The sequence below is a fragment of the Microtus oregoni genome, unplaced genomic scaffold (genome assembly GCF_018167655.1).
Source record: "Microtus oregoni isolate MIOR12 unplaced genomic scaffold, Mior012 000081F_ref0000091, whole genome shotgun sequence".
In the NCBI taxonomy this organism is placed as follows: Eukaryota; Metazoa; Chordata; class Mammalia; order Rodentia; family Cricetidae; genus Microtus; species Microtus oregoni.
In genome coordinates, this window is record NW_024544541.1 from 5,143,654 (window position 1) to 5,215,742 (window position 72,089).

Sequence of the window (72,089 nt, forward strand, 5' to 3'; positions counted from 1 at the left end):
CAGTTTTATCCGCTGTCTTATACCAGACCTCCTCTGATGTCTTCTCTTTACCTTGTATCCTCATTTCAAGAAGACTAAATGAACATATCCTGTTTGAACACTCTTCTTCCTTTCCTTGGAAACACTTCAGACTCCTAGCCTATCCATCCCCATTCCTAAGTGCCATGTCTACTGCCCAGAAACAAAATTTAACTGGAACCCTCACTATTCACACCAATCAGGTCAACAGAAAATTTCCTACCAGGTACCACACACCCATCACACTCTCCTAAAAGTCAGAGAAGAAACAGAAAGCAAGAAACAAAACAGCCACTAATCAAAGAAAAAAAAACAGATATCAGAACCTAAAAGTGCAATCTTCCTAATCCTAGATATCTAGACATCACCATAGAACACAGTGACAACCAGCCAGGACCATATGTCTCCACTAGTGCCCTGTAACACTACCACTGCAGCCTTTAAATATTCCAACATAGCAGAAGCCCAATAACAAGACCTTAATATAGCCTGTATGAATATGATGGGGTTTATTTTAGCTTATGTCAGAAATTGATTTTTTTCAATTTTATTTAGATAATATTCTTTCATTTATTTTACATTTATTTTTCCCCTCCTCTCTTCTGGTCTCCTCCTTCTGCCTATCTACCCCACTCCCCACCTGTTTCTCCTCCATCTCCATTCAGAAGGAGTCAGGCCTCTCATGGACTTGCACTAAACAAGTTTAGGCATGACTAAACTCTTCTCCATAAGTCCAGGCAGGACAAGGTAATTCAGCATGTAGAACATATTATCAAAAGTCAGCTAAGCATCAAGAATAGGTCCTGCTCTCACTTTTAGAAATTTAATAACAGACCAAGCTACACAACTGTCACACACATGCATGCAGAGGCCAAGTTCGGACACATGCAAACTCTGTAACTCTTGGTATGGCATCCATTAGGCTCAGTGAACTCAGGTTGGCTATCTCTGTGGGTTCCCCCATCATGACTAACCTGGTTCAGCCAATCCATCTCTTCTCCCTTTCTTCTGTAGGACTCTCAAGATCAATGCAGTGTTTGTCTGTGGACCTCTGCATCTGCTTCCATCAGTTACTGGATAGAGTGTCTCTGAGAGCAATTAGGGTAGTCTCCAGTATAATTACAGTAGATAGCCAGTTCATGCACACTCTCTAGTATTGCTAGGAGTCTTATTTGGGGTCATTTTGTGGATTCTTGAAGATCATACTCGCACCGGGGTTCTCCCAAACTCTGTAATGATTCCTTCTATGAAGACATCTCTTTTTTTACTCTCATCCTCCAGGCTGCCTCTAACTTACCTCATACACTCGGTCCAATCAAACAACTCCCTCCACTTCCCATCCTTCCATCTGATAATTCCCAACCCCCGAGTTACCCAGGAGAAAATTTCTATTTTCCATTCCCAGTGAAATTAATGGAATCCTCTTGGGTCTACCTTGTTACCTAGACTCTTTGGCGCTGTGGATTGAAGGTTAGTTATCCTATACTTTACTCCTAATAACCACCTATGAGTGAGCATATACCATGTTTGTCTTTCTGTGTCTGGGTTACCTCACTCAGAATGATTTTTTTTCTAGTTCCCATCCATTTGTCTACAAATCTAATTCAGTAAAACACAAACAAGTTGGAAGGAAATTAAAGAAACATTCCAAGACCAATAAATGTAAATGAAGTCAATAATTAGTAAAAGGACCCAAAGTGAAAAATATCAGTAAGTTAAAACTTTAGGAACTCAAACAGGAAAAACAGAGCTAAGATTACCATCAGAATGCATAATTCTAACTCAATTTTCACAGGTATCCAAAGAAAATTATTCAGCTTCATATTGATAAACAACAAATAACAGAATAGCTGAAATAATAATGAATGATAAAAGAACTTCTGGAAGTATCAGCATTCCTGATTTCAAGTTGTACTAAAATCCTTCACTATTAAAAAATGTTATTGGTATAAACAGAGACAAATCAATCAAATGGAATTCACTTGAAATCCTAGATATAAATTTATACAGCTATGGGCACCTAGTTTTGACAAGTCAGAAAAGCATACTTGAAAAAAATATGGAATCTTCAACAAAAAGTGATGGTTCAACTGGATGTCTGCATATAGAAGAAAATAAATATATCCATACTGATCCTCCTGTACAAAACTCAAGTCCAAATTTATCAAACTTTTCAATATAAAAAGAGAAACACTGAGCATGGTAGAAGAGAAAGTGGGAAAGAGCCTCAAAATCATTGGACTGGTAGAATTTCTGGAAAGAAAACAGCAATAGCGTACATAATAGGTCCAGCAACTCATCAATAGGGCTTCATCAAACTGAAAAGCTCCTCCAAGGCAAGCTAAATAACGGGAAAATATTTTTAGCAACTCAACATCTGACAGAGGGACTAATATCCAAAATATATTGAATACTCAAGAGAATATATATATATCAAAAACCAAAGATTGTAATTTTAAATGGATCCCGAACTAACTGAATATTCTCAAAAGAAAGACTCAAATTTCTCAGAAACACTTAACAAAATGGGTTTTTTGCCTTGTCTCACTGTATATTTTATCCCTGAAGAGTGGTTGTTTCTTGGAGTCCTGTACTTTTTTGAAGGGTAATAGAGATATAGTGAATTTGGGGAAAAGTATAGGGATGGAGGATGTGAGTCTTTAGTCTCAATACTCACTGGCTGTAAAATACACACATTCACTCAGACATCAATACAAGGACTTGTAGTTTATTTTAAATCTGAATGTATATTAGAGCAAAAAAAGTCTTCCATGACACAGTAATATTCAATAGCTAGGTCTTATTAATTAAGTGGTTTAATGGAAAATTCCAAGAGATTATGTTCAGATAAGTAGTATGTATGTCAATTCTAGGCATCTTCATTAGAAGAAACAGTAAAAGTCACTAGCTAATACATACATCTTCCATTGTATCATAATAGTTTTTTTCCCCAAAACTACAGCTTTCACTTTTAATTTAGGAAATGTTAGTTCACAAAGATGTTTTCTCCTTTAACTTTTTAAGAGAATTTCTCTCTGGTCTTAACAAAATTATGTAGCACTTAGGGATAAAGATACACCCCAGTAAGCCTGCACCAGAGGCCAAGATGGAGAAGACCTCCACAGCCACCATGACCTTGCCCTTGGTGCTATGGGATGCAGGAAGAAAGTTGACCCAGACACTGCAGAACACCAGCATGCTGAATGTCAACAACTTGGCTTCATTGAATGTGTCAATGAAAGCAAGTAGATAAATGGAAATATAATAATGGTCCTAAAATTTTATTTTTTTCAGGGGAACTAGCAAACATAAGCACAGACAAACATGAAGACACCAATGGTAAGTATTAAATATTCATATGAACATACATACACAGACTCATATTCTTATATAAACACATACATAATACAGGCACACACTGTTTACACATACATACACCTGAACCCAAGAAAGGATATGAATATACAGACACACAGAGACAGACTTATGTACTCACACACAGAGAAAGAGAAACAAAAAAAAACATACACAGGCCCACACACATGTTCACAAACTCATGGATGAATATGCACAAGGAGACATACAGAGATATAAAGAGCCATGCAGGGAGACACTGTCAGAGACAAATTTATCCTCAAATGCAAAGACAGACAGAAACACATACAGAGGAACAGAAACACAGACATACTTATCTACAACACATTCACCAAAAGGCGCTCATACCCAGTAACACAAATATGCATAAGTACAAGCACAACCACAAAAACAGACAAAAAAAAACACATGGACACTTGTAGACACGTGCACTGAAAAATACCCATAGGGAGAGACACACAGAAATACACCCATAGAGAAAGACATTGACACAAGACCAATTTATTCTTACTTATACAGACAGGTAGATATGCAGATAGCTAGAAACAAATATTTAACATCCAAACAGATATACCCAGATGCACAGAGAAACACACAAATATCCACCCATACACTATAAGAACCATCTACTCACACACACGTGAGTTTTCCAGAGGCCAGAGTTGGGGCAGAATCAGTTTAGAACACCTGTGCAAATAATCCCTTACACTGATCACCACATATTTGACAATTAAGGAACAAAAGCTCATCTTTTTATCATGGAGAGAATTAATGAAGAAAACTCCTATGTTTCCAGTATTACAACAGGGGTGAAGATAGTCAGGTGCTCTATAACAGAATCATGGGTTTTCATTGAGAAATTGTGTCTCCCACCCCACAACGTTTGCATCTGAGATTTTCCCAAACCTCTAAATTTACTTCCTCAAGAGGAAAAAAATGTTCAAAAATCTTTCCAAATGGGGAAATATATCCTAACCCACTAGAATGGGACAGCTGAGAATGTAATAAAGACTGATATAGAAAACAATGAATACTATCAAATAGAAATATCACCTTCAGGCAGTTAGGCAAGTGTACTTCCTGATTGCCCATTGGCTGAAGTAGCATCTCATGGTAGACATGGGCCATAGTATACACAGCATTGTATATGTCATAGCTGTCATCACTAAAAGCCATGTCGAATGTCTGTGCAATCAGCCATTCCAGTGAGCTGTTGGATGAGCAGTTCCTCAGTGTCTTGCACATAGAAGCCGAGATCCCACAGTTAAAGTTCATCCACTCCAGCCCTGCCAGGTATTCATCTGAGTATTTGAGAGGGTTCACTGTCTGGATAAAATTTTTAAAACCAGAAATCTCAGCATGGTGGTATGCAAATGCTAGAGTCCCATGGAACAATTCAGGCAAGAAGTCACTCTTACTTGTAGTGACATCAAACTGCGAGGTGGTGACCCAGATTCTCTGTATACCTCGAGATGTCCACATTCTAAAGCTGAAAGATAGAGTACTATCTGTTTCACCATAAATGATAACAACATTTGAGGATGACGTCAAGATTTGGTTATAATACACTTCAGCTCTTGACATGTACATATGCATGTTGATCAGAATCATGTTCACAAAGGCAAAGCAGAGCATACTTTTTTCCATCTCTGTTCTCAAATATGAGAAAAAATGGATACCCTGATCATGGTCTGAGATGGTCAATCCAACCCAGTTCCAACTGAAGTGAAGTATGAGGGAGACCATGGCCAGAGGTAGAGATGTGTCCTCAAGGGCCATTTGATACAGAAAAGGAAATTGTTCACGATCACTCAGGATAGGATGGAAGGGTCCAAAGGTAAGCTGAAGGATCTAGGAAATGGAGCAGCATAATGTAGCATGCACTGCTAAGGACTTGTTAAACACACTTTTCTGCAAAGAGTTCTAAAACACCCTCCTTCTGTTACATCTTCCCTCATCTAAACTTTAAAATGTAAATACAGAAGTCCCCTAAAGTCTCTGAATAGTAACCATGTACTACACACTTTGAAATAAGTGTAGGCTGGTCTCCTCCTCATACTTTTCTTAGCACCTTAGAATGGAACCAATGGAGACAGGGTTTCTTGCAAACCCACAACCACACAAAATCTCACCTGCGGAGGAATGTTGCTGTCCATGGCTTTTGCAACTAGAGAAGATACTACCCAGCTTGGTCCTGAAATCATAACTACACATGTCTTCAAATTTATACAGTTATAATTAGGAGTAATATCATGAGAGTTGATAGAATGTTCAAGGCATCTGTGTAATTGTGGCACAATCTTACACGAACTTGGCATAGTTTCAAATTGGAAAGACATATTTGGTAAAAGATCAGGGTCCCTGATGACTTCATCCAAGGAAAACATGAAGGCCAATACAAACTGAAAGTTTTTCTTTGGTGTTCTGTAAAATGATACAGTGTTTAATAGGACAAAGACCTACAGAAAATCATGTGCAATGAATACAAGGACTATCTGTTAGTGAATGGTATTCCCAACCACCCCTAATGTTTAAAATGAATCTTCTGTGTTGTGATGTTCAGATGACATAAGACGCTAGAAGCTTGAAAAAACTTTAAAATTTCATGAGAGCTGGGCGGTGGTGGCGCACGCCTTTAATCCCAGCACTCGGGAGGCAGAGGCAGGCGGATCTCTGTGAGTTCGAGACCAGCCTGGTCTACAGAGCTAGTTCCAGGACAGGCTCCAAGCCACAGAGAAACCCTGTCTCGAAAAACCAAAAAAAAAAAAAAATCATGAGCGTGGATCTCCAATAAAGAAGATGTGCCATCGTCATCTTTCACCGAGAACCTGGTCCATCTCTGGTTTTTCAGTAAAGAAAAGGCCACAGGCTTTGACCAAAGAGTAAACATGGTCATGATTTCATTCTTAAATTATTGAACAATAAAGATGCACATGATGTGTGAACCATTGAATTTACTGTATTTTCTGTGAAATTAACTGAATTGGCTAAGGCAGTCAAAATGTCTGATGAGTGTAAAATAGTAGGGATAAATTTGGCTCTTCTACTTACAATTATTAATAATCAGTGGACAATATACTTAACATATCCCATTCTATTCATCTTCATCTTTTTCTTTTTGTTTATTGTTTCCCTTTTTCAGGGATAAAATCTTTTTTAAAATATATTTTTAAATGTATTCAAATACCAGAGATGTATTTTGTAAAGATGTATGTCTGTATGCATCTGTGTATATGGACAGTATTAATGCACATTTAGGCCATAAATAATAAATGGATTCATGGTTTTGAATGATCCTTTGTTGTAGACTAGACTCGTCTCAAAGGCATGGTTCTATACCTGCCCCAGGTTCTGAGTGAAGAAATTAAGGGCAGTTACTTCTTTCCCAATATTGTTTGCCTATTTTATGTTTACACCACTATGCCATATATTCAGTCTGGGTGTATCTGACCCACATAAATTTTCCTCTGGAAAATATCTTCCCAGATACCTTTCCAGTTACACTAACATTGGCATCCTACTGGGATTTGTATATGCCAGTATTACATGTTTGCAAAACAGAAGACCTTAGTTGTAAACTGAATGGAAAATATTCATGGAGTTTCATGTAATAAAAATGGGGAAGTAGTCAGTTGGAAGAGAATGATATCAATTTGTGTTTCTATGTATGAGAAGAATAATAATTTCTCTTTTCTCCTAACTCACTGCTTATCGTCTGTCCATTAAATATCAAACATGCATTTTCATTTTGAATAATTCAATCTGAGTTAAATACAATCACTTCACCACTTAGAAATTGTACCACCGTGTTGTTTTTATGTATGAAAATAGGTATTTATCTATATATTTTTTAAATGAAAAATTTAGAATATTATTTATTACCACACAGAAAATATAATATTGAAAATTTCAGGAACTTGCAACAGGAATCTGAGATTAGAACTTGTGAAACTCAAACACTAAGTCCTGTAAACTAAGTATTAAGAAACATCTATGATTTGAGCCACTAAAGTGGTCTAGTGGATTGAAGTTCTGTGATTGAAAACAGCTGTTAACAATTGATAAAATCAAAATATGTAGCCGGGCGGTGGTGGCGCACGCCTTTAATCCCAGCACTCGGGAGGCAGAGGCAGGTGGATCTCTGTGAGTTCGAGACCAGCCTGGTCTACAAGAGCTAGTTCCAGGGCAGGCTCCAAAACCACAGAGAAACCCAATCTCGAAAAAAAAAAATCGAAATATGTATATTTCAAAAGTTGGTAAAATGGGCATAAATTAATTAATAAAAGGACTTACAAAAAACAAGAGAGGTCAGTGTGATTTGAGGGTAGAGAATAAACAACTTAGACATGGAAGGAAAAGACACATGCCTCTTATATAATGGCAGAGGTGAAGCTGGTAGGTACCTCCTCTATCCCTGTTGTATGGTAGTGACAACTATCAAATGCCACAGCTATCACTAAAGCAAGTGACAGCAGAAGTGAGCAGTCACCACTATTAGTGACAGCTTCGCTTTTCAAAGAATGCAAACCTAGCATTTACATTCTATACATTCCTTCTTTACGCTAATGTTTGAGTGAAGAAATGGACTTTGAAATTGAAGCCCAGTGGTTGTGCAGGTATATATGTGAACTATCGAGAAAAGGAACTCATAGGAAGTTCAGAGTGGACAGGTCTCCTACTTCCAATCTTAATGCACCTTTAAAAGTTTTAGTGTGACCACATGCAGAATATCTGAGAGAGTAACTGAAACTCTATGCGCAAACTCTCCACAGCTTGCAGTACCACAAATGTTAGTTGTCCTAGCAATGAACATAGGACCCACACATTGATGGAATGTCCATCGGGTGAGTATGTGGCCATTACCTCTACCCACTTAGGATGACATTCATTGAAACAGAATGGGCTTTCTTTTGATGAGGCATCACCTGCTACTGTGCTGTGGAAACTGCGTAGAGGCAGGCTATATATAACGGAAAAGGTATAGAGTCCTTTTTCACACAGCACCCAGTCTGGTAATTTGGAGGGTGTCTGGGAGAAAAATAGAACATTCTCTGGAAAAATTGAAAGTAGAAAAATAATGTATAGTCTCTAAAAAAAATGTGGTGTTATTTATTTTTGTGCAGGTTGGGAGAAGGGGGCAGAAGATTCAAGGCATTGTTCAGATGTTCATCCACTAGACACCTCATGGAATATCCATGATGACATTTACATAGAAAATACAAAGGCACTTACTCTTCATGCAAAATGCCTTCCAAATACTCCACAGCATCTGTTCTATTTGTTGGACTAGTAAGGAAGGCATGATATGTTAATGAGACTCCATCGTTCTCTTCATTCTGCTTCATTCTCCAGAAGCACCTGGGATGAATGAAACTGGGCTCCTGAGGTAAAATGTTCTGGAGCAAGAAGAACAAAACCAAAGTAAGCATGTTTTTCTGCTCTAAGCCTGGGCAGTTGAATTATGAACTTCCATGCAGATCAGCACATCCAGTCGGCACCTGGTTATCATCACCTGCTTTTATTTCTGTGGCCATATGAGAAGCTACTTATGCATTCACGAATCCTTTCTTTTCGTGTGAGTGCAGTTGTTTTCTTATCCATTGAGAAAACTTTGGCACTCTCTTCCCTGAGGCTCTGCATCTGATTTCCAAAAAACATGTGATGAAATTTGGTTTATAAAAAGATACAAGGACAGTTATGCTAGTTTCATGACATCACTCACTCATTTTTGTGGAAATTATGCCCCTGGGAAGATGCCAGTTTGAGAAAATTTGTTCCCGTGGTTACAATATCAACTTGTTTATGTTAACACCTTTAGAAATGATGTCAGTGGATTTTGTTGGATGATCCACAGTGAGACATTCATCATTGGTTCAGTAGGACTCACAAAGTCAGAATTCATGGCTCTGCCCTGGGAATTGTTTCACCGAGTCCATGTCAGGGAAAAGCAATTGTTTAGAGCAATTGAGCACCACACAGCACACACAGTGGGGCCTATTCTATACAAGTGACAGGTTCAAAATAGCTAACCAAAGCCTATGCTTCCAGTGTCTTGAAAACCAGTAATCAGGCCTAACCCAGAAATTTTCTGCATCCGACTGCTCCAAAACCACCCAGTTCCTCAAAGAACCACGGTTCATTTCCATGTTGAATGCTGATTTTCAAGTATTCAAAAGACTCAGAAAGAAAACCAGACCTGTGTACCTCCTTACTAATACCACACAAGACCTGTCACTCCTCCTCCCAGCCAATCATTTTTTTTAGGTTCATTTTTTTTTTGCTTTTTCTTTTTTTTTTTATTGAGAAAAGGAAAAAAAAAGTACCTGCCTCCTCCCAGCCTCCCATTTCCCTCCCCCTCCTCCCACCCTTCTCCCCCTCCCCCAAACTCCTCTCCCCCTCCCTCTCTAGTCCAAAGAGCAATCAGGGATCCCTGCCCTGTGGAAAGTCCAAGGTCCGCCCCCCTCCGTCCATGTCTAGGAAGGTGAACAACCAAACTGGCTAGGCTCCCACAAAGCCAGAACATGAAGTAGGGTCAAAACCCCGTGCCATTGTCCTTGGCTTCTCATCAGCCCTCATTGTTCGCCATGTTCAGAGAGTCCGGTTTTATCCCATGCTTTTTCAGTCACAGTCCAGCTGGCCTTGGTGAGCTCCCAATAGATCCGCCCCATTGTCTCAGTGGGTGGGTGCACCCCTAGTGGTCCTGACTTCCTTGCTCATGTTCTCCCTCCTTCTGCTCCTCATTGGGACCTTGGGAGCTCAGTCCAGTGCTACAGTGTGGGTCTCTGTCTCTATCTCAATCCATCACCAGATGAAGGTTCTATGGTGATATGCAAGATGTTCATCAGTATTGCTATAGGATAGGGTCATTTCAGGTTCCCTATCCTCAGCTGCCCCAGGGACTACTGGGGACATCACCATGGGCTCCTGGGAGCCACTCTAGAGTCAAGTCTCTTGCCAACCCTAAGGTGGCTCCCTTAACTAAGAATTGTGCTTCCGTGCTCCCCGTCCAACCTTCATTTATCCCAATCCTCCTGTTTCCCCCACGTTCCCCCCTCCTTCCCTTCTCATTTTTCTCTCCCCATTTCCCCTTACCCCCATCCCACCCCACCCCCACGATCCCAATTTACTCCCTGGCAATTTTGTCTACTTCCCATAGCAAAGAGGATAACTATATGTTTTTCCTTGGGTTCACCTTCTTATTTAGCTTCTTTAGGTTCACCAATTGTAGTCTCCGTGACCCTTGTTTATGGCTAGAAACCAATTATGAGTGAGTACATCCCATGTTCATCTTTTGGGGTCTGGGATACCTCACTAAGGATAGTGTTTTCTATTTCCATCCATTTGCATGCAAAATTCGAGAAGTCATTGTTTTTTACCGCAGCGTAGTACTCTAATGTGTATATATTCCATACTTTCTTCATCCATTCTTCCATTGAAGGGCATCTAGGTTTTTCCCAGGTTCTGGCTATTACAAATAATACTGCTATGAACATAGTTGAACAAATGCTTTTGTCATATGATAGGGCATCTCTTCGGTATATTCCCAAGAGTGGTATTACTGTGTCCAGGGGTAGGTTGATCCCGAATTTCCTGAGAAACCGAAACACTGATTTCCACAGTGGTTGCACAAGATTGCATTCCCACCAGCAATGGATGAGGGTACCCCTTCCTCCACAGCCTGTCCAGCAAAGGCTATCCTTGGTGTTTTTGACTTTAGCCATTCTGATAGGTGTAAGATGATATCTCAAAGTTGTTTTGATTTGCATTTCCCTGATCGCTAAGGAGGTTGAGCATGACCTTAAGTGTCTTTTGGCCTTTTGAACTTCTGTTGAGAATTCTCTGTTCAGTTCAGTGCCCCATTTTTTAATTGGGTTAATTAGCATTTTAATGTCTAGTTTTTTGAGTTCTCTATATATTTTGGAGATCAGACCTTTGTCTGTTGCGTGGTTGGTGAAGATCTTCTCCAGTCAGTAGGTTGCCTTTGTGTCTTAGTGACAGTGTCCTTTGCTTTACAGAAGCTTCTCAGTTTTAGTAGGTCCCATTTATTCAATGTTGCCCTTAATGTCTGTGCTGCTGGGGTTACACATAGGAAGCGATCTCCTGTGCCCATCTGTTGTAGGGTACTTCCCACTTTCTCTTCTATCCTTCTCAGTGTGTTCGGGCTGATATTGAGGTCTTTAATCCATTTGGACTTGAGTTTTGTGCATGGTGATAGATATAGATCTATTTTCATTCTTCTACAGATTGACATCCAGTTGTGCCAGCACCATTTGTTGAAGATGCTTTCTTTCTTCCATTGTATACTTTTAGCTCCTTTATCAAAAATGAGGTATTCATAGGTTTGTGGGTTAAAATCCGGGTTTTCTATACGATTCCATTGGTCGACTTCTCTGTTTTTATGCCAGTACCACACTGTTTTCATCACTGTAGCTCTGTAAGAGAGTTTGAAGTCAGGGATGGTAATGCCTCCAGAAGATCCTTTTCTGTATAGGATTGTTTTGGCTATCCTGGGTTTTTTGTTTTTCCATATAAAGTTGATTATTGTCCTCTCCAGATCTGTGAAGAATTTTGATGGGATCTTGATGGGGATTGCATTGAATCTATAAATTGCCTTAGGTAGAATTGCCATTTTTACTATGTTGATCCTCCCAATCCAAGAGCAAGGGGGGTCCTTCCATTTTCTGGTATCCTCTTCAGTTTCTTTCTTCAATGCCTTATAGTTCTTGTCAAATAGATCTTTCACCTCCTTGGTTCAATTTACCCCAAGATATTTTATGTTGTTTGTGGCTATCGCGAAAGGTGAAGCTTCTCTGATTTCCCTCTCTGCTTCCATATCCTTTGTGTATAAGAGGGCGACTGATTTTTTGGAGTTGATCTTGTATCCTGCCACATTACTAAAGCTGTTTATCAGCTGTAAAAGTTCTTTGGTGGAGTTTTGGGGGTCGCTTATGTACACTATCATATCATCTGCAAATAACGAAAATTTCACTTCTTCCTATCCAATTCGAATCCCCTTGATCCCCTTATGTTGTCTTATTGCTATTGCTAGAACTTCAAGCACTATATTGAAGAGGTATGGCGAGAGTGGACAGCCTTGTCGTGTTCCTGAGTTTAGCGGGATGGCTTTGAGTTTCTCTCCGTTTAATTTGATGTTAGCTGTCGGCTTGCTGTATATAGCTTTTATTATATTTAGGTATGACCCTTGTATCCCTAATCGCTCAAATACTTTTATCATAAAGGGATGTTGAATTTTGTCAAATGCTTTTTCAGCATCTAATGAAATGATCATATGGTTTTTTTCTTTCAGTTTATTTATATGATGGATTACATTGATAGATTTTCGTATGTTGAACCAGCCCTGCATCTCTGGGATGAAACCTACTTGATCATAATGGATAATTTTCCTAATGTGTTCTTGGATTCGGTTTGCCAGTATTTTGTTGAGGATTTTTGCGTCGATGTTCATGAGTGAGATTGGCCTGTAATTCTCTTTCCTGGTTGAGTCTTTGTGTGGTTTTGGTATCAGAGTAACTGTAGCTTCATAAAAGGAATTAGGTAATGACCCTTCTGTTTCTATATTGTGGAATACATTAAGGAGTATAGGTATTAACTCTTCTTGGAAGTTCTGGTAGAATTCTGCATTGAAACCATCTGTTCCTGGGCTTTTTTTGGTAGGGAGGTTTTTGATAACCTCTTCTAATTCTTCGCGACTAACAGGTCTATTTAGATTGTTCACCTGGTCCTGGTTTAACTTTGGTATATGGTATTTATCTAAAAAAGTGTCCATTTCCTTTACATTTTCCAGTTTTGTGTTATACAGGCTTTTGTAGTAAGATCTAATGATTCTCTGAATTTCCTCTGTGGTTATGTCCCCCTTTTCATTTCTGATCTTATTAATTTGCGTATTCTCTCTCTGCCATTTGATTCGTTTGGATAGGGGTTTGTCAATCTTGTTGATTTTCTCTAGGAACCAGCTTTTTGTTTCATTGATTCTTTGGATTGTTTTCTGTGTTTCTATTTTGTTGATTTCAGCCCTCAGTTTGATTATTTCCAGTCTTCTACTCCTCCTAGGTGAGTCTGCTTCTTTTTTTGCAAGAGCTTTCAGGTGGGCTGTTAAATCTCCAATATGTGCTTTCTCTGTTTTCTTTAAGTGGGCACTTAGTGCGATGAACTTTCCTCTTAGCACTGCTTTCATAGTGTCCCATAAGTTCGAGTATGTTGTTTCTTTATTTTCATTGAATTCAAGGAAGACTTTAATTTCTTTCTTTATTTCTTCTTTGATCCAGGTGTGGTTCAGTAGTTGACTGTTCAGTTTCCATGAGTTTGTAGGCTTTCTGAGGGTAGCATTGTTGTTGAATTCTAACTTTAATCCATGGTGATCTGATAAGACACAGGTGGTTACTAATATTTTTTTGTAACTGTGTAAGTTAGCTTTGTTACCGAGCATGTGGTCAATTTTCGAGAAGGTTCCATGAACTGCAGAGAAGAATGTATATTCTTTCCTCTTTGGGTGGAATAATCTATAGATGTCTGTTAAGTCCATTTGCTTAATTACCTCCATTAATTCTCTAATTTCTCTGTTAGGTTTCTGTCTGATTGACCTGTCCATTGGTGAGAGAGGAGTGTTGAAGTCTCCTACTATTAGTGTGTGTGGTTTGATGGCTGCCTTGAGTTTTCGTAATGTTTCTTTTACATACGTGGGTGCTTTTATATTAGGGGCATAGATATTCAGGATTGAGACTTCATCCTGATGAATTGTTCCTGTTATGAGTATCAAATGTCCCTCTCCATCTCTTCTGATTGATTTAAGTTTGAAGTCAACTTTGTTAGAAATTAGTATGGCCACACCTGCATGTTTCTTGGGTCCATTTGCTTGATCAGCCTTTTCCCAGCCCTTTACTCTGAGTAGGTGCCTGTCTTTGTGGTTGAGGTGTGTTTCTTGTAGACAGCAGAATGTTGGATCCTGTTTTCGTATCCAGTCTCTTAGCCTGTGCCTTTTTCTAGGTGACTTGAGCCCATTGACATTAAGTGATATTAATGACCAGTGGTTGTTAACTCCAGTCACTTTTTTTAGTAATAGGGTTTGTGTGTTTCCCTTCTTTGAGTTGTGCTGGTGAAGGGTCTCTAGATGTCTGAGTTATTGTGGTCATTGTTGGAATCCTTGCTTAGTGATTTTCCTTTTATTATTTTCTGTAAGGCTGGATTTGTGGCTACGTATTGTTTAAATTTGTTTTTATCCTGGAAAATATTGTTTTCTCCATTTCTGACGAATGAAAGCTTGGCTGGGTATAGTAGTCTGGGCTTGCATCCATGGTCTCTTAGTTTTTGCAGTACATCTATCCAGGACCCTCTGGCTTTCATGGTTTCCATAGAGAAGTCAGGTATATGTCTGATAGGTTTACCTTTATAAGTAACTTGGCCTTTTTCCTTTGTGGCTCTTAATATTCTTTCTTTATTCTGTATATTTTGTGTTTTGATTATTATATGGTGAGGGAATTTTTTTTTTTGATTCAGCCTATTTGGTGTTTTGTATGCTTCTTGAACCTTCATAGGTACATCTTTCTTTAGGTTGGGAAAGTTTTCTTCTATAATTTTATTAAGTATATTTTCTGGACCGTTGAGCTGCACTTCTTCTCCTTCTTCTACTCCAATTATTCTTAGGTTTGGTCTTTTTATTGTGTCCCATATTTCCTGAATGTTTTGTGATGAGAGTTTGTTCGACTTGCTGTTTTCTTTGATCAGTGTGTTTATTTTCTCTATGTTATCTTCAGAATCTGAGATTCTTTCTTCTATCTCTTGTATTCTGCTGGTTATGCTTGTTTCTGTAGTCTCTATTCATTTATCTTGATTTTCCATGTCAGCCAGCCCTCTGTTTGTGTTTTCTTCTTTGCCTCCATTTCAGTTTTCAAGTCTTGAACTGTTTCCATTATCTGCTTGATTGTTTTTCCTTGGTTTCCTAGAGTATCATTCACTGATTTACTCAATTCCTCAAACTTTCTGTTACACTTCTCATCCATTTCTATAAGGGCGTTTTTTTTATATGCTGTTTAAGGGCCTCTATCACTTTCATAAAGTCAGTTTTTTTCTACTTTTTCTTGATTAAGGTGTTCATGTCCTCCTGTTGTGAGGTCACTGGGTTCAGGTGGTTTCATGTTGTTTTTCAGATTGTTGGGTGAATTCTTGCATTGGCGCCTGCCCATCTCTTCATCTGAATACTCCCCTATGGATCTTCTTTCACAGGATCAGTTCTTCTTGCCCACTGAGGTACCTTCCCAGTGATGTCACTCCCCAGTGATGGTTCTCCTGGTGTCCAGATCGGATCTCCGTGCTGCTTGGGTAGCTCATAAACAAAGGGCCCACCCTGCTTGCTGCAGGCAGGCTATGGAGACAAAGGAACTACCGCCCTCCCTTTGGCCCTCCCGATTTGGGTTCGGTCCCAGCGCCCAAGCAGGCTGAGCTGGGAGGTGCTATGCTGCCAAAGAGGGAAGGGAGGGAGGGAGACAGGGGGTAGGGGGTTCTGGATGTAAGCTGGGTGGGATAGGAAGAGAGAGGAGGTATCGGGCAGTATAGCCCCTGTAGGATGACCAGGAAGTCCAGCAATTCATTTTTAATGAGAAGCCGAGTACTAGATTTCTAAACATGATCTCCCTCCCTGGTCCTCCATTCAAGCAGATCAATACTCTGTTTTGACCCATTTTTCCGGTTTATCTCTGATTCCCTACATTGCTTTACTCATTTTATAAGCCCATAGAGCCTATAAAGAAGTCTTGTTTATTATCTTTGAAGCAAAGAGAAACTGGGAAGTGATGTTGTGTTTATAGGTAAATTCTTCTTATACCATTTTCCTAGTGTTCTACTTAGATTGCAATTTAGAACCTGCAATTTCAGTGTGGGAGTGTTCTGCCGAGTGCAGGTTAGCAAGGCTCTTTTAGTGGAAATGGACTACAGAGAAAGTAAGACAAACCTAGGGCAAGTGTTTTGCTGTGTGTGGGTGAGTGATGATATGACTTATTTAGTATTTGAGATGAGGCAAACAGGACTAGTGTTTTAACAAGATCTCATTGTATATTTCAAAATAAACATCGGCCGGGTAGTGGTGGCATATGCCTTTAATCCCTGCGCTTGGGAGGCAGAGGCAGGCAGATCTCTGTGAGTTTGAGGCCAGCCTGGTCTACAAGAACTAGTCCCATGACAGGCTTCAAAGTTACAGAGAAACCCTGTCTCAAAAAATCATAAACGAATGAATGAATGAATAAATGAATGAATGAATAAATAAATAAATAAATAAATAAATAAATAAATAAATAAATGTAGACGTGACAACTTTAAGATCTGGGCTGTCCATCTGGGAGGCTGGTCACTAACCCGTAGAAAAAAAAACTATGTTTTTCAGATACACTCAGTATGAATAAATTGAATGTTGAACCTTATAGAAGAGAAAGTGGGAAGTACACTTGAACACACTGGCACAGGGAACCACTTCCTAAATATAACCCCAGCAGTACAGACACCAAGATAAACAATTAATAAATGGGACCTCCTGAAACTGAAAAGCTTCTGTGAAGCAAAGGACACAGTCAACAAACAAAACGACAGCCTACAGAATGGGAAAAGATCTTCACTAACCCCACATAAGATAGAGGTCTGATCTCCAAAATATAAAAAGAACTCAAGAAATTGGATACCAAAAGATCACATAATCCAATAAAAAAATGGAATACAAACTAAAAAGAGAACTCTCAAAAGAGGAATCTAAAATGGCTAACAGGCAATTAAGGAAATTTTCAGCATCCTTAGTCATCAGAGAATCGCAAATCAAAACAACTCTGAGATTCCAACTTATATCTGAAAGAACGGCCAAGACCAAAAACACTGATGACAACTAATGTTGGAGAGGTTGGGGGGTGGGGGGAGGGAACACTTCTGCATTGCTGGTAGGAATGCAAGCTGGTACAACCCCTTTGAATGTCAGTGTGGCGATTTCTCAGAAAATTAGGAAAGAACCTTTCTCAAGACCCAGTAATACCACCTTTGGGTATATATCCAAAAAATGCTCAATCGTGCCGCAAGGACATGTGCTCAACTATGTTCATAGCAGCTTTGTGTGTCATAGTCAAAACCTGGAAACAACCTGAGTGCCTTTCTATCGAAGAATGGATAAGAAAAATGTGGTACATTTACACAATGGAGTACTACACAGCAGAAAAAAATAATGACAACTTGAATTTTGCAGGAAAATGGGTAGAGGTAGAAAACATTATTTTGAGGGAGTCTTAAAGCCAAGCAGTGGTAACACACCTTTTTAATCCCAGTAGCATCACAAGTTGCCATAGAAACCAGCAGTGCATGACTTTAATCCCAGTCCTAGAGAGGATTATAAAATGGAAGGAGACAGCTCTCAAAGCCTCATTCAGAGATTCCTGGAGGCAAGATCACCATTTTCAGATTGAGGTTTAGGTAAGAGACAGAGACTGGCTGCTTTGCTATTCAAATCTTCAGATTGAACCCCAATTTCTCTCTGAGTTTTTACTAATCCTGCTTCATTTCGCACACAATGGTTTGTACGCGAGTTTATGAAAAATTTGTTTGCCTGAGTCTTTTTGGCCACCATCCCAGGGAGGCTTGGGACTGGAATTCTAGCTCCAGGAATTTGAGCCCAAACCTACCCACCTGGGTTCAGGAGAAGCATTTGTGATCCCAGCTCCCATCCTCCTTGGTTTAGCTTCCTCTCCTGCTGTGCTTATCCTTGCTGCAACCCTGACTGGCACCCACATGAGGAAACCATCAATAACAGAAAGCTGGTAAACCAGAAGATGTAATCGAGTGAGGGGGCATCTTCCAGCCCCAGGAAGAGGCAGACCCTAAAGCGCTGGCCACATGGTCAAGTGCAGCTTTTTCGTAACTTTTTTTTTTCAGGTAGGCTGGGTTTACTTTTTTTTGGGGGGGGGGGGCTTCCCGACTAAGCCTTACCAGCAATAAATTCCCATCAGTTTTTTTTAAAGGATATCAATGATATCCTGGCTTCGAATTCACAGAGATCTGCCTGTCTATGCCTCCCTAGTGCTGGGATTAAAGGCCTGTGCCACCATCCTTGGCTTCCTTCCAGCTCTTTTGATATTCTCTGTCACCTACCACTTAACTGGTGTTAATGAGCAGTACACGGGCTTCTTGGTAGTGGCTTGGACTTTGAAACTCCAGACTTATAACAAAAATATGGCTACTTGCTAGTGTCTTTACCATGAAACTAGACTATTTTTTTTATTGAGAAAAGGAAGAAAAAAAAAACAAGTTTCCACCTCCTCCCAGCCTCCCATTTCCCTCCCCCTCCTCCCACCCTTCTACCCCTTCTCCCATCCTTCTCCCTCTCCTCCCACTCCTCTCCCCCTCCCTCTCCAAACTAGACTATTAATAGGTAGCCAAGGAATGGAGCAGAACCAGCTGCCAAAGCCACAGCACTAATCCTAGCCATGCTGTTTAGCAGAATAGAGACTCTGTGGTCAGAATAAGATAAAGATACAGAAAAGACAGATTCATGTGGGGTGAAAAGGCTATAAATGGTTTACAATGGGTTCAAAAACATATGTAGGCTTGTGAGAGAAAAAGGATGAAGTCCTTAAAATAAAAGAGATGGGTGTGATGGCACATGCATTTAATTCTAGCACTGGAAGCAAGGTAGGGAGAACTGAGTTCAAGGACAGCCAACGAAACACAGAAAACCTATCTCAAAAAGCCAAAATCAGTGCTAGAAGACATTTGAGTATAAGTCTCCTGGATTATTCAAACCTAGATATTTGAAAAAGGCCTTGAGTTCAAAATTTTTAATTCAAAGGATATTTTACTTTGGAGAAGTTTTGCTTTTGGTTCCACATAAAGTGAGAGGCTGTGGGTTCATTCAGTGTTAAAAAAAAATAAGGATTGTTCAAGAGAGTCCTCCTGAAATATCTCATAGGGACAGATGGCCCAGGTGATACAACGTTTTAGAGCACCTCTGTTGCTGTTTCCTCTGAGTTCCACCTCCACAGTAGTTTCAAGACTGCTGTTGAGATGATCCAGCCTCACCGAATAATCCGATCAAGACTTGACCACAATCCTAAATTTTCTTTGTGTCCCCATAAGATTATCAGCTCCTCCAATCAGCAGGAAGCAGCCTAGAAAACTATGCCCCCATTCCCCAAAATGGATTATTGATGGGTGATGTGGGAGTGATTTCTTATTAATAAAGAAACTGCCTAGACCCATTTGATAGGCCAACCCTTAGGTAGGCGGAGTAAACAGAACGGAATGCTGGGAGAAAGAAGCTGAGTCAGGGAGTCGCCATGATTCTCCCACTCCAGACAGACGCAGGTTAAGATCTTTCCTGGTAAGCCAGCTCGTGGGCTACACAGATTAATAGAAATGGGTTAGATCAATATGTAAAAGCTAGCCAATAAGAAACCGAAACTAATGGGTCAGGCAGTGTTTAAAAGAATACAGTTTCCGTGTAATTATTTCGGGTAAAGCTAGCCGGGTGGCGGGACACAGCCCGCCGCTCCATACTACAACAGAGTGGCGCCCAACATGCTAATGAACTCCACGTAAAACCTGAGCGGACTTAAAAAGGAGAGAGAGAAGAGGGAAGTGGCCGCTTTTTTAAAGGGAGAGAAACCACGCCCCAGTGGGCTGGTACCTCAGCGGTGATAGACAGAGCTTTTAAATGGAGCATTTGGAGTAAAGCTCTATGGCTTGCTTGATGGCAATATGGACTGCTGTGTGCCTGGAACTGTATGTGGCTCAGGGGCACCAAATGGCTCTGAGGCAGGAGCGGCTTGGCTCAGCTCTGCCATGCTAAACTGTGCTGGTCTCAGGCAGAGACTACCGTAATTACCATAAAAACAGCGCATTTAGGGTTTCAACTGGGCAGGACACAGGCGGTACCGTATTACCTGTACATGGTGCAACTTAAGTTTTTAAGAACTGCTTAACATTTTAAGAAATGCTCCTGGATAGTAAAAATATTACAGATTCACAATAAAACAGATTCAGACATAACAGACCTCAGTGGATCACAGCGTTGGATGAATGTACATAGGCTTGAGAGAGAGAAGAATAAGAATATAGAGAATAAAGCAAATGTCTTAAAAAAAAGGTAAAGTCTTTAAAGAGACAGAGTACAGATAGTTAAGAGATTAAAAGAAATAAAGAAAAATAAGCCATGTAAAAATGGAAAATTCACAGCGAGTCTGGATTATGTACATTGTGTTTTCTTTAAAATTTTTGACTGTGAAGGAGCTAAGTACAGAGAGACATTTCATTACATGGGCTGCCAAGCTAAACCAAAATGGATATAAGGGTATTACGATTTCAAAATTTGGGTTTAAGAATATGATGCTTTGGAGAGGGTCTTCTTTTGTTTTCACAGAGGACCAGACCCTGTGGATTTCTTCTATTACAATTTGGTATGATAGACCACGCCCTCCTGAAAGGTTGTTGTGAACATCTTCAGAAAATTGCTTCGCTCAACTGCCAACTGAGATGAAACTAGCACACAGGTTATACCATGAAAGACCTAATTAACGACGCCCCCATTCAGCAGGAAGCAGTTTGGAGAGAAAAAACTGCGCCCATGTTCCCAAAATATTGTTTGTAAATGTTCTTTTACATTTAAAGGGGGAAATGATATAGGTATGAGTAATTTGCATTGGTGTGGATTTTACAGTCAATTTTTTTATATGTATATGTATTTCTGATCTTGATTAAGGTATTGTGATTGTGTAGTTCATTTAAAAATGTAATGTATAATTAAGAAATATAGGTTAATGGTTAATCATCAATAATAGTCAATCTTGTAGTCATGTTAGTTAGATTTTCTAGATATATAGAGATACATTTCAGTTAGATAGACATTCTTCATATCTTTCAAAGACTGCAGAATATGGCATTTAATGTTTTAATAACTTAGGACTTTTCATGACAATGAGACATATCTGCTCCTGGCAGCACCAATCTACTTCGAGAGAAAGATGGGCATCGAAGAGGATCCTTATGGAGTTTGATAGCCATTTGGGCAAGAAACTGCTCTTGCCTGGACTGTTGCATAAAATGGACACAGAGAACCCACAGAGAGAGGACTGCTGAACTTGCCTAAAGGTGAGACGGTCTTTTGGGGTTCATGACTCATGAAAGAGTCTGCAAGACATTCTGCAGGACACAGCAGATAGTGACTGAACTGTCTTTGAAATTTCCTGCTTCATGGAAATGTCTGCTGGATACTATGGGCCTGAAGGCTGAATATGGATGCCCCAACCATACAAAAGAACTTTAGGTGACTGTCCAGGCAGCAAGATGTCTCTGTCATTTCTAGAGTTTTCTTATTTCTTGTTTACTTAGGTAATATTATATCCTTCTGGAGTCTTTGATGGAGTTGAGGAATGAATAGATAGTTATAGTTTTCCTTAGTTATGATAAAAGATAAAATAGATATAAATATTGTAACTGTAATTCTTGCTTGATAACTGTTTTGCTATATGTAATTTTACTATGTTAAAGTTAAAGCCTTTCTTTTTTGTTTAAGCAGAAAAAGGGGAAATGATGTGGGAGTGATTTCTTATTAATAAAGAAACTGCCTAGACCCATTTGATAGGCCAACCCTTAGGTAGGCGGAGTAAACAGAACGGAATGCTGGGAGAAAGAAGCTGAGTCAGGGAGTCGCCATGATTCTCCCACTCCAGACAGACGCAGGTTAAGATCTTTCCTGGTAAGCCAGCTCGTGGGCTACACAGATTAATAGAAATGGGTTAGATCAATATGTAAAAGCTAGCCAATAAGAAACCGAAACTAATGGGTCAGGCAGTGTTTAAAAGAATACAGTTTCCGTGTAATTATTTCGGGTAAAGCTAGCCGGGTGGCGGGACACAGCCCGCCGCTCCATACTACAACAGATGGGGAGAATTTTCTGTTTTGTGTTGATTTCATTGGTTAAATAAAGAATCTGCCTTGGCCCCTTAATAGTACAGAAAATTAGGTAGGCAGAGTAAACAGAAAAGAATACTGGGAGAAAAAAGCCAAGTCAGGCAGTCGCTATGATTCTCCCACTCCAGAAAGACGCAGGTTAACATCTTTCCTGGTAAGCCAGCTCATGGTGCTACACAGAATATTAGAAATGGGTTAATCTAGATGTGAGAGCTAGCCAGTAAGTGGCTAGAGCTAACGGGCCAAGCAGTGTTTAAAAGAATACAGTTTCCGTGTAAATATTTCAGGTAAAGATAGCCGGGTGGCAGGAAGCAGCCCTACTACAGATTATGGTCTATCTTTGTTTAGTGTGTTGGTTACAAGTTATGGATAATGGTCAGGAAAACAACTAAACAAAGGAAAGTTGATTCAATGTTTTTGTGAGACAAGGTTTCTCTACATAGCTTTGTAGGCTGTCCTGGCAGTAGCTCTGTAGACCAAGCTGGCCTTGATCTGAGAGATCTGCCTGCCTCTGCCTCCTGAATGTTGGATTAAAAGTATACGCCACCCCTCAACCTCCCAGTGACAATGCTGATCTTTTTCTCAATTAAAGATAGGTATTCTTCTTTGGGGTGTGGGATATAGAGTTATTAGTGGGTGATATGAGGAAAGGGGAAGGGAGAGAGAGAAAAGGTGAGCGAGGCGGTAACCAATTCTCTGAAGAGAGACTGGGAGAGAGAGAGAGAGAGAGAGAGAGAGAGAGAGAGAGAGAGCGCTAAACCATGTATTCTTGAGCATGCCTTAAATCCCAGCACTAGGGACGCAGAGGAAGGCTGATACTTGTGAGTTTGAGATCAGCCTGGGCTACAGAGCGAGTTCCAATCCAGGAGGTGTTGGAATGCTATTTCACCCCAGCATGTAGCAGACACAGGGAGGTGGATCTCTAAGTTTGAGGCCACCCTGGTCTACAGAGATTTCCAGGACAGCCAGGGTTCACAGTGAGTTCTAAACAGCCAGGGTATTTGCATCTGTTGATCATGGAACCTATAATGTCCTCGAATTTGCAGAAAGCAGCCTGCTTTCATTCAGTGTCCAGCTGACATTTAATTAGAAATCCTACCCCCTTCAGTCTTACAAGTTTCAGAAGAACTCAGGAAGCCATTCTGGTGCTCTAGAAGTAAACAGTTGTGGCAGTGTTTTAGGGAGTTTCCTTCCTCCAGAATGTGAATAATCGTTTCCATCTCTAGTCGTCTCCTTTTGAGTTTTGTTTTTCTCTTTTCCTGTGGTCCTCCTCTTTCTTTGTGGAGACTGCAAACCACAGAGAGGTGAATTGTTGCTTTATATCCAGCAGAAGGTGATGAGAATTGGTCAACGGAGATCTCAACAATGCCTCAGCACTGACTTCCCTGACAGCTCCCTGTGTGTGCAGTAGGACTTCCTAGTTTACAATCATTAATGGTCTCTTTCTTTGCCTGCTTCCCCAGGATCATTATTCCTGAAACCAGTCACAATGAGAGATCAAGCCTCACCAACACTCCAGCAGCCAGCATTCGAGAGCCTACTGAAGAAGGAGACCTTGACCATTTCTGCTCTGGTGGGCTTGCCCTGGTTGCTGTCACCAGCAACATTTGAGATGGCCTTCAGGAAAAAATCAGACCAACATCCTGCGGGCCATGGTGCCTGCCTGGCCATTCACATGCCTTCCTGTAGGAGTCCTGATGAAGACCCCACACCTGGAGACTTTGAAAACTCTGCTTGATGGACTAGATGTGCTGATTACAGAGGAGCCTTGCCCCCGGTAAGCAAGATCCAGCTCGGTTGGAGGAGGCTCAGTGTGTGCAAGGAAAAACATGTGGCGCCAAGGACTATTTGGTCAAAGAGGATTGAGAATTCTAATAGCATCTGCTTAGAGGATTTTAGAGGCTTTGGCCTGGTCTCAGCCTCTTGGCAAATAATGGTAAATGTGGAGAACACAAAAGAGAACAGCCACTGAAGAATCCCTCAAGAGGATTTGTCACTCAAAGTTTTATGTGAAATGAGGCTGGGAGTAAGGGGAATGGAAGGACGTGGGACAGGGCTGAGGATGCCTCCCTGAGCATGAAGCCCTGGCCTTGATTCTATGCATAGGAAAAAGCAAACTTTTGGAATGGAGAGCTTAAGTGTGATGTGGATGAGAAGACTGAAATATGTATGTTATTTGCTGAGATTGCTCCCTGGATTTGACAAATATGGACCCTGGTTTCTGGAGCAAAAGGACTGGAACCTATAAGGGAACTGTTCTTGTCAGGTCATGAGACAGAAGAGGCCAGTTGCGATGTGTCCTTACTCGGGAGTAAAGAAATAATTAAACGTGGTAACTGACCCAAAAATAATGAACATTGAGTGCCATGAATACCACATACTTGTGGCGATGGGCCCAGCAGAGAAAAAGTTCTGTTCATTTATGCTGTCGAAAGCTTGAGATTTTGACATCAGAATACTTTCCCACTGCCATAGACTTCTTAAAAGTCTGTAGATCCCCACTGTGTATGGGAGCCGAAGTTAAGATATATATGGATAGAAGGCCTGGGTCCTTTTGGACCGTACCTGAGACAGGTGAGAAACATTCACACACTCAGTTTGGAGCACATGAAGGTTTCAAGCATCAGTGAATCTGAAGAGCTGGAAGAGGAGTGCATGAACAAATTGGTATCACAATTACACAAATTCCACTGTCTCCAGCATCTCTATATCAAATATTCTCCTGCTCTAGTTGGCAGCCTGGCTGATTGTCTCAGGTAAGGAAGGATAAAGAGAGCTTCTCCAGACAAATAACCCACCTTTGGCTTATAGGTTAGGAGGTCCTTGAACGTCAAGGCTATTAAGTGGAGTGAGGGAAGGGGGAGGAAAATGCGAGGCGGAAATTTTTAATAATAATAAAAAAAGAGAAGAATCGATGTTTGATAAAATATTAAAATATTGGGAATAAAAGAAAAAAATAAAGACCTATAGCCAGGCAAGGGGGGACAAGAAGTTAATTCCAGCACTGGAGAGTTAGAGGCAGGTCTAACTCTCTGAGTTCAAGGCCAGCCTTGCTTCAGAACTAAGCTGTTCAAGTAAAAAGAAATCTCAGACAGGTGTGGCATCTCTCACACCTTCACACAAGGGAGGGTGAGGCAGGACTATTGTTGAGAGTTGAAAGGCACCTTGGGCAAACTAATGAGTGCCAGCTAACCATTGGTTCATGGTAAAATCCCATCTCAAAAAATTCAAATGCTAGATCCATAGATGTAAAGTTAACAATGCAGTATTTCTGTACTGGATCAATGGATGGATTATTTATTTATTTGTTAATGTTTTTCAATGAACAGATTCTCAGCTGGGCAGTGGTCCCACGTGCCTTTAATCCCAGCATTTGGAAGGCAGAGGCAGGCAGATCTTTGTGAGTTTGAAGCCAGCATGGTCTACAAGAGCTGGTTCCATAGAAACATTGTCTCAGGAAAAAAAAAAAAGGAAAGAAGGAAGGAAGGAAGAAAGGAAGGAAGGAAGGATGGAAGGAAGGAAGGATCTCTTTGTAGCCCTGACTATGCCAGAACTCACTCTGTGAGCCAGGCTGGCCTTGAATTTAGAGGTCTGCCTGCTTCTGCCATCTAAGGGTTGGGATAAAAGGCCCGTACCACTTCTGGCTGATATCAGTGAATAAATTAATCAGTTATTATCTAAGTTTTTCCTGGGTTTAGATATGATTGTACAGCAACTAAATCCCTAATGGAGCAAGATTGGACTCAGTTGTAGAATCAGATTACAGGCTTAGTCTGGGAGGGCGTGACTACAGAGGGGCGGGTTCAGTGGGAAGGGTTATAAAGAACAGAGCCTCCAGAGAAGCCCACAGAGTCTCAGGTCCTGGAGCTACAACGTTTCCCTGCCTTGACTTGGAGGCCTCGCACCAGTGTCCGACTCAGGTAAATCCATCAGCTCTCTAATCTCCTGCAGCCTCGTCTAGCCTTGTCTGCGCTTCAAATACTGTGTGTGGTCTTTTAGTTTCCAGGGAATTCTGATACTTTTGGGGATTTTTTTGTTTTTGTTTTTGTTTTTTTTTGGTTTTTCTAAACAGGGTTTCTCCGTAGCTTTGGTGCCCGTCCCGGAACTAGCTCTTGTAGACCAGGCTGGCCTCGAGCTCCCAGAGATCCGCCCCATTTCTGCCTCCCGAGTGCTGGGATTAAAGACCTGTGCCACCACCGCCTGGCTTTTGTTCTGTTTTTAAGGTCAGTTCTCACATAGATTCTTTTACCTCAGAGATCTTTGGACTGGATAACCTGAATATGTCAGTATGTTCTTATTTATATATGATAATTAATTGGGTGATTTGTGATTTCTCTGTTGATTCAGAAAGAGACTACTAAAAGATAAAATAAAATTAAAAAAGAGAGACTACCAAGACTGTCAGGGTGACCTTGAATTCAGGGTTGTTCAGGCTGAAAGAGAAAGGGGAGGCACTCACCCCTTGCTTGTGCTCCCCTTTTTGTCAATGTAAGCCAGGCATGCCTTAAATCCCAGCACGAGGAAGGTAGAGGAAGGGTGATCTCTTAGTTGGAGTTGACTCAGTGAGTTCCCTTCCAGGACCTGTCGGCATGTTGACCCCAGCACTTAGCAGCCAAAGCAGGTGGAGGTGGAGACTAACCTGGTCTCCAGAGGAATCTTGTGAAAGCCATGGTTCCCAGTGAGTTCCACAATGGCAGGGTTACTACCTTGTATCTAAATAGAAAATGAAACAAAGTTATTTGCACCTGCGGATTGCTGCATGGACTCCTCTTTCTGGAGCCTATGCTGCCCTCAAACTTGAGGAAAGCAGCCTGCTTCCATCTACTCAGTTGACATTTAATTAATAACTCTGCCCCCCCCTGCAGTCTTAGTAGTATCAGAAGAACTCAGGAAGCTGTTCTGGTGCTCTTAAACAGTAAACAGCTGTGGAATTGTTCTAGTGACTTTCCTTCCTTCAGCATGTAAATGATCATTTTCATCTCTAGTCTTCTGGGAATCGGGAAAGTTAAACAGCCACATTGGTCCGTCTTACAGCCAAGCAGTGATAACACAGCCCTTTAATCCCAGTAGCATCACTAGTTGCCATAAAAGGCAGGAGGTGCATGCCTTAAAGACCAGTGGTACTGGCTTTTTTTTTTTTTCCCTAGGGCTTGCTTTTAATCCCAGCGCTAGAAAGGATTATAAAACGGAAGGCAACAGCTCTCCCAATCTCATTCAGAGATTCCTGGAGGCAGGATCACCATTTTCAGATTGAGGTCCAGGTAAGAACCAGTGGCGACTGCTTTTCTATTTGGATCTTCAGGTTGAATCCCAATTTCTCTGAGGTCTTACTAATCATGTATCATTTGGCACCCACTTTTTGGTACATGAATTTCCAAAAAAAAAAACGGAAAGGCCATTTGCCTGTGGCTTTTTAGCCACCAACCCTTGCCAAAGTTGGGATTGGAATTCCAGCTCTAGGAATTGGAACCCAAACCTAGCCACCACCTGGGTTCAGAGAACTCCCAGCTCCTGTCTTCCTTGGCTTAGCTGCTTCTCCTGCTGTGCCTGTCCTTGCTGCCACCCTGTCTCGCACCCACATGAGAAAACCAGCAATAACAAAAAGCTGGTAAACTGGAAGATGTAATTGAACAAGGGGGGCATCTTCCAGCCCCAGGAAGCAGCAGAAGCTAGAAGCTTTGGCCACCTTGTTCTGTAATGAAGAACAAAGTCAGGTGCAGCTGTTTGGTAACTTGTCTTTTTTCCAGGTAGGCTTGGTTTTTAAAGAGATGCTTCCTAGCAGCAAAAAACTCCAGCTCTTTTTTTTTTCTATTTTTCTTTTTTGTGACAGGGTGTTTCTGTCCTAAAACTCACTCTGTAGACCAGGCTGGCTTTTAACTCACAGAAATTTACCTGACTCTGCCTCCGGAGTGCTGGGATTAAAGACATGTCACTGTTATGCCCAAATCCACAAAGTCCCCCAAAAGGCAACAAGACCAAGTCCCATACGTAAAAGCAAAAGAGCCTTTATTTTATACAAGTGTACAAACTCGGTCTCTCCACATGTCCAATGATTTGGAATAAACGGAAAGCCCCCAGCTCAGTTAGAATAGGGTTTTTATAGTAGTAAAGTTGTGGGTGAGGGGTTTCTGAGGTTAAGGACCTTTAATTGGCTGATATTTATCTAGGGATTTCCTGGTGAGTGTGTGCTGGCAGGTGATCCTATCTATGGTGGTTGGAATGTTAGACATTTCCTTTGGATAGTCTGTTTTTGGGTGGTGCTCAGGTAATCTCAGTTTGTGGTTCTTCCTGCAACCAGGTATTTCTTCAGGGTTAACTGCTGAGACTCAGGACTCTATTAAATTTATGGATGGCTAAGCCCTACCTTTGCAGGTGATAATGGTTGGAAGTAAAGAACATCCTTTGGGTGATCTGTTCATATTTAGCGTATCATGGCTGGCTCCTACATTTCCCCTTTCACAAGCACCAATGACAGGACCCAATCTTGGTTCCTGCTTGCCCCTGGTTTTAAGGAGATGTGGAATTATTTAAATTAATAAATCCATTAATTGACAACTCTGGACCTACTTTTTTAGAATATCAACAGGTGCTAGAGGTCTTGTCTCCCATTCTGGGAGGTCTCCCTTGTCTTAGCCTTTTAACCTATTATGGGCAGAGATGACATGTTCCTTTCCACAACTACTTCAAGCTGACATTGCGGCGTTGTTATCCAGACCCAAGCAGGTTGAAAGGCTAGCCAAAGCTGGGGGAAATTTAGACAATGTGGCACTCATCAGACTCCGAAGAAGAGGCAGGGAGTGTTTATATCAGCTGGACTGGTCCACACCAGCTTTTAGGAAGTCCAGGACTCGCCACCATTCAGAGCAGGTTGTTGTCAGAAACTGATGCTTAGATGTGTCTGCCAGCCAAGTGGAAGCCTATTGAGATAAGTTTAAAGTAGAAACAGAAATTAAATTTAGAAAAAGCAGATATCAGGTGCTTGAATTAAAGGCATATGCCACCAAGCCTGGCTTCTTCCCAGCTCTTTTAAGAGTCTCTGTCACCTAACACTGAAATGGCATTAATGAGCCATAGGCATCATGATTCTTTGTGGTAGAATGGACTTTGAAACTCCACAGAGTTATAACAAAAACATGGCTATCACTAGTGCATTCACAATAAGCTAAATTATTATTAGGAAGCCATGGAATGGGGCAGAACCAGCTGCCAAAGTGGCAACTTTAATCCTAGCCATGCTGTTTAGCAGATTAAAGGCTCATGTGGTCAGAATAAGATAGAAATACAGTAAAGACAGATTGAGATGGGAGAAAAAGGCTTTTAATGACTTACAATGTTTTCTAAAATGTAAGGAAAAGGATAAAGTCTTTTAAATCAAAAGTGAGTGGTTGGGCATAATGGCACACACCTTTAATCCCAGCACTTGAGAGGCAGAGGCAGGCAGATCTAAGTGTAAGGCCAGCCTAGTCTAGAGTGAGAGCCACAATAGCCACGGAAACACAGAAAATCTATCTTAACAATCCAAAAATTGAAAATAAAAATATAAGAAAGTAAAAACCACGTAGAGATGGAAAATACACTGAGAATCTGGATAATGTTTGTTACTGTTTTGTCTTTGAATTGTTTCACTGCTGAGAATGGGGGAACAGCTGCTAACAGATGTTTGAGTAGAAGCCTGCTGGATTAATTCAACCGATATATTTTAGAAAAAAGACTTGACTTTAAAGTTTTAATTCAAAGGATATGTTACTTCGGAGAAGTTTTGCTTTTGTTTCCACATGAAGTGAGAGTCTGTGGGTTCATTCAGGGTTTAAAAAAAATAAGGATTGTTCAAGACAGACCCCCTGAAATATCTCATAGGGACAGATGGCCCAGATGATCCAACGCTTCAGAGTATCTGTTTCAGTTTCCTCTTAGTTCTACATCCAGAAGGGTTTCAAGACTGCTGTTGAGAAGATTCAGCCTCATAGAATACTCCAGTCAGGACTTGACCATAATCCTAAATTTTCTTTGAGTTCCAATAAGATTATCATCACCTCCAATCAGAAGGAAGCAGCCTAGAAAACTATGTGAGGGACTCGGGAAACAGAGATGATCGACTTTTTAGGAGAGTTTAGGATCAGTTTTCAGGCCAGGTACATGTTGTACACCCATGGTACCAGCCCAGCCTCATGCCAGCCTTTGCTTCCTGTCTTGAGGTGTGTTCTCATGATGCTGTCCAGACTGGTCAGGACCTGGTGGGCTCTGCTGCCACCATAGTCTTGCCGTCCTCTTCCCAATTACCTGAGACCACACTTAGACACCCCACACCTGAATATGACCATCCAAAGACACAAAACATTGGAATCATCTTTGAGATGGCTCCGCAGGTGAAGTCACTGTCTGTGTCTTTGTCGTGACTTCACCTCAAGGTGTCTCCTGATGCTTATGGAGTGCCATGAGATGTTTAAATGCAAGTACAGACAAGAATAATAAAAAAAAAACCAAAATTCATATTTACTTTTTTAAAATCTCGATTTAGGAGCTGAAGATATGGCTCAGTGGCTATGAGAACTTTTTCCAGAGGATCCAGATTCACTTCCCAGTAATCAACCTTCTCCATCACTAGTCCAGAGTATCCAATGCCTTCTTCTGGGGTCCATGGGTACTCTATGGTTACTTCTGGTGCTCCATGGGTCCCCCGCATTTTTTTCTTGGCTCCCATTATTCATTTTATTTATTTATTTACTTATTATTACTATTATTTTTGGCTTTTTGATACAGGGTTTCTCTACAGCTTTGGAGTCTATCCTGGAACTAGCTCTTTTAGAACAGGCTGGCCTCAAACTCACAGAGCTCCAACTGTCTCTACCTCCAGAATGCTGGGATTAAAGGCCTGCCCCACCACTGCCAGGCCTCATTATTTATTTTACATCCTCCAGGCTGTGTGCTGAGCTGATCCTATCTGAATCACCTTCCACTGATTGAGAAGCCAAGACTGTAGCTCTGTGCCCACCCATCCCCCACAATCTCCTCCCTTCCTGCCCTCCCACCACAAACCCCTCCCTGCCTGCACACAATACCTTTGATATGTTTTAGATTCCCCTTTTGATTACACAACACACACACACACACACACACACACACACACACACACACAGGTTTAGGTTTTTGAGACATACTCTCTGTGTAGCTCTCATCATTCTGGAACTCATTCTGTAGGCCGGTCTGGCCTTGAAGGCAGAGTTTGGGGATTAATGGCATGAGCCACCAATTCCCAGCTAGTTTTATGCTTTTAAAGCCTTACAGTTGTCCAGATATGGTGGCAAACACCCTTAATCACAATACTCCAAAGCCAGAGACTGGAGGGTCTCAAAGAGTTCAAGTCTGCCTGCTACACACATGATGGGTCTAGGGCAGCCACGCAAAGATGAGGACAGACCACCAAAGTCTAATTAACCAGAAACAAACTTTATTCCAGAAACTGAAATCCAGGAAAAAATAAAAATAAAATAAAAAAATCTCCATGGGGCATCAAAAGCTTATCAACTAACTGAGACCACTGCCAGAGATGGATTTTATGGCTGTGGCAGAGGCTGAACCCGTCTTCTTATCGTAGGGGCACCAAGCATTAGGTCTGAACAAAGGAATTTTTACATTCTCAAGGAAAAATTCTGGTACAGATTGTGTTACTTTACAATCTCCATGAACAGTTTTTCAGTTAAACTAGTAACCTATTGTCTTTCTTGATACTTATGGGCAGTGTTTACTGAAGCCCCGTGCTCTCCCCTTTGATGCTGCCAGTTTCACATAGCAGGGATAATGTACAACCCAGAGGTCATATATCTTAACCTATAACCTAAAAGTTGACTCAGCTCATATCCGTAGCCTAACTCTCAGTTTGCAGAGAGATGCTTTGGCCTTGTGAATAATCATGGGTTGTAAAGCGAAATCACCTGCTGTTAATAGTTAATCCTCAAGCTGCTGAGGAAGCTGCTGATGGTTTGTTCTCATTCTCCTAGACTTATAACTTTTTACTTCTTTGTTTTAATAGTCTTATCTTTGAATCTACGTTTTTATTTTCTTATTCTTGGACTCTTCGGTACATAGTGAGCTCCAGGATAGTCAGAGCTACATAATGGCAAGCTGGTTGAGAAGGTAACTATGGCAGTAGTTTTAGTTCTTTTCATTGGTTGATCTGATCCAATCCATCTAGACACCATCTAAATCCCAAAAGAAGTGGGCAGGGCCTCAGTTGTTCAGACTGAAGATTTTGGCTGGGAGGGTGTGGCTACAAAGGGGAGGGTTCTCTGGAAAGGTGTTTGAGGGACAGAGCTGAGAGAAGGCCTGGGGCTTGGAGGCTGGAGTTCTTTGAAGTCACTGCCTACCCATTTTGGAACTGGAGATCTGTTATCAGTATTTAGATCAGGAAAGTTCCTTAGCTCCATCAAGAGACCCTATCTTAACCTGAAGAGTCTAGAGTTGGGTTCACCTCCAGGTATCATTTATTTCTCTTTTAGTTTGCTGATTTTTTTTTTTTTTGAGATAAGGATTTCCTATTTAACCCTGCCTGACCTGGAAGAGATTCTGCTGGATAACAAACAGCCAGGGAGTTTTGTTTATATCAAAGTCATTATTTGAGTCTGTTTGTAGACTCTGTTCATAGTGACCTTGAACTCCTGGAAGAGTGGGGGGACTGGAAATTGTAGGTGTGAGTCATTCAAATGCTTTGACTTTGACTGTGCTGCTCTCTGCCTCTTCTTCCTCCTCCTCCTCCTCCTCCTCCTCCTCCTCCTCCTCCTCCTCCTCTTGTTTTCAACACAAGACAGGTTTCTCTGTAGCCCTGGCTGTCCTGGAACTGTCTCTGTAGACCAGGCAGTCTTGATCTCACAGGAATTCTCTTTTAGTGCTGAAATTAAAGTCAATTGCCACCCACACCCAGCTTGTGCTGATCTTAAGTCAATTTAAACCAGGCATGGATCGGTACATTTTTAATCCCAACACTTGGGAAGTAGAGGCAATCTCTGGGAATTCCGTCAACCTGGTCTACAGAGTGAGTTCCAGGACTGTCAGGGCTGCCATACTATAATAAAACAATGATAACAAGAAGTTCTTTTTCTCTGCTGGTTCATTCATGGTCCCATTATGAAGACTAGGATTTCCTCAATATTGCAGGAAGCATCCTGCTTCCTAGGTCTCTGTGTTCAAATTAGAATTTTGAACCATGATTTTACTCTTTGAGACTTTATTTTTGTTGTTGTTGTTGTTGTCTTCCATTAGATTCTGGAGATGTCAGGTCGGATGTTCTAAAATTCTAGAAGTAACCAGCCATTTCATTGAACTAGTGAGTTTCTTGACTGTTGCATGTGAATTATCCTCTCCATCCCATAGCCCTGTCTTTCCCAATGCTTTACACTTGCAGACCACGCCAATGATACTGAAGCTTTACTGCCTCTATTGAGTGTTTCTTTCCTACCCTGTTCATCTCTGGAGCACAGAGTCTAATGGTAAAAGAAAAATGCTGTGAATCCCTGAGTGGCTGCAGCAGCACAAATGCTGCAAGTTCCTGAGCAATGGCAGTGGGCCATGTGGTGGAAGGTGTCCCAAGAGCAGCCAGTCCCAGGCAGGTATGGCACAGTTCCCCGAGTGCCTGCAGCCCCTCACAAGGAGAGACAACAAATGGGCATGCCACGAGACCATGCTGCAGGTCTCCAAAGGCTACTAACTGGTCCCAGGCTGGGAGCCACACTGCATGTGAGAGACAGAGACATGGATAAGCATGCATGAAGAGTGAGCTTAGATATTTATTTAGTGGTTTATGGAAAGGAAAGGGGAGAAGGAGAAGAGCAGAGAAGATGGAGAGACAGAGATGGAAAAGGGAAAGGAACTCAGGCTGGAAGCTAAAGATCAGCTTGCCTCAGTGGATGGGGAGGGAGTGGGAGTGGCTTGTCTCTTAAAGAGACAGGACAGACCATTTCACAGAGTACAAGCTACAGCCCTCCTGCCTCCTTCTCTGAAACTGGCAATCAAAGTCAATAATTAATGATGTCCATTTCACAGATGCTCTCAATTGTTTCAGGCAGGGTCAGCTAGGTGAGTGGAGACTTGGAAGATGAGAAATTAGGAGTTTCCTTTGCTTAATTTGAGGTCATGGAGAACCAACCATCCGGGCTGATTCCTTGCTTCCTGTAGACTGCTTCTCAGTATACATAGATTCAACTGCACTGTGGTTGGAATTGGATAGGGTACTTTGGAAAGAGCAATCTTTTTTTTCTTTTTTCCATTCAAAAATCCACACTTTCTTCCCTCCTCCCATTCTTCTCCCGTTCCCCCATTCACCCTCCTCCCTCCCTCTCCCTCCTTAAGAGAGGGCAGGGAACCCTGCCCTGTGGGAAGTCCAAGGCCCTCCCCACTACATCCAGGCCCAGGAAGCTAAGAGCTAAGAGCATGCTTTTGACCAGCTTCACACCCCAGAGAGAAGGATGAGTTTATTTTATATTTTTTATTGAAAATTTCCACCTCCTCCCCTTCTCCCACTTCCCTTCCCTCCCTCCATCCCCCCTCTCCTTCCCTCTCCAGTCCAAGGAGCAGTCAGGGTTCCCTACCCTATGCGAAGTCCAAGGTCCTTCCTGTTCCCCCCAGGTCCAGGTAGGTGAGCATCCAAACAGACTAGGCCCCCACAAAGACCATCCATGCAGCAGAATCACAACCCAGCACCATTGCCCGTGGCTTCTCAGTCAGCCTCAACCGTCAGCCACATTTAGAGAATCCGGTTTGATCACATGCTCCATCAGTTCCAGTCCAACTGGCCTGGTGATCTCCCATTAGGTCAGTCCCACCGTCTCAGTGGGTGGACGCACCCCTGGCAGTCCTGACTTCCTTGCTCATGTTCTCCCTCGAGAAGGATGACTTTAAAACCAACAGGCAGTTGATGAAAATGTGAAAACTGAGGCCTCCACCATCACCTTTCAGGAGCGTTTATCATGAGCTATTGTGGCCATGACGAAATAACAATTATGGCAATTGATGATTTGGATGTCAACCCACCTGAGAAATGACTCTTAGATTGTGGAATCCTGCCTGGCAAAGCCAGCAGCACCACTGACTCTAAAACTCTGAATTGCTTTCATCTGTAATATCACTTTGTAATAACAGCTCTGATATCTCCCCATTAACATGCATTTTCATGTAATTTGTACATGTAACTCATGATTACATCTCAAACTTATGGCTACACATGTATTTCTAGGTAACCAAAAGATTAACTTCTATCTACTATTGTTGACTGAGGTTTTCTGTCCTGCCCAGTCCTTGTTCTGCCTAGTTCCCGCAGTCATTAAGTCCCAAAGAAAATTATGCCGAGTCTCCAGTAGTTGTAAACTGATTGGCCCATTAGCTCAGGCTTCTTATTAACTCTTATAACTTATGTTAACCCAATATTCTTATCTATGTTAGCCACATGGCTCGGTAGCATTTTTGGCAGGGTAGGCCGCATGTTCCTTCTCAGGATGAGACAGTTTTGAAAAATTCTCTGCCTCTGAAAATGGTCTGTCAATTACGCTAGGCCATAGCTAAAGTTCTTTGCTTCAATATTGCAAAATGAGACTTTGGGTGATTGCTCAGGTAGCTAATTGTCTCTGTCATATATTGCTCACTTTGGAAGCTACTTGATTGTACTTTCTACCTGCTCAAGTAATATTATCTCCCTTCTCAGGCCTTTGATGGAGTTGAAGATTAGATAGTCATAATTACCCCCCTCTTATCATCTAGCCAAGCCATTTCCAATAAAAGAGTTAGGTTGTAATTCTAATCTTACTTGAATCTATTCTTAGTGTATATTGTTTTGTATTGTGTATGGAACTTTTTTACTTAACAAAAGCGGAAGGTACAGCTGGAGCCCCTTCCGCTCCTTCAGCCAATAGCCTTTAAGATATCAGCCCACTTGGGCTTGGTCTCTTTCACTTTAAAAATCAAGTAGCCCCCCCCCCGTTCTCTCTCTCTCTTTCTCTCTCTCTCTCTCTCTCTCTCTCTCTCTCTCTCTCTTCCAACTCTGCTTCTGGCTACTAGACTCTGTTCCTGGCTGCATAGAGGGCTGTTGTCTAGGACAGTGATCTGTAAGTTTTCCCCTTAAATAAGTAACCCTTTTATTAATCATAATTCCAAACTGGTATGGGATTGTTTTGACTTTACGTCTACATACTATATCCTCTACATTATGGTGAAAAACTTGGAAGTCTGTTTTCTATCATTAGCCTTACAGAACAAGTTGGTCAGACATGTATCCTTCTGGAAAGATCACAAAGGAAGTTCACAGATTTTACTTATAAAATCGCAGGTCTATGGCTCTGTAGGATCTCAGACCTTCAAAGCATTTATTTTTCTTCTTTTCTTGCTTTCTTGCTTTCCTTTCTTCCTTCCTTCCTTCCTTCCTTCCTTCTTTCCTTCCTTCCTTTTTGGTTTTTCAAGACACAGTTTCTCTGGCTATAGGATCCTGCCATTAACTAGCTCTTGTAGACCAGGTTGGCCTTAAACTCACAGAGATCTGCCTTCCTGTAGCTCTTGAGTGTTGGAATTAAAGGTGGGTGCCACCATCACCTGGCTTCCTTCAGAGGATTTATGATGAGTTAGAGAGTATTGCAAGTGTCTGTCCTTGTTCTGTTGTAGTCTTTAAAGAGACCAGTAGCACCTAAATGACTAAGCATGTCCAGATATTATTAATCACACCTAAGAATTGTAAAATAATGCACATATCCTTTGTCTTTTCCTTAGATCTCGCAATGGTTTAGTTTTCTCCCTTTAAAAGACAGCCAGGATCTCATCACAGTTAACAGCTATGGTTAACTACAAATGAGGTGATAAGTTTTGCTACATATCTTCAAAGAATGCCTGTGTCCCTGGGAATTTTCCTTGTAGTATTTTTTTTTATTACTCACAAGTTGCTAGTGAATGCATGCTTGGAAATTTCTAACGGCAGAAGACATAGATTGAGATGAAATAAGATGGAGAAGAAGAAAGAACGTAGAGAAATTAGAACAAGAATGAATTGGAACCGAGTATTCTAATATAGAGAATTGGAATTAGAAATGAGATAGAATTAGAGGAAAGAAATTATAAATGATTAGGAAGAAAAAAATAAAGATCACAAGAATGGAAAGACCTTGTGAGAGAAGATTCTTTTTCTACAGTCATCAGACTTTAGTTCCTATGCTATTGTGGTTTCTCCTTTTGAATCCTGAGTGAAAATCTTTAAGGCAGGCCCTTGAATGTTTTCAGTAATCACCATAGCAGTGATCTTGCCCAGAGAGGTCCTCACATGGAAAGAAGAAAGACTTCCTAAGTTTTCTAAATGGTGTCTTTGCTTCCATGCTTCCTCAGGATCATTATTTCTGAAAGCCAGTGAGGATGGGTGAGCAGGCCCCACCCACACTCCTCCAGCTGGCACTACAGAAGCTGTGGATGGAGGAGACCTTGCTCATTTCTAATCTGGAGGACATTCCTGTGGGGCTGTTCCCAACAATGTTTGAGGATGCCATAACTGACAAATGTACAAACATCCTGAGGGCCTTGGTGCCTGTCTGGCCTTTCCCATGCCTTCCTGCCGGGGCCCTGATAAAGGACCTGGAGACTTTGAAAGCTCTGCTTGATGGACTAGATGCATTGATTACAGAGAAGGTTCATTCCAGGTAAGCAAGCAGTACCCAGGTACAAAGAGGAAGGCTCTGCGGGTGCAGAGAAGGAACTGGGGAGAGGGCCAGTTCCATCTGGGCATACAGTGGCAAATGTGGAGGACCCAAGAGTAGACATAGCCACTGAGGAGTAGGCCTCTCCCTGTCAGGCCCACATACACAGGTGGAATGAGGCAGGGGTTGATGGGAATAAAATGGAGGGAAGTGAAACTGTGCTATAAATGCCTCACTGGCAAAGACCCATTTTCCCTGAGTCTGAGACCCTGGATTGATCCTAGCTAGGCAAAGGGATAAAGCAAAAACTTGGAAGGGAAAGCAGATATGAGATGTGGATCAGAAGTAGACTGTACAACGTATCTTGTCTTATCTTCTGGGATTTCTTTTTTCCAGTTTTACAAAGAGGACACGGAAACTCAGAGTGCTTGATTTGACAGATGTGTGCCTTGACTTCCAGAGCTTTAGGGCTTTAAAACGGTCAGTGAAGATCTGTCCTAAATCTGGGGGGAAGAAGCGATTTGTGGTAGTAACCGATATTGATGTCAAGAAGGCCAGTTTCAGTGAATGGCACACATACTTGTTGCAGTGGGCCCAGCAGCAAAACAATTCTGTTCATTTATGCTGCCGAAAGCTGAAGAGTTGGAATTCACCCGTCTTCACTGCCGAAAGGATCTTCAAAATGGTAGATGCAGACTGTATCCGGGAGCTGCAACTGAGTTTGTGGCAGTTTGAATCCATGCCACACCTTTTTCCTTACCTGGGGCAGATGAGAAATCTCCACACGCTTGTGCTAAAAAAAATTCAGAAGCCCTTCAGGTTGGCTGCTTCTGTAAAGCAGGAATTGATAAGCCTGGTGCTTTCTCAGTTCAACAAACTCCCCTGTCTCCAGAATCTCTACATAAGTTATTGCTACTTCTTGGCAGGCTGCTTTGAAGAGTGGCCCAGGTAAGGAAGGATGGAGAGGGTTCTTCAAAATATAGGAAACAAATCCTTTTCTTTCTAGGTTAGTGTGATCTTGATGGCCTGACCACTGTGAATATAGCAGTGGTGGAGATGTAGAATAACCCAGCAAATGAGCTCTGTGCTCAGACATCTGGGAACAGGCGCCAGCATACCTGCAATTGCTCATGTGTGAAAGGTTGTTAAGAGTCCAAAATGGTTGACTGCATGCTAAATATACGATATTAGGTTTGAAGTTGGAGGAATGGGACTTGGCTGTGGTGGGGAAGATAACATGTCAGGGGACCCTTAGGGACACTGCTGGTCTGATGCTAAATCTATCATGAACAGACTAAATTTGGGGAAAGCCTCATCTACCTTGCTTTCAATCCTACCAATCCTCTTCAATACCATTTGGCATAACTAATCCCTTGATCTTTCCCTAGGAGACTGAAGATCCCCTTGGAGACCCTGACCATCACTGGCTGCTGGTTCTCACCGTCAGACTTGGGTTACCTGAGCCAGAGCCTGTATCTTTGTGAGCTCAGACATCTGAAACTGAGTGATGTAGAGCTATCTCATTTATGCCTTAAGCCCCTTGTGGTTCTCTTTGAGAGAATCACAAGTACCCTGCAAATCCTGGAATTGGAAGAGTGTGGCATGAGGGACCGCCATTTCAATGCCATTGGGCCTGCCCTGAGCCAATGCTCCCAGCTTACCAGGGTCAATTTTTATCATAATTATATCTCTCTGCATGTCTTCAAGAACCTTCTACATCACACAGCCAAGTTGAGCAAGCTGACCCATGAGATGTATCCCGTCCCTCTGGAATGCCATGATTTCATAACAAACCTTAGAGATAGATTCAGGCAACTTTGTCCTGAGGTGCTCGATATACTCAGGGCCAAAAGGCAGCCAACGAATGTTTTCTTTGCTACAAGAACCGACTGTGTCCGTTTTCAACCCTGATCCTATGACCTGGAGGCCAGACATTACTTTTTTCCATGAGTAGGATAAGGTTGCTTCTGGTACTGGGAATGGAAGCCCTAGTGTAGGGAGTGTATGTTCACCGTGTGGATCCTTGATTGCATATAATAAATGTGCTGAGTTTGTGGCATTGCTAGTGTGTCTCCATCAGCACAGAGCCCACTTTTTCCCAGCATTTCAATACCCATTTCTTTTCCCAGCACCCTAATAAGGTCAGTGTTAAAACAGTACATGTCATAGAAACTTGTGCACAGGTATCTCATCTAGAGGATCTTAGAGCACATGGCTCACAATGGTCAATATATTGGACCGCAATGGTGTGCAAATGGTTCATGGTTCAGATCACAGGGACTGTGGCTGACATGGGGAACAATGGGATGAGGGGACAGGAGACTGCTAAAATAAGAGACAACTGCGCATTTGTAAATGATTTGACATCAGAGAGACAGTTATACAATTCTAAACGTTGTTCTGGTGACTCCTAAGGTGCAGTGAGAGCCTGGAGGAGTACTGTCTGGTTTGTTTCATAATTAAGTGATTGTTGGGGATGCAGAAAAGATGTTTTGTGTTCACAGAGTATTAGTAATGTCAGGAATTTAGACTGTCAGTTGTGGCACAGGCCTTGGCAGAAGCAAGAAGGTCTTTGAGTTCAGGGCCATCCTGGTCTACAGAGTACCAGAACTGTCGGGACTGTTACATTGAGAAACCAAAGACATGCCAAGAATCTTAATTATGTAGAGGTGTCTCCTCATTGGAGATAAAAATCATTGCCTACATTCCATCTAGAAAACCCAGAATGAAGTTTCTTAAGGACCTGGTGAGTTTTGCTATCTGTGGATGCAGACGTGCTGGGATCAAAATAAGCTTTAAGTGGTTTTTCCTTACTACACCAAGGACATGCTTTTAGTGTAGTTATAATTTTAAATCCACTACTCATGGGGAAGCTCTTCAAATCTGTTTATCTGTTCCCATTTCAAATAGAGGCCAACACCATTTTCAATTATTTTTGGTGTATTTAATGCTCAAACCAAAGATGTGCATGAGAATGAATCATCCTATGGTTGGCTGGAGCTCCAGAAGCAAGTTTGTCCTGGATGTTCACACAGCTTGGGGATCCCATTCTATTTTTTTTTATGTCTTTTTTTAAGACAGTGTCTCCCTGTGTTGCCATGGACAGTGGATTACTTCCAAAATCAAGGACAGAGGGTCGTCATTAGACACTCACTTAAGATGCAGCTCGTACCCTCTTCTTGCTGTATGTAATTCTCCCCCAGGTGTACCTGCGCTCAGAAGGTGTTAGAGAATGTGGGTGGTAGATCTATGGAGGACACCATCTTTGTCACAGTAGGTAATTCTACATGATGCTTTGTCTATAAAGATGCCCAATAAACACAGTGATTAAACGAGCTATACATGGGAGAATCATTACTTTGGTAGTTTTCTGAGGTTAACAGACTTCTTTTGTATCTGATAAATTACTGCTAATCTAAATAGTCTGTTAATTCAAGTCCGCTTATGTGACAATTTACCACACCCTGAGTAAATGTGATTTTCTTTTTATTTATTTATTTATTATGTATACAATATTCTTTCTGCGTGTATGCCTGAAGGCCAGAAGAGGGCACCAGACCTCATTACAGATGGTTATGAGCCACCATGTGGTTGCTGGGAATTGAACTCAGGACCTTTGGAAGAGCATGCAATGCTCTTAACCGCTGAGCCATCTCTCCAGCCCTAAATGTGATTTTCAAAGCAGGTTTAACTAGTGTCTGAACTCAGCTCCTTACAAGCCCAGGTCAGAGGCTTCCAACGGATCACATGTGCACTCAGATGAGATGTTCCCCTCCATGAAAGTTAGGGTGCAGGTTGCCATCTAGGCCAGATCTGGTAAGTCACTCATCCCATCAGGATGTCCCGTATGACTGTGTTCAGCAGATGAGACTGGGAAAATTAGTCCCCGTATGACCCAGAACATTCTTTATTTAAAAAAGTGTATTTATTAGTGTGTGTGATGGGGGTAGGCACTCATTGTGTACAAATTTGTGAATTTGGTTCTCAGCTTGTAACTTAACATGGTTCCTGGGACTTGAACCTAAGTCTCCATGTATGCAGATTAAGCGGCTTTACTGGCAGAGTCGTCTTGATGGCCTAATACCGAGGGAGTCACAATAAAGGGCAGTTTTCACTCTGCAAGACACATTAAATGACTCCTTTATCAAATATCATAAAACTTGTTTAAAATAAGAATTCAAAACATTTCTTTTACCTACCCTGCAAATGTTTATGTGAATGCCCAACCAACATTACCTAACAGAGCTTCTTTACAAAGGCCACTGTGTCCCAGAGTGAAATATTCCAAGAATATAGTCTCAGTGAAATTACTTGAGAAACCAGCCTCATGGCTTTAGGTCGCCCAATACCTGTCTCAACTTAGAACAGCCCTGGAGAAATCCCTCAGGGTCTAGGAAATAGTGGCAACCGTCACTAAGTCTCTACTGGGGCATGTGGTACCATCCTTATCCGAGCTTTCTCAGTCTGGCAGCTACTCCATAAAGCACACAGCTTACTAGTTTCCATTCTAACTGTAGGCTATAAGCTGGAAGCGGCTGTCCAGGGCAGGTAGAATGGCTTGGAACTGGGACTCAGTGGTGCTACAGCTCTCTATGACCAGGGTCTGCAGGCTGGCCAGCACATTATCTGGAGAGCTCTGGGAAGGTTGGGACTGAATCCCTCCCTTCATGAGGATGTGGGTGTGAAACAGGTGCTTTGTAATGGCGTAAACAAATGCAGACAGATTGTAAAAAACATATATATCTATAGCTTTAATGTAGAAATAGACTTACAGAACCACCGTTCCCGCGGAGATCAGGAAAGCAGAAGCAATGGCTGGGAGCACGCTCGCCAAATTTATAGGCAGACATTAGCCCGAGGCGAACACGCCCCCCAATGGGCGGGACCTATCCCTACATCTCCCCTTTTTGTCTAAATAAGAAAGAACCAAACCAAATACAACTATATACAATAACAACAAATAATAAATATAACAAACAATATCGAAAACAAAATCTTTGCTAAACATTCTATCTCAAGGAGTCCAAATAATGTAGAGAGTAACTACAATTATATAATCTTCAACTCCGTCAAAGATCTGAGAAGGGAATAAACACTACTCAACAAACGAGATATATCCAAAATGTGCAACAATTGACAGAGACAACTGACTACCTGGGCAATCACCCAAAGTCTCATTTGCAATGTTGAGTCAACCAATTTTGGCTAAGGCCTAACATAACTGACATACCATTATTAAAGGCAAGGAACTTTTCAAAACCATCTTACCCTGTCTTGGCAGGATATGACAGTCCTGTTTTATCCATTGATGCACGCTCTGTATCTCTGTCAGTGGTTGAGGTATGGGCATTTCTTTGCCCAAAGGCCAGTTCTGCCAAATAGAAAGGCTCCAGATGGAGTGTCTTTGGTGCTCAACATTCTCTCGGGAATAGAGCGGTGTTGCCAGGAGCAATTGTGTCTCACTATCACGAAACTCTGAGTTAGATTAAAGGCCATTTTCTACAGCTCTTTGAAGACGTAGAAGATTATCTATCTATACTGAGTATAATCTCTATATATCTAGAGAACCTGATTAGTCTAATTATAAATGACTATATTTATATAATATATAATTCTCAATTTATCTATATAATTCTCAATATCTATCTAACTTAAAGACTAAGACAATAAACAACTGTGTAACAAATGAGGATAATGACCTCCAAATATAAACACTGTACAAATATACATTGCAATATGGTAAATATATATCAATACACAAACATTATATAAGTATCTTAATCAGAGGTAGAAATGTACACTGCAATATGGTAAATATATACAATATATATCAATACAATATATGTCAATACATAAAAAATGTTTTAAACAGAGATAGAAACATGCATGCATACAATAGTCAATATAATTTAACTTTGTATCAATATACAAGAATCGATACCAATATATTTGTCAAAAAGCAGTAACTCACAATTACAAATCTATTATCCCATCATTCCCTCTTTTTTTTTTCCAAAATGATCCCTGAGCTTATAAAATTCCTCCCCCAACCTCCCAACCCCTAAATGATGTCCCTAAACCCAGGGGTAAACTTTACTGTGAGAGGGGATGTCGTCCTCTAGAATTACTTCCAGCTGTCATGGGGGCGACGTTCTTTCTGGGGGATCCTTTGAAAGTAAAATGATGGTTAAATTTCAAGATCAATGTCTTTTAAAATTGCAAATAGTCTCTGAGTATTTTGTGGAGGTCTAGCCAGAATGTTGTACAAGATGTGCACCATTTCAGCTAACCAAGTTGGGATCGTCTTGTGCAGCTGGTATCCAAAACAGGTCTTGTAGTAGAGCTATCAGTATCATGACATCATATCAAAAAGGTAGAGTTGTTGTTGTGGGGCCCCATCTTCTTCCTGGAAACTTCAAATGTCACTTCAGGAAAAACTCATTGTTCATTGTGAAAAACTTAAATATTAATAATATAAACATATATATATATATATATATATATTCTATGAAAGGCATGATAGATATTTTCAATGAAAAGTATGATAGATATGAAGAAAAGCAAAGATGTTTTCTAAACTCATATTTCTTTCTGTCCCATATCATGGCTCTTGACATGAGACAGAAACTCCAGGAACTCTGGGTTTTTCTCTTACTAACAGGCTTGGAATTGGAGAGGGACTGAGCCAGAGTCCAACTTCAAAACCAGCTCTATATATTTATAAAGAAATGTTTAATAAGACATATATATAAATTAATACTTACAAAAATGTGTCCATCCATCAGTAATTAAATATTCAGGGTCCCTCAATTTCTTTGAAGATGAGTATTTTCCTGTGGAGATAAGAAAAGAACCCTGCCTCCAACCTATCTGTATTTCTTACCATCAGTATGTTCGCCATCCTTATGCAAGAATTGTTATGTATCTTTTCCAAGTGGCTTCTCTTCTTCAAACCGAACCTTTATTAATTTTGACGGAATCCACAATTTTTTCTCACCTGTGGAAATAAGAGCAAAACCCCTTCCCCAACGTAGCACATCTGGCTTCCATTGTGAGGTCAGCACATCCTTGAAATAAACTGGTTGATTTAGTTCAATAGACTTTTCCATTATCCAAAGTCTTACTGCAGCCATTGTTCCCTTCTTATTAGCGTTGAGAAAATTCAAGGTTAACAAAGCATTATGTAACCTATTTCTGGGGGTGTTTTCCACCCCTTTCTGTTTGTTCAACATATCCTTTATAGTTTGATTTGATCTTTCTATGACTGCTTGATCTGTAGGATTGTATGGTATACCTGTAACATGCTTGATATTGTAATAATCAAAAAACCGTTTCATTTTCCTAGAGACATAAGCAGGACCATTATCCATCTTTATTTGTGTAGGTATACCCATGATAGCCATGACTTTGAATAAATGAGTGATTACTGAATCAGCTTTTTCTGAACTTAAAGCAGTTGCCCACTGAAAGCCTGAATAAGTGTCAATGGTGTGATGAACATATTTTAATTTGCCAAATTCTGCATAGTGGAACTCATCCATCTGCCAGATTTCATTCCCTTGGGTGCCCTTTGGATTAGCCCCTGCAGGCAGTGGCGTTTGGTTATAGAAAGAGCAAGTAGGGCATTTCTTTACAATCTCCTTAGCTTGTTGCCATGTAATTGAAAACTCTTTCTTCAAACCTTTGCTATTAACATGATGTTTTTTATGAAATTCAGAGGCTTGTAGCACACTGCCAATCAATAATTGATCAATTTCTGCATTACCTTGTGCTAGAGGACCTGGCAGACCTGTATGGGATCGGATGTGTGTTATGTACATAGGGCAAAGCCTGTTCCTGATCAAATCTTGAACCTGGAGAAACAATGAGGTTAGTTCTGTATCATCAGGTATAAATTCAGCAGTTTCAATATGTAAAATAACTCTGCGTATTGTGAATCAGTGACTATATTAATAGGTTCTTTATAATCCCTTAGCACCATAAGAATGGCATATAATTCTGCCTTCTGGACAGAATTATACGGACTTTGTTCCACCTTACCCAAGTCTTCTGATTTGTAACCTGCCTTCCCTGATTTATTGGCATCAGTATAGAATGTACGGGCTCCAGTTATTGGAGCATCACGGACGATTCGAGGAAGAATCCAAGAAGTTCTCTTTATGAAGTTAAGCCTCTTGCTTTTTGGATAGTTGTTATTAATGTCTCCCAAAAAATTAGCACAAGCTCTTTGCCATGGTTCATTATTTTCCCATAATTTCTTTAGTTCATCAGCAGTGAAAGGCACTATAATTTCTGCTGGGTCTATGCCTGCTAATTGACGAAATCTCAGCTTGCCTTTTATAATTAACTCAGAGACTTTTTCCACATAAGTTTCAGTTTCTTACTTGGTTTATATGGTAAAAAGATCCATTCCAAGATAATATCATCTCTGTGCATTAAAATTCCTGTAGGAGAAATTTTTGATGGTAGTATGATGAGAATACAATTGAGCTCTGGATTCACCCTGTCCACATGTGCCTGTTGTATTTTTTCCTCAATCATTGTCAGTTCCTTTTCTGCTTCAGCTGTTAATTCTCTGGGACTGTTTAAATCTTTATCACCATCCAAGGTTTTGTTCAAATGAATTATTAGATCAGGTGTTATTCCAATAGCTGGTCGTAGACTGGAAATGTCTCCTAACAGTCTTTGGAAGTCATTAAGAGTCCGTAGGCGATCTCTCCTAATTTGTGCTTTTTGTGTCTTAATTTTTTGCAAACCTATTTTATAACCTAAATAATTAACAGAATCTCCCTTCTGAATCTTTTCAGGAGCGATTTGCAATCCCCATTTAGGTAAAAGTATCTTTATTTCTTCAAACAGTCTGTTCAAGGTATCCATGTTTGAATCGGATAACAAAATGTCGTCCATGTAATGGTATACTATAGATTTGGGAAATTTCTTGCATATTATTTGCAATGGTTGGTTCACAAAATATTGGCACAGGGAGGGGCTATTTAACATACCCTGGGGGAGAACGGTACAGTGGTACCTCCTCAATGGTTGAGAATTGTTATAAGTAGGCACTGTGAAGGCAAATTTTTCTCTATCTTCTTTTTGCAAAGGTTTGGTGAAAAAAAAATCCTTTAAATCAATAACTATGAGAGGCCATCCTTTTGGTAATAAAGAGGGCAAAGGAATTCCAGATTGCAGAGGGCCCATAGGTTGAATAACCTTGTTGATGGCCCTGAGATCTGTCACCATTCTCCATTTACCTGATTTTTTCTTAACCACAAATACAGGAGAATTCCAAGGGCTGGTAGATTCTTCTATGTGTGCAGCATCTAATTGTTCTTGTACCAGCTGTTCTAAAGCCTGTAACTTTTCCTCAGCTAAAGGCCATTGCTTTGTCCATATTGGTTTCTCAGTCAACCATTTTAGAGGCAAGGCTGTTGGTATCTCTGAAGGGACCTCAATTGATTGTTCTTGTACAGCCCAAATGGCCAGTTTTCTCCGTTTGTAATATCTTTTAATATTATTCTCAGAAATATAGGCTCTAGAAGTAGCAGGAATGTTAATTTGGGTATTCCATTGTTGTAATAGGTCACGACCCCATAAATTCATTGCGATATTGGCTACATATGGCTTTAATTTTCCTATTTGTCCCTCTGGCCCTATACATTCAACCCATCTCGTGCTCTGCCTTACTCGAGATAGGGTTCCAATTCCCAGGAGCTGAACATTTACATTCTGAAGAGGCCAATACGGATGCCAAGATTCTGGGGTAATGATACTTAAATCAGCACCTGTGTCCAGCAGGCCAGTAATAAAAATGCCATTTACACACACTCTCAGTTTAGGTCTTTGATCATTTATAGAAGTTTGCCAAAACACACGTAACTTATCTTTCTGATCATTATTGCTTGTAACAGTAGGCATGGGGCTTTTTAATTGTCCTGATGAGGCACGTTCTCTGCAGAAACTGGAAATGACTGAACCATGTTTGCCATGGGCGCCTGTGGGGCCCCACCTCTCACGTTTCCCAACTGTATCAGGTAGCCTTGTCTATCTCTTGTAGACCTGCATTCATTCGTCCAATGTCTTCCTTTTCCACATCTTCTACATAAACCTGAAGGCTGAGTCCTCCTATTTCTGTTATTTCTGGAAGATGCATTATTATTATTATTTCTGAAAGATGCATTATTATTATTATTATTATTTCTGAAAATCTGTTGTCTACAATTCCTTTTCATATGACCTATTTTTCCACAATTAAAACATTTGGTATTCTGGTGTCTCCTTTTACCATTGGAAATTGCTTCTTCTACCCATGCTTCAGTGCCATAATCAAATGTATCAACATTGAGTGTATGCAAGACCCATTCTTCCAAGGACGCTGATCTGAGCTTTAAAGGGCCCAAAATCCTTTTGCATTCCACATTTGCATTTTCATAAGCCAAAGACTCAATCATTATACGTCTTGCTTCTGGGTCAGATATCCCTATTTGTACAGCCTTAGTTAATCTTTGTAAAAAGTCACTAAAGGGTTCTCTCTGACCCTGTTTAACACTGACAAATGATTCCATTCTCTGTCCTGGGTCTTGTACCCTGTCCCAAACCCTTAAGGCTGCTGTAGTACACATGGAGAGTGTGTTTTCATCCAAATTAGCTTGTTCCTGAGGGTCGGAAAAGAGCCCTTCACCTAGAATTTGATCTAGGGAAATGTCAATTCCCTTCCCTTTTTCCTGCTGTTCTAAGAGTCTAACCTCTTGCCTGAATAAGCATTTCCATTTCAATTGTGGTCCACTCTCGAGTACCGCAGAGCTCAGCTGGAGCCAGTCCGAGGGGGTTGCTCTGCTTGTCGTGGCCCAAGATCTTAGCATCTCTTTAACAAAAGAGGCTTGCATCCCAAAAGTCATGACAGCCTGTTTTATTTCCTTGAGATCATTCATACGGACAGGCTCCCATGTATCCTCCTTGATGACCCTAGGGTTTCTGGAACCAATCACCTTCTCTGTTGTTATTACTGGAAAGGCAGGTAGAGCTGTAGGTAGAGCTTTGTGGAAATTGTCCCGGAGAGATTTACCCACAGATGTAGTTAAAATTTGCCTTTCTTCCCTTTGCTCTTCTTCATCAGAATTTAGAAATTCCTCAATCTTTTCAATTCTATTCACCATTGCCTTCTGCGATGTCTGAATCTCCTGTCCAGAATTATGTTCCAAAGCCTTCACTGAGGATTCTAAAGTATGAAGTTTGTCCATTAGAGATAACATCTCATCTTTGGACATAATTTTTATGGCATATACTGTGCCTTCTTGTATTGACAATCTTTCTGTCAATCTGTCATAAGCTTTAGACAAAATCCGATTGTCACATTCAGCAGTTTTGATTCTCTCAGTTAATGTTTCATTTCCTACAGAAAGGGACTGAAGCTTACCATCCAGATCAGCTGTTCCCTCTTCCATAGTAATGAATTTCTCCTTAACATCAGCCTGGAGAACTTCAAACTGATTCTTGAGAAGATTGTTGTTATTCTCAATTGTTTTTAAGCGTTCAATCTCTGCCTTAAGAATCCTGGATTCGTCTTGTAAAGACTTTATCATATTTCTATTATCAAACCATTTAGTGCCAATGAAAACTACGAATCCCAGAAGGATCCATAGATGTGGGCTGATAGACACCTCTTGTAAAATCTCCCACATGGTACAATTAAAAAAACTGGTAAATTCTTGAATACTAATGTGTTCAGACATTTTATTTATAAAAGAAAATTTTTTTTACCTGCAATGATCGGTTCCTGCCAGTGGTGGTCTCTGTGTTTTTGGAGCCTGTCCTAGAACTAGCTCTTGTAGACCAGGCTGGCCTCGAACTCACAGAGATCCGCCTGTTTCTGCCTCCCAAGTGCTGGGATTAAAGGCGTGCGCTACCACTGCCTGGCCGGCCTCAAACTCACAGAGATCTGCCTGCCTCTACTTCCCAAGTGCTGGGATTAAAGGCGCGCGCTACTACTGCCTGGCCTGCCTCTGCTTCCCAAATGCTGGGATTAAAGGTGTGCGCTACCACTGCCTGGCCAGCCTCAAACTCACAGAGATCCGCCTGCCTTTGCCTCCCAAGTGCTGGTATCAAAGGCTTGCGCCACCACTGCCCAGCCAAGTCACTTTGTTTCAGACCAAATCTGCCGCTGTGGCAGCTTTTGTTGCAAAACCGCAGGTACTTGAGCTTCTGCTAATTCAGGCAGTGGGGTTCCGCTGCAAACTTAGCCAAGGCAGGCAGAATGGGCCTGTGTGGCCGAGTATGTCTCGGACTTGGCACTGGGGCCGGAGTCACGAACTAAAAAACAGCACCCAGGAGGGTGCTGTGTTAGTGGCCTAACTGCTTGAGTCAGGGGCAAAATAGCCCCACGTTGGGCGCCAAAATGTAACGGCATAAACAAATGCAGACAGATTGTAAAAAAATATATATCTATAGCTTTAATGTAGAAATAGACTTACAGAACCACCATTCCCGCGGAGATCAGGAAAGCAGGAGCAATGGCTGGGAGCACGCTCGCCAAATTTATAGGCAGACATTAGCCTGAGGCGAACACGCCCCCCAAGGGGCGGGACCTATCCCTACAGTGCTTGAGTTGACTGGTGCTCAGACACTCAGAAGGATGCTTCAATTCTGCTTCCATCAGTGGACTGGACTTCAATCACTTCAGCTTTTCACACAGCTGCTAATTCTCTGACAGTCAGCAGCTAAAGATGCTTAGCAGTGCCTACAGTAAGTTCATCAACCTTCTGGTTCCAGACAGTGTTTCTTGGAACCATTCTAGGAAGGGAGTACCTATTAGCCTGAGTGCTAAGCTGGCCTTTTTCATGAGAAAGTCCCAGTCATCACTCAAGACTCACAAAGGAAGGCAATGGAAATGTCTCACTCCCAACCTGCCTATCTTCCTTGTACAACTGTAGGCATGGCCAGGAAGGGTCAAGGACAATCACAAATGGGTTCCATTTGCTTTCATTTTAAAAGCCTTAGGTGCATATGGCAGCACTCAGGAGGCAGAGGCAGGTGGTTTTCTGTGCATTTAAGTTTTCTGTGATGAAAGCCTGGTCTCCATAGTCAGACATTTAAAACAAAAAAGTCCTTAGGAACCTATTAAAGTGGAAACATGTCTAAAACCCCAGTACATAGAAGGCAGGGGCAGGCTTCAGATTTCAACTTGAATCCCAGTGTAGAAAAAAAAAACCAGAAAACAAAGCATCCTTAGTAGAAAGGTCACGAAGTCTGGGCTGAGCAGGAAACATCTGCCCTAAAAAACAAATGAATCAGGGTTTGGTTGCCTCTGTTTGTAGTCTTAGAATGTAGGAGTCTGAGAGAAGAAGACAGTTACAGAGTCAAAAGCCAGCCTAAGAAACAGGGAGCTCCAGGCCTGTTTGAGCTAGAGTGAGGCCATGTTTTCTTTTTTTACTTTCTCCATGCATTTTTTGTCTATATCATGTTCTTTTTTATTGATATTTATTGATCTCTACATTTTCTCTGCTCCCCTCCCCTGAAGGGGAGAGGGGAGAGGCATGTTCCCAATATACTCAGGAGATATTGTCTTTTTCTACTTTCTATTTCCAATGTAGATTAGATCTATGTAAGTCTCTCTTAGTGTCTGCATTGTTGTCTAAATTCTCTGGGATTGTGGTTTGTAGGCTGGCTTTCTTTGCTTTATGTTTAAAAACCACCTATGAGTGAGTACATGTGACAATTGTCTTTTCTGTGTCTGGGTTACCTCACTCAAAATAATGGTTTTAGCTCCTTCCATTTTCCTGCAAAATTCAAGCTGTCATTTTTTTATGCTGTGTAGTACTCCATTGTGTAAATGTACCACATTTTTCTTATCCATTCTTTGATCAAGAGGCATTTAGGTTGTTTCCAGGTTCTGGCTATGACCAAAGCTGCTATTAACATAGATGAACACATTTCCTTGTAACATGATTGAACATCCTTTGGATATATACTCAAAAGTGGGATTACGGTGTCTTGAGGAAGGTTTCCTAATTTTCTGAGAAATCGCGACACTAGATCCAAAGGGGTTGTACCAGCTTGCATTCCCACCAGCAATGCAGGAGTGTTCCCTTTTCCCCACAACCTCTCCAGCATAAGTTGTCATCAGTGTTTTTGATTTTGGCCATTCTTACAAGTATAAGATGGACCCTTCAGAGTTGTTTTAATTTGCATTTCTCTGATGACTAAGGATGTTGAACATTTCTGTAAGTGTTTTCAGCCATTTTAGATTCCTTTGTTGAGAAGTCTCTGTTTAGGTCTATACTCCATTTTTTTATTGTATTATGTGATCTTTTGGTGTCCAATTTCTTTAGAGTTCTTTGTATATTTTGGAGATCGGACCTCTGTCTGATGTGGGGTTAGTGAAAATCTTTTCCCATTCTGTAGGCTGTCATTTTGTCTTGTTGACCATGTCCTTTGTTTTATAGAGATTTTCAGTTTCAGGAGGTCCCATTTATTAATTGTTTCTCTCAGTGTCTGTGCTTCCGGGGTTACATTTAGGAAGTAGTTCCCTGTGCCAATGCTTTCAAGTGTACTTCTCAATTACTCTTCTATAAGGTTCAGTGTGGCTGGCTTTATGTTGAGGTCTTTGATCCATTTGGACTTGAGTTTTGTGCATGGTGATAAATATGGGTCTATTTTCATTTTTCTACATGTTGACATCCAGTTATGCCAGCACCACTGTTAAATATGTTTTTTTATTCATTTGATATTTTTTTGTTTCCTTGTCAAAAACCAGGTGTTCGAAGATGTCTGGATTGATATCCGGTTCTTCAATTCGGTTCCATTGGTCTTCCTGTCTGTTCTTATGCCAATAGCAGGCTGTTTTCAGTACTGTAGCTCTGTAGTAGAATTTGAAGTCAGGGATGGTGATGCCTCCAGAAGTTCTTTTATTGTACAGGATTGTTGTGGCTATGCTGGGTTTTTTGCCTTTCCAAATGAAGTTGAGTTCCATTCTTTCGAGGTCTTTGAAGAATTTTTCTGGGATTTTGATGGGCATTGCGTTAAATCAGTAGATTGCTGTTTTTACTATGTTAATTCTGCCTACCCAAGAGCATGGGAGGTCTTTCCACTTTGTGTTGTCTTCTTCAATTCCTTTCTTTAAAGATTTAAAGTTCTCATCATACAAGTCTTCCACTTAATTGGTTAGAGTTACTCTGAGATATTTTCTGCTATTTGTGGCTTTTGATAAGGATGTTGATTCTCTGATTTCTTCCCCAACCCTTTTATCATCTGTGTACAGGAGGGCTACTGATTTTTTTTGAGTTAATCTTGTATCCTGCTACATTGTGGAAAGTGTTTATGAGCTGTAGAAGTAGAAGTTCCTTGGTAGAATTTTTGGGATCACTTATGTAAACTATCATATCATCAGCAAACAGTGAGAGTTTGACTTCTTCTTTTGCAATTTGTATCCCCTTGGTCTCCCTTTGGTGTCTTATTGCTTTAGCTGGGACCTTAAGAACTATATTGAATAGATTTGGAGAGAGTGGACAACCTTGTCTTGTTCCTGATTTCAGTGAAATCTCTGGGAGTTTTTCTCCATTTAGTTTGATCTTTGCCGTTGGCTGTGCTGTATATTGTCTTTATTATGTTTAGATCTGTTGCTTGTATCCCTGCTCTCTCCAAGACCTTTATCATGAAGGGTTGTTGTATTTTGTCAAATGCTTTTTTGGCATGCAATGAGATGATCATGTGGCTTTTATTTTTCAGCTTGTTTATATGATGGATTACGTTGACAGATTTTTATATGTTGAACCACCCCTGCATCTGTGGGATGAAGCAGACTTGGTCATGGTGGATGATGGTTCTGATGTATTCTTGGATTCGATTTGATTTTCTAGTATTTTATTTAGTATTTTTGCCTCAATGTTCATGTGGGATTGGTCTATAATTCTCTCTCTTAGTATTTGTCTTTCTGTGGTTTGGGTATCAGGGTAATTGTAGCCTCATAAAAAGAGTTTGGCAATGTTCCTTCTGTTTCTATTGTGTGGAATACGTTGAGGAGTGTTGGTATTAGTTCTTTGAAAGTCTTATAGAAGCTGAAACCATCTGGTCCTGGACTTTTTTTTTTTGGAGGGGGGGGGGTTGGGAGACTTTTGATGATGGTTTCTATTTCTTTAGTAGTTATAGGTCTTTTTAATTTGCCTATCTGGTCTTGATTTAATTTTGGTAAGTGATATTTATACAGAAAGTTGTCCATTTCCTTTAAGTTTTCCTTTAAATTTGTGCAGTACAGGTTTTTGAAATATGACCTGATGATCCTCTATATTTCCTCTGTGTCTGTTGTTATGTCCCCCTTTTTATTTCTGATTTTGTTAATTTGAATATTCTCTCTTTGCCTTTTGGTAAGTTTGGATAAAGGTAGGACTATTTTGTTGATTTTCTTTAAGAACAAACTCCTTGTCTTGTTGATTCTTTGTATTGTTTTCTTGTTTCTATTTTGTTGATTTCAACTCTCAATTTTATTATTTCCTGCTGTCTAGTTCTCTTGGGTGAATTTGCCTCTTTTTGTACTAAAGTTTTCAAATGTTCTATTAATTCACTAGTGTGGGATTTTTTTCCAGCTTCTTTATGTAGGCATTTAGTGCTATGAACTTGCCTCTTATCACTGCTTTTATTGTGTCCCATAAATTTGGGTATGTTGTGTGGTCATTTTCATTGAATTTTAAAAAGTCTTTAATTTCCCCCTCTATTTCTTCCTTGGCCCATTGATGATTCAGGTGAGCACTGTTTACTTTCCATGTGTTTGTGGGTTTTCTGGAATTGGTATTGCTGTTGACTTCTAGTTTTAAAGTATGGTGGTCTGATAAGGTCCATTGGGTTATTCCAATTTTTTGTATTTGTTGAGGTTTGTTTTGTTACCGAGTATGTGGTCAATTTTTGAGAAGGTTCCATGGGGTGCTGAGAAGAAGGTATATTCTTTTCTGTTTGGATGGAATATTCTGTAGATGTCTCTTCCATCCATTTGAATCATAACATCTGTTAGTTCCCTTATTTACCTTCATTTTTTGTCTGATTGACCTGTCCAGTGGTGAGAGGAGAGTGTTGAAGTCTCCCATTATTAGTGTGTGAGGTTTAATATATGATTTAAACTTTAGAAGTGTTTCTTTTACATATGAGGGTGCCCTCTATTTGGGGCATAGATGTTCAGTATTGAAATTTCCTCTTGATGGATTTTTTTCCTGTGACTCATATGAAATGTCCTTCTTTGTCTCTTTTGACTGATTTTAGCTTGAAGTCTATTTTGTTAGATATTAGGATAGCTACACCCGCTTGTTTCTTAGGTCCATTTGATTGGTATATTTTTTCCCAACCTTTTACTCTGAGACAATGTCTGTCTTTGAGGTTGAGATGTGGTTTCTTTGTATGCAGAAGAAGGATGGATTCAGTTTTCATGTCCAAACTGTTATCCTGTGCCTTTTTATGGGTGAGTTGAGTCCATTTACAGTAAGGGATATTGATGACCAGTGGTTGTTGTCTCCTGTTCATTTAGTTGGTGATGTTAATTTGTGCATGTTTTTTCTTCTTCGGGATTTGCTATAGTGAGATCATCAATTGTTTGTGTTTTTGTTGCTGTAGCCATCTTCCTTGGGTTGGAGTTTTCCTTCTAGTATTTTGTGTAGAGCTGGGTTTGTGGCTAAGTATTGCTAAAATCTAGATTTGTCATGGACTATCTGATTTTGTCCTTCTATGGTGATCGACAGTTTTGCTGGGTATAGTAGTCTGGGCTGGCATCTGTGGTCTCTTAATGTCTGCATACTGCTTGACGATGGCCTTCTGGCTATCATTGTCTACACTGAGAAGTCAGCTGTAATTCTGATAAGTTTACCTTTATATGTTACTTGGCCTTTTTTCTTTTGCAGCTCTTAATTTTCATTCTTCACTCTGTATGTTTAGTGTTTTATTATTATGTAGTGAGAGAATTTTTTTTGATCCAATCTATTTTGTGTTCTGTAATCTTCTTGTTTCTTCATAGGCCTATCTTTCTTTAGGTAGGGAAAGTTTTCTCCTATGATTTTGTTAAATAAATTTTCTGTGCTTTTGAGTTGAACTTCTCCTTCTTCTATACCTATTATTCCAAGATTTGGCCTTTTTATGTTGTCCCATATTTCATGGATATTTTGGCTTAAGCTCTTGTTAGATTTAATGTTTTCTTTAACCGATGAGTCTATTTCCTCTATTTTATCTTCAGTGCTTGAGATTCTCCCTTCCATTTCTTTTATTCTGTTGTTCATACTTGCATTTGTGGTTTCTGATCTTTTTCTCATGATTTCTGTTTCCATAATCCCTTCAATTTATATTTTATTTATTTTTTCTATCTCAGTTTTCAAGTCCTGAATAGTTTCTTTTATATGTTTGAGTTCCTTTTCTTTGTTTTCTTTAAGTGATTTGCCGATATCTTCCAATTTTTTTGTTTGTTTTTTCCTCCATTTCTTTAAGGTAATTTCTCAATTCATCTTTAAGAATTTCAAACAAACTCTTGAGGTTATTTTTTAGATCATTTTCTTTTGGTTCACACATATTTGGTTGTTCAGGTCTTACTTTCATAGGGTCTTTAGCTTTTTCTGGTATTGTGTTGCTCTTTGTGGTGTAGCATGTGACCTTCCCTTTTCTACTCATCTTTTCCTCTACTAGGTGTGTTTGGGGCTGTCTGACATTCTGTTGAATAATCTTCTAGGTGCCAGTGAATCCAAAGCTCAGATGGTTGTTCGTTGTGGTACAGTCAGTGTCGCAGTTCAAGTTACCCCATTGGTTATTCCTGTTCCTGGAGGTAGATGAGTGCTCCTGTGCTTTGGTCTGCTCCCTTGGAGTTTGCTATCTCAGGCCTACTTTGGCCTAGGCTGCTGGCTTTCATATGTTTCTATAAATCTTGGTCTGGATCTCCTCTTGCAGAAGTCCCTGGCTTGGAGTTGGACCTGTTCTGGTGGAGATCGCTGACTCTGGATCTGGTCGCTGATTCAATCATGATCCACCTGTGTCCCGGAACTGGGTTTGTTCCTGTCTTTTGCTCCATGTGAAGCTTGTTCTTTTGCCTTAGGTTCAGTCCCACTCCAGTTCCGGTGGAGGTTGCAGACTTTGAGTAACGTTGTTGGCTCAATCCTAGTCTGCCAGTGTCCCAAGACTGGGTTGTCTCCTGTTGATGGATTTGCTCCTAGCTTCTGCTCCTGGTGGAGCTTGTTTCCTCAGGCCCTCTCCATCCTAGGAGTCTCTTTCAGTTCCACTCCTGTGGAATTAGTTGCCCAAGAGGGAGTTCCTTGCCTCAGGGCAACTTTCACTTAGGTTACCTGCTTTGACCTGTATCTGCTTATCCTGGTCTGGATTCCCTCCTACAGAAGTCCCTGGGTTGGAATTGGACCCGGAAAGATTTCTGGTTCCAGTCTACTGCCTGGGAGGTTCCAGGCTCGGGTGTACCCGAACCCACAGAGGACCTGCTTACTTCCTCAGAGTTCTCAGACTCACTCTGGGACCCACACGGGTCCCAGGTTCCTGTCTATTTCCTTTGATGTCCCAAACCAATGCTTGAACCCACAGAGGACCCTGCTCAGGCCTACTTTCTCTGAGGTTCCTGACTCATGTCTGGCCCCACTGAGATCTCTGGTTCCTGCCTATTTCCTCAGAGGTTCCAGGTTCACTCACACCCAGGCTGACACAGGTCCTGGCTCCAGCCTAGTTCCTGGGAGGTCCTAGACTCTTGCCCAGGCCCACCGGGGTATTGGTTTAGGTCTACTCCCTTGAATGTCCCGCATTCACATCTCGACGCTCAGCAGTCTCTCTCTTTGCAGCTCTTAATATTCTTTCTTTATTCTGTATGTGTAGTGTTTTGTTTATTCTGTGGCAAGGGAACTTTTTTGGATACAGTCTGTTTGGTATTCTGTAGCTTCTTATATATTTATAGGTATATCATTCTTTAGGTTGGGAAAGTTTTCATTTATGATTTTGTTAAATATATTTTCTATGCTTTTGAGTTGAACTTCTCCTTCTTCTATACCTATTATTCTTAGGTATGGTCATTTTGTGTTGTCCCATATTTTCTGGATAAATTGTGTTAAGCTTTTGCTAGATTTAATGTTTTCTTTGACTGATGAGTCTATTTTCTCTATTGTGTCTTTAGCATTGGAGATTCTTCTTCCATCTCTTTTACTCTGTTGTTTATACTTGTATTTGTGGTTCCTGATCATTTTCTAATTAGTTCTGTTTCTATAATTCCCTCAGTTTGTGTTTTCTTTATTGTCTCTATTTCAGTTTTCAAGGCTTGAATAATTTCTTTCATATGTTTGATTGCTTTTTCTTAGTTTTCTTTAAGAGATTTGTTGATATTTTCCATTTTTTGTTTGTCTTTTCCTCTATTTCTTTGAGGAAATTTCTCATTTCCTCTTTAAGTGTCTCAAGCATTCTTCTGCAGTTATTTTTTTATGTCATTTAATTCTGTTTCATCTATATTTGGTTTTTCAAGTCTTGTTGTTGGGTCACTAGATTTTACTGGTGTCGTGTTGTTCTTTTTGGTGTTGCATGTGTTCTTACCTTCTCTACTCTTTTTTTTTCCTCTAGTTGGTGTGGTTGGGGCTGTCTGTTACTCTGGTGATTAATCTTCTAAGTGCCAGTGGATCCGAGGCTCAGATGGTTGTTCCTCATGGTACAGTCAGTGCCACAGTCCTAGTTACCATTGGTCACTCTGTGTTCCTGGAGGTCGCTCAGCACTCCAGAGCTTTCCTCCACTCCCATGGAGTTTGCTGCCTCAGACCTGTGCGAACCAGGTTGCTTGCTCAGACCTGTTTCTGTAAATGTCCCTGGTCTGTCTTCACTCCTGCAGAGGTACCTGGCTTGGGGTTGGTCCTGTTAAGCTCCCTGGCTCTCATCCACTCCCTCAGAGATCCAAGACTCATGTGTGCCTGGAATTGAAGAGGACCTGGCTCAGGCCTACTCCCTCTGAGGTCACAGACTGATGACCAGGCCCTAAGAGCCCTTGGCTCAGGCCACTTCCAAGGAGGTCCCAGACTCATGCTTGGACCTGCAGGGGTGCTGACTCAGGTCTACTCCCATAAAGGTCCCAGATTCATGCATGTACCTGCAGCGGTCTTCTGGATCAGGCCTCCTTGCTCAGCAGTTGCTTCCTGTGCCCGCTCCTGCCTAGGTTGCTGGCCCAGTCTTGCTTCCACATGCATCCCTGGTCTGACTCTGCTCCTGCTCCTGTGGAATTCATCCTCCCTGGCCAGCTCTGGCCCATGTTGCTGGCTCCATCATCTGGTTTGTTTGTTTGTCTTTGTTTTGCTTTGCTTTTGTTTTCCAAGACAGCATCTCTCTGGGTAACAACTTTGTATATACTGCATTGCTTTGCAGACCAGGTTGGTTTCAAACTCATAGAGATCCACCTGCCTCTGCCTCTCAATTGCTATTATAAACATAATGTTTTAATGCCGAGCTGAAGTTCCCCAAAAGGCAGCACCAGGCACGCCACAAGGGGAAACAAGTTCCCACCACGAAAGGCCTCTATGGGTCCTAGGAAGGTGGGACTGGGTGGGTGAGAGCAGCCACGGCAGATGAGAGACAGAGATGGATAGGCACACCATGCAGAGTGAGTATTTATTTAGTGGGTTATGGAATGGGAAGGGAAAGGGTGAAAGGGGAGAAGGGAGAAGAGCAGAGACACACACACACACACACACAGAGAGAGAGAGAGAGAGAGAGAGAGAGAGAGAGAGAGAGAGAGGAGAAGAGGGGAAGCTACCAGGCCATTACAATAAGTGTGTGCATCACTACCTCCCTGATGAAGGTCTCATGATATATTATCTGGCATTTGATATAATTATGTTATGTTACATCAACACTGACAGAGTCCACTAAGAGGCATAGGAACATGCTGTGAGTACTAGACATCCATTTACAATATATTTCCAATTATTTAAAATGCATCTGTGTTTAGTTGAGACCCTGCTGTCACATGTAAAATTCATTCCAGCACTTAAGGCTAGGGAAGAATTGTGGAAGCTGGGGTAGAAAGACTGTGATGGACAGAGGGCTAGAAAGTTAACTGTGAGACTGTGTCTCCTAAAAATATCAAAAGTTACACATTGAAGTCTCACGAACAAGATCGCCTAAAGATGAGCTGTGCAAGAATAATAGACATGCCAAAGTCACCAAAGGAATAAATTGAGGGCCTCAACTCTACACAAAGCCCTAAGGAATACTTAGAATGGAGAGTTAGGCAATCCAAGGCAAGGAGGACACACCAATTGGGTATTCAGTACAGAAGAGTCAGCCCTGAAAACATACATATGAGTAATATACTGTCAGAGCAGGTTATACTTCAGAATAAATAGTATACAGATTTACATGTATGCATGTAACAGCAATTAATAAAAGACCATGAATTTAAAATGGAACAAGGAAGGGAATATGGGAGGTTTAGATGGATACTGATGTCCACACAAGGCAGCACTTCTTTCATTGTGAAGTACCATGGTTGTATTACTGTTATCATTCATAAAAAAAATCAGTGAGTGACCCGAGACTGGTCCCAGGAGGGGCAGAGGGGGGTCACTGATGCCTTGTTGAGTCTCATGACCTGAGGCCTCAGCAGGAGACTGAAAGATAGATTTGCCCTACAGAGACAGATGGGGTATTGAGTTTACTTACTGGCTTATAAGGGAGTAAGGGAAGCAGAAAGCAGGGGAACGGGAAAAGAGAGGGAAAGAGAGAGAGGCAGAATCTGCCTTACCAGAAAGAGAGAGAGAGAGAGAGAGAGAGAGAGAGAGAGAGAGAGAGAGTCCCTTGCCTGATTGTAAGGGGAGTAGGTTGGGAGTTGGCAGAGCTTGTCTCTTAAAGGGACAGGTTACCCAGGTAACAGAACAGGCCAGCAGATTACAATAGTTACATCTATATTATAAAAGTCCTTAAATTTTCATTTTTTAAATATTTATTTTCATCGTATGTGTGTGAGTGTTTGCCCCCATGTATGCCTGAGAACCCCTTGAGTGCAGTGCCAGAAGAGCCTAGAACACAGTGTCAGGCACCCCTGGAACTGAGTGGAGTTACAGATGGTGTGAGTCACCACGAGGGTGCTGCTCCTGAACCCTGGTAGTCTGCAAGAGTAGCCAGTGCTCTTAACCAGGCAGCCTTCTCTCTAGAGCTTCCCCTTTTCTGATCTGAGCATGTGTCTGCTGTTTCCTAGGATGATCTCAAGCTCACTGTGTTGCCCTCAGTGCCTTCAACTTCTGATCTTGCTGCTTCGGGGCCGTGTGCTGGAATTTCACCCCCATTCCCAGTTCATTACACTGTGCTTTTTGCTGCAGACCAGACCCAGGGCTTCCTGCATGCTAGGCAAGTAGTCCAACAAGGGAGCCACACATAGTCTTAAATTATTGTTTGGTTTGCTTTATTAGGTCAGATTTCATGTATTCAGGCTGTCTTCCTAATCCTTATGCAGCTGATGCTGTCCTGGGAATCCTGATCCTCCTGCTTTTAGCTTCCAGATGCTGATGTTACAGGCATTGGCTACTGCAACCAACCCCAATTTATTTTATTCAAAGATAGGGACCTGGCAAAACCAGATGAACCTGTTATTAACACATTTTCAAAGCATTTTCAATTTGATGATATCACATTTTAAATAAGTAAATCCTAGAGCTGGAGGGACTGATCACTCAATTGTTAAGGGCACTAATTGCACTTTAGAGGACCCGAGTTCGGTTCTTAACACTGAGGTTGAGCACTGGCAACTAACTCTCTGAACGTCCCTCTCTAGGCAGACCTTACATCCTCTTCTGGCCTCTGCTGGCACCTACACTGATGCACACACCTTTGCATTCAAACACGTGCACAATTTAAAATTAGCATGCAGTGCTGGGTCATATGTGATCCACACTTGCCTGAGCCTCCCTATCCTGCTGGCTTTGAACACCAGATCTTGTTTGTTCCTTCAAGTCTAAAATCCATACCCGTCTTAAATCCAAAATTCTACTTAATTTTTTAAAATTTTATCTCTGTTTATCAGTCAAACATCTTGTTAATAGTTTAAACATGGAGAGACAAAAGGATGTTCTGAGCGCCACCTCGGGCTACTGTTATCCTTGGACATTGGCTAAGGATAGACTGTGTCCCTTTAGGGAATCATAAGTCTCAAGAGATGAGGGGTCAGATTACTGAATCCCCACTCTGCTCATTCACATGGAGTCTAGATGGCCCTTCAAGGTGTGCAGTGGTGATCATGCAAAGGTCAGAGGCTGATTTTCTTTTGGAACTCACTATGAGACCAGGCTGGCCTCCAGAGTGCTAGGAATAAAGGTGCTTGCTAACATGTCTGGCCTCAGAGGATGGCTTTCAAGGGTCTGTTTTTTCCTTCCACAGGAATTTCTGAAGATCATACTAAGGTCTTTGGTCTTATGTGGCAAATCCTTACCCACTGAGTCATCCCAACATTCCACAAAATTACTCTTCTGTCTAAACCTAAGAGTAGACAAAGCCTTTCCCAGTCACCACTCTGGATGCTGTGGCCACATGTTAGGAATGCTCCATCAATTCTCTTGGATGCTCAGGTGTCATTAATGGGCTCCTGGTTTGGCCACACCCCTAACAATCATCTCTTAATGATAGTACATTGGATTCCATCTTTTCTATGGACTATAACTTCTACAGTGATATTTTATTTGTGTTTTAATATATAAAGTTTACCAAAAGATCAGAGTGCAGAAATAAGGTATTAGAGACCAGGGAGTGGTGGCATACACCTTTAGTGTCAGGATGCAAGACCACCCTGGGCTACATGAAATTGAATCTGTCTAATAAGAGAAATAGTCCTCCCAGGAAGCTGTTCCCAGCACATGGGAGTCACAGGCTTTAATCCCAGCACTAGGGAGGTGGAGACAGGAGTGAAATGGCTGGGTGGAGAGAGGTATATAAGGCAGGAGGAGACAAGAGCTGATTGCAATCTGAGGTTTGATGGGGAGCATTGCAGTCTGCAGTCATGCTGATGATAGGATCACCCCTTTATTTGTCTGAGCCTTGGTAGAGGTAAGAACTCTCCATTAGCTTGGCTGCTTTGCTTTTCCTATCTTCAGCTTGAACCCCAATATCTGTCTCGGGGTTTTAAGTCGTGGTATAGAAGTCCATGAGAATGAGCAGGTGGGAATTAAGAAATACGATCCCTCAAATCCTGGGATTGGAAGGCAGTGGTTGATTAGGGCACCTGTGACTCGTGGGCTCTTAGGGTCTCACAGGAGTCACTGGAGCCAGCTACAGCGATGGAGGCTGCACTCGTCTGCTGATTTCATTGGCCTCCAAACAGGTCCAATTGACTCAATGACTTCATAGGAACCCAGTCCATCCAAACCCAGCCAATCTCCCGAATGACAGCTACCCAGGTGACACTGAGAACATTCTTTTATTCTCTCTAGATTAAAACTATTAACAAGTCATTAGTGTGAAATATAGGAACAATGAACAGGGAAACAAATGTTGACGTTTGGATTTGCGATGAGTGTGGTTGTTTAGGCTTGGAAGGTGAATGCAGTACTATTTTATTTGTATTTTAATATGTAAAGTTTGCCTGAATAAATGAATGCAAAGCTAACCCTATAGAGCCTAGGGAACAGTGGCACAGACCTTTAATCCCAGGACTCAGGAGACAGAGTTTTAAGAAGCGTCTAGGATCAATCTCCAGGCAGGTACAGGCTGCACACCCACTGTACCAGCCCAGCCTCATGCCAGCCTTTGCTTCCTGTTTTGAGGTGTGTTCTCATGGTGCTGTCCAGACTGGTCAGGACCTGGTGGGCTCTGCTGCCACTATAGTCTCGCCCTCATCTTTCCAGTTACCCAGGACCATTTTAGGCACCCCACACCTAAATATGATGATTGAAAGGCACAAACCGTGGGGAACATCTCTAGAAGGCTCTGTAGTTGAAGTCACTGACTGTGTCTTTCTCGTCACCTGACCTCAAGTTTTCTCCCTATGCTTATGGTGCGTCAGGAGATGTTTAAATGCAGGTACACACAAGAATAATATAGAAAACCTAACTTATACTTTATTTTTTTAAAAAAAAATCTGGATTAAGGAGCTGGAGATATGGCTCAATGGCTAAAAGCACTTGTTCCAGAGGATTCAGATTCAGTTCCCAGTATCGCTGGTCCAGGGTATCTAGTGCCCTCTTCTGGCCTCCTTTTATACACGGATGTGATGTAGGTGCAGGCAAATGTTCATATATATCAAATAAAAATCTACGAATCTTTAAAACTATTGCAAACAAGAAATCAGCATTGGCATTTCACGTTAGCTTTCCAACTTAGGACTTTCATTATGGCACTTGCAAAAATCTAAGTCACCCACTGAGTTCTTACTCTGACCTCCCCCAGTTGCCTCCTTCTTGTTTTCTGCTTTCCCACAATACTGGAATAGTTATTTGGGGACCCCCCATGGCTTTCCCACTAGTACACCTCGAAACATCCTAGTCAGGAAGTTCCCCACCCCTTTTCTCTTGATGTGAGCCTTGGCTCCCATTATTCATTTTATTTATTTATTTATTTATTACTATTATTTTTGTTTTTTTGCTACAAAGTTTTTCTATAGCTTTGGAGTCTGTCCTGGAACTAACTCTTGTAGAACAGGCCAGCCTCGGATTCACAGAGATCCACCTGCCTCTACCTCTGGAGTGCTGGGATTAAAGACCTCCTCCACCAACGCCAGGTCCCCTTCATTTTCCATCCTCCAGGCTGTGTGCTGAGCTGATCCCATCTGAATCACCTTCCATTGATGGAGAAGCCAAGGCTCCATCTCCCTGCCTACCTCTGCCCCACAACCTCCTCCCTGTCTGGTCTTCCACCAAACCCCTCTATGCCTGCACACAATATCTTTGATAAGTTTAAGATTTTTCTTTTGGTTACACAACACACACACACACACACACACACACACACAAGTATTGGTTTTTTGAGACACAGTTTCACTGTGTAGCCCTCACCATTCTGAACTCATTCTGTAGACCAAGTTGGGCTTGAACTTGGATTTCAGGGATTCTAGGCCTGAGACACCAATGCCCAGCTATTTTTATATTCATTTATTTATTCCCCAGCTATTTTTATACTTTTAAAGCCTTACAACTTTCCAGGCATGGTGGTGAGCACCCTTAATTACAGTACTCCAAAGCCAGAGGCTGTAGGATTTCAGAGTTCAAGTCAGTCTGGTACATAGTGAGCTCCAGGACAGCCAGAGCTACACAGTGAGGCCCTGTCTCAAAACAAACAAAAACAAATTGAATGAGCATGTAAATATGGCTCTAGTCTTAGTTCTTTTCATGCATGGGGATCTCATCCAATACATCCAGACACCATCTAAATCCCAAAAGAAGTGGGCAGAGCTTCAATTGTACAGACTGCAGAGTACTGCTGGGAGGGTGAGGATACAAAGGGGAGGGTTCTGTGGAAAGGTATATAAGGGTCAAAGCTGCGAAAGAAGCCCTGAGGCTTGGATCCTGGAGTTTTGGAGTCACTACCTACCTCTGCTGGGAACTGAAAATCTGTTATTCAGTGTTCAGATCCCTTTGCTCCATCAAGACATCCTATCTCCTGCAGGCTGCAGAGTCTAGAGCTGGGTTCATGGCCATGGATCACTTATATTTCTTTCAGTTTGTGGATTGATTTTCATTTTATTTATTTTTTATTTATTTATTTATTTTTAGATTAGGATTTCCTACTCAATCCTGCCTTGGCCTGGAAGAGATTTTGCTGGGTAACAAACAGGCAGGAGGTTTTGTTGATTAAGTCATTATTTGAATCTGTTTGTAGACTCTGTTCAGTTTGACCTTGAACTCAAGGAAGATTTAATGGCTAGATGTGGCAGGTGTCAGTCATTCAAATTTATTCGACTCTGGGCTGATCTCTTCCTCTTTCCTCTTTTTCTTTCTTTCTTTACTTTTTTTTGTTTTGTTTTGTTTTCTGTTTTTTTGTTTGTTTGTTTGTTTTTCAACACATGACAGGGCTTCTCTGTAGCCCTGGCGGTCTTGGAACTGTCTCTGTAGACCAGGCAGTCTTGAACTCATAGGAATTCTCTTTGAGTGCTGGAATTAAGGGCACGGGCCACCAACACCCGGTTTGTGCTGATGATCTTAACTCAACTTCAATCACGCAAGGTTCTGTACAACTTTAAACCCAGCACTTGAGAGGCAGAGGCAATCTCTCTGAATTCATGGCCAGCCTGGTCTACAAAGCGAGTTCCAGAACTGCCAAGGTTGACATCCTGTAATCAAACAACAATAACAAGAAGTTTTTTTCTCTGCTTATTGATTCATGGTCCCATTATAAAGACTAGGATGTTCTCAGTCTTGTAGGGAACATCCTGCTTCCCTTGTCTCAGTGTTCAAATTAGAAGTGTGAACAATCACTTTACTCCTAATTTGAGATTTCATGCTTTTTGTTGTTGTCGTCTTCCATCAGTTTCTGGAGACATCAGGTCGGATGTTCTAAAACTCTAGAAGTAACCAACCATCACATTGAACTAGTGAGTTTCCTGACTGTCGCATGTAAATTATCATCTCCATCCCATAGTCCTGTCTTTCCCAGTGCTATACTGTTGCAGACTATGCCAATGATACTGAAGCTTTACTGCCTCTATTGAGTGTTTCTTTCCCACCCTGTCCAGGTCTGGAGCACAGAGTACAAGCTTGCAGCCTTCTTGCTTCCTTCCCTGAAACATCAGTACAGAGATAACTGGCAATCAAAGTCAGTAACTAACTAATGGTGCCCATTTCACAGATGCTCTCAATTGTTTCAGGAAGAGTCAGCTCGGTGAATGGAGACTCAGAAGATTGGGACCTGTTAGAGGTCATGGAGTACCACCTTTGTTTCCTGTTGACTGCTTCTCAGTGGGAATGGATTCACCTGCCCTGTGGTTGGAATTGGACAGGGTATTTGAGAAAGAGCATGCTTTTGACAGTCATCCCAGACAGAAGGATGACTTTAAAACCAACAGACAGTGAGGAAAATGTGAAGACTGAGGCCTCCACCATCACCTGTCAGGAGCGTTCATCATGAGCTAGTGTGGCCATGACCTAATTACAGAAAATAGCAATTGATGATTCGGACGTCAACCTACTTGAGAAATTACTGTCAGATGGAGGATCCCTGCCTGGCAGAGCCGGGAGAACCACTGACTCTGAATACTCTGGATTGCTTTCATCTGTAATTTAGCTTTGATATCTCAACCATTAACATGCATTTTAATGTTATATGTACATGTAATCTCATGATTAAATCTCAAATTAATGGGCACACATATATTTCTGGATGGTCAAAAGGATGACTCCTCTCTACTATATTCTCCACATTATGGTGAGAAACTCGGAAGTGTTTGCCTCTCATTAGCCTTACTGACAGAGCAAGTTGGCCAGACATGCGTTTTTCTGGACAGATCTAAGATCTAAGCCCTTCAAAGGATTTTTTATTTGTTTATTTATTTATTTATTTTGCCTCAGTGTTTCTCTGTAGCTTTGGGGCCTGTACTGGAACTAGCTCTTGGAGACCAGGCTGGCCTCGAACTTACAAAGATCTGCCTGCTTCTGCCTCTTGAGTGTAGGATTAAAGGCATGTGCCACCACAACCGGGCTGGATTTATTTTTTTTATATTTATTTATTTATTTATGGTTTTTCAAGACAGGGTTGCTATGTGACTTTAGGAGGCTGTCCTGGAACAAGCTCTTGTCAACCAGGTTGGCCTAAAACTTACAGAGATCTGCTTTCCTCTGCCTCTTGAGTGCTGGGCATAAAAGTTTGCATCACCATCACCTGGCTTCCTTCAAAAGATTTATGATGAATAAGAGCAATATTGCATGTGTCTGTCCTTATTCTATCATAGTCTTCAAAGAGACCAGTAACACCTAATTAACTAATCATTTCCAGAAATTATTAATCACACTTAAGAACTGTAAAATAGTGCACACGGTTTTTGTCTTTTTTTGTAGATCTGTCAACAGTTTAGTTTTCTCCCTTTAAAAGACAGCCAGGAACACTTCACAGTTAACAGGTGTGGTTATCTCCAAACTAGGTGATAAGTTTTACTACATCTCTTCAAAGAATGCCTGTGTCCCTGGGGATTTTGTTTGTAGTATTTCTTTAATATTAAGTTATAATTAAGTTGCTAGTGAATGGATATGTATGTATTATATGCTTGGGAATTTCTAACTGCTGAAGACATAGACTGAGATGCAATAGATAGAGAAGAAAGAATGTAGAGAAATTAGAACAAGAATGAATTGGAGCAGAGAATTGCAATAGAGAACTGGAATTAGAAATGAGACAGAGAATAAGAGGAAAGAAATTGCAAAAGATTAGGAAGGAAAAAATAAAGGTCACATAAATGGAAGGACCACATGAGAGAAGATTCTTTTTCTACAGCTGTATCGGCGTAAATAAATGCAATGCAGATATTAAAGAATATTTACACTTTAATGATAAACTTACAGAACCGAAGTTCCCGCGTGGCACAGGAGGTAGGAAGGAAAGGGCAGAGCTGCCTCCCGCGCGCCCATTTATCTGTAGGCATTCGCCCGAGGCAAACCCCGCCCCCTAAAGGGGCTGTCTTAACCCTACATCTCCCCCTTTTGTCTAAATAAGACAGAACTAAACCAAATATAACTATAAACAATAATAACAAATGATAAATATAACAAACAATATTGAGAACTAAGTTTTGCTAGGCATTCTATCTCAAGGAGTCTAAATAATGTAGAGAGTAACTACAATTAAATAATCTTCAACTCCATCAAAGATCTGAGAAGGGAAAAAATATTACTTAACAAATGAGAGATATCCAAAATGTGCTACAAATGACAGAGACAACTGACTACCTGGGCAATCACCCAAAGTCTCGTTTGCAATGTTGAGTCAACCAACTTTGGCTAAGGCCTAACATAACTGACATACCATTATCAAATGCAAGGAACTTTCTTAGAATTATCCTACCCTGTCTTGGCAAGATAAGACAATCCTGTTTCATATCTTAATCTGTAGTTGAGGTATGGGTTTTTCTTAACCCAAAGGCCAGTTCTGCCAAGAAGACAAGCTCCCAGTGGAGTGTCTTTGGTGCTCAACGTTCTCTCGGGAGTAGAGTGGTGTTGCCAGGAGTAATTGTGTCTCAATGGCACAGAATTCTAGGTTAGATTAAAGGCCATTTTCTACAGCTCTTCAAAGAGGCTGAAGATTATACTATCTATACTAAAAATAATCTCTATGTATCTAAAAGACCTGATTAACCTAACAATAAATATGACAAACATATAATTCTCAATACCTATCTAATTTGAAAACTAAGAGAATAAACAACTGTGCAATATATAAAGACAATGATCTTCACCTGTAAACAATGTCATTACATATCAAAATGTAAACAATGTTATTACATAAATAGTACCAGAGGTAGAAATGTACATTGTGATATGATAGATGTATCCATACAATATAAGCATAGTCTTATACAAAAATAGAGGTAGGAATACTCACATTCAATATTCAATATATCAATATACAAGAAACAGTACCAATATCATTTTCTAAAAACAGTAAGTCACAAATACCAAACATCCCATTAAACCAGTTAATCCCCCCCTTTTTTATATACCCCTAATTCCATACAATATCTCCCCATCCCCTCAACCCTAAACCAACCACTAAAAGATGTCCCTAACCCTGTGGGCAAACTCTGTTGGGAGAGGGGACATCGTCCTCTTAGATTGCTTCTAGCTGACATGGGGGCGACGTTCTTCTTAGGGGCCCCTGTGAAAGCAAATGATGGTAAAATTCTCAAATTAACCTTTGACTTAAGAAAATTATAACTAGTCTCTGAGCGTTTTGAGAAGGTCCGGTCAGAGTGTTGTCAAAAATGTGCATCATTCGAAATTGTCTCTTGCAGTTGGTACCAAAAAACAGGTCTACTATTAGCGCTTAAAAAAAAAATTAATGATGTCATAAAAGCCAGATTGAGTTGATGTTGTGGGGCCCCATCTTCATCCTGGAAACTTCAAAGATTACTGTAGGAAAATATGTTGCTTCTTATGGGAAATTTAAACATTAACAACAAGGACATATACTGACATATAAAGAAAGACACAGATATGAGGAAAGGCAAAGAAAGTTTATCAAATATAAAATTATTCTTATTCTGTCCCATTTCATGGCTCCTGACCTGAGACAGAAACTCTGAAGTATCTCTTATCAACAGGCTTGGAATTGAAGAGGGACTGAGCAATAGTCCAACTCCAAAACCAGCTCTACACATTTACAAAGAAGTGTTCAATAAAACATATAAATAGATATAAAAAAATCAATACTTACAGTATATATAGAATTTTATTGTTGATACTCAGTGGGTCGTAACTATTTTCGATCCATCAGTAATTAAATATTCAGGGTCCCTTCAATTCTTTGAAGATGAGTATTTTCCGGTGGAGATAAGAAAAGAACCCTGCCCCCAACCTATCTGTAATCCTTACCATCAGAATGCCCGTCATCCTTGTGAATGAATTGTTATTTATCTTTTCCAAGTGGCTTCTCTTCTTCAAACCGAACCTTTATTAATTTTGACGGTATCCATAATTTTTCCTCACCTGTGGAGATAAGAGCAAAACCCCTTCCCCAACGTAGCACACCTCCTGGCCTCCATTGTGAGGTCAGCACATCCTTGAAATAAACTGGTTGATTTAGTTCAATAGACTTTTCCATTATCCAAAGTCTTACTGCAGCCATTGTTCCCTTCTTATTAGCGTTGAGAAAATTCAAGGTTAACAAAGCATTATGTAACCTATTTCTGGGGGTGTTTTCCACCCCTTTCTGTTTGTTCAACATATCCTTTATAGTTCGATTTGATCTTTCTATGACTGCTTGATCTGTAGGATTGTATGGTATACCTGTAACATGCTTGATATTGTAATAATCAAAAAACCGTTTCATTTTCCTAGAGACATAAGCAGGACCATTATCTGTCTTTATTTGTGTAGGTATACCCATGATAGCCATGACTTCTAATAAATGAGTGATTACTGAATCAGCTTTTTCTGAACTTAAAGCAGTTCCCCACTGAAAGCCTGAATAAGTGTCAATGGTGTGATGAACATACTTCAATTTGCCAAATTCTGCAAAGTGGAACACATCCATCTGCCAGATTTCATTCCTATGGGTGCCCTTTGGATTAGCCCCTGCTGGCAGTGGCATTTGGTTATAGAAAGAACAGGTAGGGCATTTCTTTACAATCTCCTTAGCTTGTTTCCATGTAATTGAAAACTCTTTCTTCAAACCTTTGCTATTAACATGATGTTTTTTATGAAATTCAGAGGCTTGTAGCACACTACCAATCAATAATTGATCAATTTCTGCATTACCTTGTGCTAGAGGACCTGGCAGATCCGTATGGGATTGGATGTGTGTTATGTACATAGGGCAAAGCCTGTTCCTGATCAAATCTTGAACCTGGAGAAACAATGAGGTTAGTTCTGTATCATCAGGTATAAATTCAGCAGTTTCAATATGTAAAATAACTCTTTCTGCATATTGTGAATCAGTAACTATATTAATAGGTTCTTTAAAATCTCTTAGTACCATAAGAATGGCATATAATTCCGCCTTCTGGACAGAATTATACGGACTTTGTTCCACCTTACCCAAGTCTTCTGATTTGTAACCTGCCTTCCCTGATTTATTGGCATCAGTATAGAATGTACGGGCTCCAGTTATTGGAGCATCACGGACGATTCGAGGAAGAATCCAAGAAGTTCTCTTTATGAAGTTAAGCCTCTTGCTTTTTGGATAGTTGTTATTAATGTCTCCCAAAAAATTAGCACAAGCTCTTTGCCATGGTTCATTATCTTCCCATAATTTCTTTAGTTCATCAGCAGTGAAAGGCACTATAATTTCGGCTGGGTCTATGCCTGCTAATTGACGAAATCTCAGCTTGCCTTTTATAATTAACTCAGAGACTTTTTCCACATAAGTTTCAGTTTCTTACTTGGTTTATATGGTAAAAAGATCCATTCCAAGATAATATCATCTCTCTGCATTAAAATTCCTGTAGGAGAAATTTTTGACGGTAATATGATAAGAATACAATCG

At 41.0% G+C, this 72,089-nt stretch overlaps 2 protein-coding genes across 2 annotated transcripts; one reads left to right on the forward strand and one right to left on the reverse strand.

Moving 5' to 3' along the window:
- Positions 1 to 2,317: 2,317 nt before the first annotated feature.
- LOC121441762 (vomeronasal type-2 receptor 116-like) lies at positions 2,318 to 31,042 on the reverse strand. Its single transcript, XM_041643042.1, has 5 exons — positions 30,839 to 31,042; positions 26,981 to 27,054; positions 5,526 to 5,817; positions 4,447 to 5,244; positions 2,318 to 2,359 (listed from the first exon to the last, which is right to left on the reverse strand). Exons 1-5 carry the CDS (start codon positions 31,040 to 31,042, stop codon positions 2,318 to 2,320), a joined length of 1,410 nt encoding a protein of 469 aa, XP_041498976.1.
- Positions 31,043 to 37,719: 6,677 nt separating this feature from the next.
- LOC121441763 (oogenesin-3-like) lies at positions 37,720 to 39,908 on the forward strand. Its single transcript, XM_041643044.1, has 3 exons — positions 37,720 to 38,000; positions 38,394 to 38,945; positions 39,386 to 39,908. The coding sequence occupies exons 1-3, from the start codon at positions 37,720 to 37,722 to the stop codon at positions 39,906 to 39,908; spliced, it is 1,356 nt and encodes a 451-aa protein (XP_041498978.1).
- The last annotated feature ends 32,181 nt before the right edge of the window (positions 39,909 to 72,089 follow it).

Excerpts from the sequence above, each read along its gene's own strand:
- LOC121441762 (XM_041643042.1), bottom strand. The coding sequence starts at position 31,042 with ATGGGAGCCAAGAAAAAAATGCGGGGGACCCATGGAGCACCAGAAGTA. Across the intron at positions 5,818-26,980 it reads AAGATTCCTCTGGAGACCAG|AACACCAAAGAAAAACTTTC; the intron begins GTTAGTCTCCAC and ends ATCATTTTACAG. Across the intron at positions 5,245-5,525 it reads ACAGCAACATTCCTCCGCAG|ATCCTTCAGCTTACCTTTGG; the intron begins GTGAGATTTTGT and ends TCCATTTCCTAG.
- LOC121441763 (XM_041643044.1), top strand. The coding sequence starts at position 37,720 with ATGGGTGAGCAGGCCCCACCCACACTCCTCCAGCTGGCACTACAGAAG. Across the intron at positions 38,001-38,393 it reads ACAGAGAAGGTTCATTCCAG|TTTTACAAAGAGGACACGGA; the intron begins GTAAGCAAGCAG and ends TCTTTTTTCCAG. Across the intron at positions 38,946-39,385 it reads TGCTTTGAAGAGTGGCCCAG|GAGACTGAAGATCCCCTTGG; the intron begins GTAAGGAAGGAT and ends ATCTTTCCCTAG.